The sequence below is a fragment of the Lycium barbarum genome, chromosome 5 (assembly GCF_019175385.1).
Source record: "Lycium barbarum isolate Lr01 chromosome 5, ASM1917538v2, whole genome shotgun sequence".
In the NCBI taxonomy this organism is placed as follows: Eukaryota; Viridiplantae; Streptophyta; class Magnoliopsida; order Solanales; family Solanaceae; genus Lycium; species Lycium barbarum.
In genome coordinates this window covers 16,467,851-16,528,798 of record NC_083341.1, presented here as the reverse complement: position 1 = coordinate 16,528,798, position 60,948 = coordinate 16,467,851, and the positions used below count along the sequence as shown (strand labels likewise).

Below are 60,948 nucleotides of genomic sequence, written 5' to 3'. Positions count from 1 at the left end.
AAGCTTCAGGAATTGCTCGGCCTTAGCTTCTCTGACTTCTATTGGCATGAAGTGGTCCAGGAATGCACTTGTGAATTCATCCCATGTAGCATCAGGTGCATCCTCACCTCGGTATAATTCCCAAGATTCATACCAGATGTTAGCAATGCTCTGCAGCTGATGAGCTCTAAAAGTAGCTGCTTCGGTTTCCGTAACTGTCATAATCCTGAAGATTTTCTGAAGAGCATCAATGTAGTCCTGGGGTTCCTCATCTTTCTTTGTTCCCGTAAAGACTGGGGGATTCATCCTGAGAAAGTCCTTAGTCTTAAACGACTCTCCATTACCTCTTGAACTTGACCTAGATTCCTGACGTTGGGCTTGAGCTGCTACCAGTTGTGTGAGCATATTGATAGCATTCCTAACAATCCTATCCGAATCAATAGGAGGTGTTACTGTAGGAGCGGTTGGGGCTACTGTCTGAGTCGGAATAGTCTCTTCGCGAGTTGCTTTCGCAGTAGCCCCTTGGCTGGTAGCTGTGGCCTTTGTGGTGTATTTCCTTTTCGCAGGCATTTTCTGAAAATATGTACACTCACAAATCAGAAAGACATCCTAAAAGTACTGCTCTAACTGCACGATCTAGAATATGAAAGAAGTAAGATAATCCTGAATGTCTTAGTGGTCAAATGTTCATATGTATGGGGCCCTCATATATATAAGAGTGACCCCACTGGACGCGATTTCATAGACTCCCTAAAGACACTTGAACCTAGGCTCTGATACCAAGCTTTGTCACGCTCCGAACCATGGCCTGGGCGTAACACGGCACTCGGGCCTTGCTTGCATATGTCCGAGCGAACCTCATGGCTTGCTTGTCAACATGGGCATCAAAACAATATAATTTATATGATGCAATTTAAATGAATCATGAAAATGTAATTTGCGGAATAAAGTCTTGAAATTATCTCATAGCATGAAAAATCATGAAAAGGTAATAGTCTGCAAACATGAAAGCATAACTGACTCTGTGAACTAATATCTGTCTATGAAACCTCTAATACATGTCTGAATACTAACTACCAGGACATGGCCCTGGACTACCATAAACTGAATACTAATGCAGACTCTATGTTGAACCCCGAGAGAAGTGGGGTTCACCAATAAGCTAATAACTGAGGTGATCCTACTGCGCAGGTGTATGCTCTTGAAAATCGGTATCTGCACTGTGAAGTGCAGGCCCCGGGCAAAAGGGACGTTAGTACATGGTGAATAGTACTAGTATGTAAAACCTACTGAAATGAAGAACATGGCACAACATAGGTATAGGACATGAACTGAAACTGAATGTAACTTGAACATGAGTATGAAACGCGAGTAAAGTCTGAAAACAGTAAATCAATGGAAATATATGTATATAAAACTGCCTGTAATGTGGGGAATGTTATCGTATAACCGACAACATGATCTGGTACTTGCCTCCTACCAGCAAAACACTCACACCTTGCCAGGGATATGAGACTTAAGTAATAATAAGCATGTAAGGATCTAAACTGCGTAATGAAGGTGTTGCCTCCTTGCTGATAACCCTTATCCTACGGTAGCTACGTAGTTTTAGGCTATCTGAGCCTTCTCGGTTAACTAGGCAACTCCCAAAAACATGAACATGATATAGTTGGCTAAGAAGCCCATGATTTTCCTGAAATAACTTGTAATCATGATTTCACGAAATAACTTGTAACATGATTTCATGAAATATCTTGTAATATGGTTTCATGAGATAACTTGTCATAGTCTTGCAAACATGTTCTTGATCCATGAGTAATAATAATAGTTCATAATTATATATATAATTGACTTGAAAACATACTTGTAACTTGCTAGATAAAATCATAAAGTTTCATATAAACATAATGAGAACACATGAGGAAGAGTTCATGATTCATGGATTAAGCTAGGGTTCCTAATAACCGTAATGGAAGATTAGAAATACAATAACGAATATAGATACAAAATTCATGTACATAAATACATAAATACGGGCTACCAATATGTTGGGTTTAATGCCCTAGGATTTGAACTTCATGGATATCAAGAAACGGAGCATGGGGAAGAACGTAGAGATTTCCACATATGGATGGAAGTTCTACATACCTTAATTGCTCCAAAATTTTGAATTAAAGACTTGAATTTTGGAGAAGATTTCCTAAATCTTGATTCTTGAACCTTGAGATGGGTTTTCTTGAAAACCCTAGATTAGGAACAATGATTTCTTACTTAGATTGGGTTTGGATTGACTTACTTTGATGTTTTGGATTGTTGCTAGGGCTTGGAATTGTGAATAATGAAATAAAGAACTCAAGGCTTGAATTTATACAAAAGTGAGGCGGAAATTATATAGACATATTATACGGTCCGTATAAAGTTATACGGTTCGTATAGTATGACCATATTTTATCATGGCTGAAAACATAACGTCGGGTTGAGGTTTCATGAAGTACGGGCGACTTATACGGTCCGTATAAAATTATATGGGCCGTATAAGTAGTTCGTATAACATGACCAGTGAACGGACTGCTCTATACTCCTTCAGTAAAATGGCCATAACGTTTTGTACGCATGTCCCCTTGACTCCCATAATATACCGTTGGAAAGGTTTTTCAAAGGGATACAACTTTTATTTAGGAAGTTTTCCCAAATTCCTAATTAATAAAGGGGTTATGGTCGTTGTAAGTAAGACCTTCTACAAACTCACTTGCAAACATGCCCCGTAGAGTGGCTTCCAACTTTGCTTTGCCCAAAGACATTTATTATGACTTGATTAGTTTTAAAAACACTTCCTATAACCCTCATATTGGTTCTATTATATTATGAGTCAAACCTTCGCCCGAAGTTACGAGGTGTTACAGGATATATGTGTATAAACCTGTATATCAATGTCTATTGATTTGTGATTCCCTCACTGGATATATGTTTATAAACTTTTATATATATGTGTACTGATTTGTGATTCCCGCAATGGATATATGTGTATAAACTTGTTTATCTATGTGTACTGATTTGTGATTCCCGCACTGGATATATGTGTATAAACCTGTATATTAATGTATATTGATTTGTGATTCCCTCACAGGATGTATGTGTATAAACTTGTATATCTTGTGTACTGATTTGTGATTCTCCCACTGGATATACGTGTATAAACCTGTATATCAATGTATATTGATTTGTGATTCCCTCACGGGATGTATGTGTATAAACTTGTATATCATGTTTCCTGCATTTTTTTATTTTGTATATAATAATTAAATGTTCTTTAACAATAGGTATCACATTTCATGTGTGGATGAAGATTGTGTTTGGTATTTTAAATCTTCTGCCATATACAAGGCAGAAATATTCAAGGTGAGAAGTTTCAATAATGTTCATACATGCTCGTTTAGTGAAAGATTCTTGACATAGCGTCATGCTACTTCTAAAGTAGTTACAAGTATAATCAAGGACAAATGTGTTGATTCAAAAACAATTTACACTGCAAATGATATTATAAGCGACATACAAAAGCAACACCGGGTTGAATTGAGATATATGAAAGAGTGGAGGGCTAAAGAAATAGCAATGGAAATGGTAAGAGGAAACCCACGTGATTCTTATAGGGAGGTGCCGAAATACTTGTATATTTTGGAGCAGTCAAATCCAGGAACGGTTATAAAATTGCACAAATCAGAAGATGGGTGCTTTCTCTATGTATTTGTTTCCCTGTTCTCATGCATCAAGGGGTGGGAATATTGCAGGACAATAATGGTAGTTGATGGAACCTTTCTTAAAGCAGCATACAAGGGTACCATATTGACTGCTTGCACACAAGATGGAGTTGGTGAGTTGACTGTATCTATTTTCTGATTGCATGAGATATGAAATTTTTGAGTGCTTCTTTTATATGCTAATCATCATTATTTGTCAGGAAAAATCCGTCCGCTTGCTTATGCAATTGTGGATTCTGAAAACAATAAATCTTGGAAGTAGTTTTTCATTCAACTAAAGGGTGTTTTCGGAGTGCGAGAAGGGATGTGTATAGTTTCAGACAGACACGAGGGAATCTTGAACGCCACAACAACTGTATATCCAGAAATTCCACATTGTTTCTGTATATTTCACTTGTGGGGAAACATATCAAATCAATTCAAGAAATATAAGGACCAGCTACATGACCTCTTCTATGTTATGGCTAATGCTTGCACCATTCAGAAATTTGAACACTTTATGACGGAAATATCTAAAATTGATGAGAGGGTGCCTGGTTACTTGCATGAAATTGGGTACGAAAGGTGGTCTATGTTACACTCAAAAGTGAAAAGATCGATGGTCATGACTTTGAATATTGCACAGTCGATTAATTCATCAAACAAACGTGCTAGAGACATGCCAATAATCCATGTGCTGGAGTTCATGATAAAATTGATACAACAATGGAATTACCATAGTCGGAAAAAAGCAATGAAATCGTCCGCTGCGCTTGGCAAAAATTATGACAAACTCATTGGGGTTAATCTGCTTGCGGCACAGAAAATGACGGTTGGCTAAAATCCTTTATAATTCTGTATAATCCTATATAATTTTGTATAATTGTGTGACATATAATATCTGTTTGTATATGTTTGTATAATTCGCATTAGTAGCAGTATTGCCTTCTGTTTTGCTCTTGTTCTGTTTAGCCTTTTGAGATTGAGATAGTGATGGTAATAAAGGAAGATATGCTTGTATAATTTTGTATATGCTAGTATAATTTTGTATATGTTTGTATAATCTTGTATATGTTTGTATAAAATACTGTGGCTTTTCTTTAAAAAAATTTCAGGTAAGGCCTGCTACAGACAAGTTGTACACTGTATTTGAAGGAGTAAAGAGAAACATTGTATGCCTTGAAGATGGAATATGTAGTTGTGGGCGATTCCAAATGGATGGAGTTCCATGTCCACATGCTTTGGCGGTTATAAAGCTCAACAAATTGACGCCAGCCGATTATTGCTCATTTTACTATAGAAGGAATCATATCTTTGCAACTTAGGAAACTCCAGTATATCCCATTCCGGATGAAAGTACATGGGTGATCCCGAGAGAGGTGCTAGAGAATGTGGTCCTACCACCAAAAGGAAGAAGAAATGCAGGAAGGCCAAGAAAGAAAAGACTCCAATCGTCTTTAGAGAAAGCGAAAAAGAAGAGGAAAATTTCATGTTCGGTGTGTGGCCAAGATGGTCACAGTAGGAAAACATGTGGAAATCCACCAAAAGATTGAAACGTTAGGATTCTTATTGCATTTGTTGTCATGTTGGGTAGTTAACATTCATAAACAAAAGTGGTTTGCTTGTCAATAACACTGCTCCTATGCCATTAAGATTCTCTGTTGTGTTGCACTTGTCAATAAAAAGTGTTTCGCTTTAGACTATATATAGATTCTCTAACATATGTTTCATTATACATGCATTCTCTTGTTTAAATATTGTATAATCACATATATCCCCTGAAATGGAGCTTTCTGGTGAAAAATGATAGATATGAGGGGAATGGAATCACTTTAAAAATAGTGAAAAAGATAGCAGTATACGTATAAAGATGTATAACTTTAGGTACTGGTTTTCTTGAGTTCATAGGCAAACTTTATTGACAAATTGAGTTCATAAGATATCTATAACTTTTTTGTATAATTTTGTATAATCACGTATATCCCCTTAAAAAAAGGATGCGGATTGCCCAAGATTAGCAAATATTACTTGAGAACCTGTGATACCATAAAATAAAACCATTCAACACTCAGTAATAATCACAAACGTACACAATAAATGTGCATTTCATTGATTAGCAACATCATTGTACTTTACAGTATTGCATCAAAACAGCTTAGTCAAATTCCCTTTTAAAAATCACACTGTCTGTACTTTACATTACCGCTTCAAAACCTCCAATGAAATTCAAAAAGCAATTATATGCAGCCCCTACTTTTCCTCACGTTTCCTCTTCTTCCTCCCAAACCATCTGCCAGTAACTTCTTTAGTCCCACAGCCTTTTGTTCTTTTCTTCCATAATCCCACAATAGGGATCCATACCTGGTGTGATGTATCTCAATGTCAATATTGTCTTTTTTGATTTCTTTACGATGCACGAAATAATTAACAAAGACAGCAACAAAAACTCCACAATCACTGTAAACAAAAAAAACATATTATCCATGAGTAAATATAAAAGTAGTTAAAATAGTAGAGTAAACTAAAGTGAATAGAAAAGATACCTCTTGATTTGTTGTGGCAGGTTATTAACCAGATTTATCAGCAAAGCATCACTTTGAGTTTTGTCAATGCCCCTCTTAACATTGAATTTGGACTTTTCTAGGAAGTACGGTAGCAATGTTTTGTAAGGTACCAGAGTTTTCATAACAAGTTTATCATTTTTTGAATCACATTGGGAGTCGTACACATGGATACACCAATCACTGAAGGTAAAGACACCTAAAACCCAATGTCTCAATTTAGATTTTCCCCTGATCAGCATAAATTGGGAATAACACATGATCAACTTTGTGCCAAGCTACATTTGCATCACAGCAACAACCTCTAATGTACTCTTCTACTTCATGCTCTTTTGGGATCACAGAAAAATCTTGACTTTTTTCCTCAAACTCCATATAGAGTAAATAAAGCTTCTTGTTGAAACAAAAGTCCGTTGTAGTAAACTTTACGGCAAGATTAGGTCCATACTTTGCCTTCTTCCTCAAATAGTAAAACATGACATCCAAATGCTGAGACAAGAAAAGAAGAACGTTGAATATACAACACATATACCAAAAAATACAAACATATGCAGGCATATATCAAAAGTATATATGCACATATACAGATTTATACAAACATATTTAAGCATATACAAAGCATTTACTTAAGAAACAAGCAACACTCAAGCACATGTAAAGATTCAGAAACAAATGAATGGCAAGCCCGAAGGCAATCAATATCAGCAATACATCAACGCTACAGGAGCAGAGGACAACAAGTCCCAAGGAACAAAAATCCTCAAATGTGAACAACACATATATAGATTTATACAAAAATATACAGCATTGATCTATAATTAGCTCACCTATACAGATTTATACAAAAATATACAGGCATTGATCTATACTTAGCTCACATATACAGATTTATACAAAAATATACGGGCATTGATCTATACTTAGCTCACATATACAGATTTATACAAGCATATGCAACAATATATGCTCACATATACAAATTTATACAATCATATGCAAAAGCATGTCCGTGTATGTAATCGGGACATATACTCCCACTATACACAATTAAACAAATATATACAAAATTATACATTTTATGACAGAAAAAATAGTAATACCGTGTCTTTCAAAGGTTGACCACTATGTGCAAGTGCTTCGAACCAGTCCTTATTGTTTATATGACACGAGCCAAAAAACAAAAATCTTCGGGGAGATCATTTTTTCCGTCACGATACAGAGTTTTGGGGCTTAAAAAAATCATGAAGAAAAGAACACCATCAAGACATTTGCAAAAGTGTAAAAACCAGAATATAAAAAGCTTAAAATGAGTAAAAGTTACCGTCGTGTCATATTCATCCCATCCTCAACGAATTCCACAAACTCTTGGGGCAAAACCGATAAGGGATTAAATTCATCAATGTCGCTCATGAAAGGATGCTTGATATCAAAAATACACTTGGATGTACCCGAATCAAATTCTCCCACATATGGATCTTGGGCTAATTTTCCTGGAAATTTCTTTCGCACCAATTTTTCAGGAGTCACGTCTTTTTCTTCAACTTCCATGACGAGTGGTCTAGGAAGCCCAATCTGGGACATCTTTATCTTAGCAACCTCTTCATCGCTAATATCCCAAGGTCTAGGGAGCACAACCTGGGACATCTTTATATTGGCAAAGTCTTCATCAGTTGTTGAAACCCAATTTTGTCCCGTCTTTCCCAAAATATTTACTTATGCTCCTGATATTTTGGAAATTTTAAAATAATTATTTATATTTGTACTATAATTATCAGCCTCTTATTAATACCAACGTTTTCATTCGCCAACTGTTATTATTTTTGTTACTGCTACCATTATTATTATTATTATTATTATTATTATTATTATTATTATTATTATTATTTTATTATTGTCGGTATTAGGATAATCCGCACTTTTATCATTTCAGCATTTTTTACCACCTTATGCACACGCATCGCATTTATTTTTGCGCAGTTAAATAACAGAATTTATTTACCGTTGACTTTCAAAATATCATTGCACAACTATTACGACGTCATATCATTTTATTTTCATCTGAATACTAAAAATACACACTTTTATATTAGGGGATATTTTAGCACACGTAGTATATAGTTAATTAAAAATGGGTCTTTTATTTAAATTTAGAAGTCAAACTATTTCTTTCACTCAGCCCATATTTTTAATTCATCTGACCCAAATCAAAGCCCAATCAACAACATTATTTTCGGATTAGCCCATTATTATTTAAATAATTGCCAACCCATTCGTTATAATACCCAGCCCAAAAGAAAATATTGGCCCAGCCCATACCCCCATTACCCGTCCGAACCAGCCCAATCCCTCTTCAACAAAAGAACCCCTAGGGTTCTTTCTCTTCATCCCAGCGCCGCTCCTCCCCTTTCTCTCTCTTCGTCTCTCCCGCTCTCCTTCGTCTCCCTCATCTCCCCCATCTTCTCTTGTCCCTTCTTCCCTCCCACTTCCCTCTGTCTCCCACTTAGCCCTGTTCCCCACATTTCCGCCACCTCCACTTCCCTCTGTCCCCGCTCCTCTCAAACGAAAACCCTAACAATCCCCTATAAATAATCGTTTCCCAGTCATTTGAAGGGAGGATCTTTTGGTCACGGAAATTCCCTTAAACAAAGAGTTGGAGCACCTTGAATACCCCGCAAATACGAGTGTTTAATCGCTCAAGCCATTCTTTTGAAAATACTAATTTTCTTTAATTTTATTGATATCGTCACAAATACGCATTCTGTTCTTTCTTTTTCGCTTCGGGTGTTGGTCTGAATTCGAACGTACGCAAGTTAAATTTTTGTGGTGCTTCGAGGTAGATCAGAGACTCGAAGCCTCACTTCGCTGCACCGGAAGGAGGTAATTTCCCCTTTCCTTTTTCCTTTATGCTTAATCTATGGTTTCTTAATCGCTGTTAGGTTTTAAAATATGCTGATTAGTTAGATTAGCTTGGTAAGCCTGTTTGTGTGTTAATTCGGACCTAATCAGTCTTGCGTGATGATTTAAGTATCGAGTTGGGCTCTGCTTACGTAATTACCTATATTTTGTGTGGTAGATTGGCTTCAGTCGATTCAGATGTATGAGTTAATCATGCTAGTTGGTTTAAGTTGTACATCGTCGTATAAATCTGGACAATTAGTTAGTAGGATGTTTGAGCTCGTTTAAGCGCTTGTTGTTAGGTCAGGCATGATTAGTAGTTAAGTCTGTGATTGATTTTTGTTTGCTCCTGATTACAACACAAGTTTGTTTAATGCAATTTAGTAATAACACAGTAATATGGAGGCCTGGAATTGTATCATGGAGAAAACGTATCCAGTTTGTACTATGATAAGAATGATGGCTTGTGGATGAGATAGATAAATCTGGTTTAAAATTAGCATAAGATAAAATGAATGTGCTGTTTGGGAGCTATTAACATGTATCAGTTTCAGTTCTTGGGGTGGTTTATATTATCTTAAGGAGATTAGATGTTGTTTTAGATTTAAACAATCTAAAGATGTCTTTTGAAACATACTTGAGCACCTGGCAGCCTTGATACATAGGCATTGAATCCAATTTGACCAGAAAATTTCTCTTATTAGTCCCTGCTTCATGGATTGGGATGTATGTTGATTTGATATTGTCTTATGTTGACTCTGTCATGTATTTGAAATGTTTGTGTTGGCCAAACAACCTGTAGTAAGAGTCATTCATTTTTTTTTAATTTTTTTTTCTCTGCTTAATTGCCTATGAGTTTGTTGAAAGGAGATGGGGAATTTACACGTTGGTTTGAATAAAATAGAATATGAATCTGCAATTTTGCCTACTGTTCTGTTTGAGCAAAGAATTATGGTTCAGCATAATTTTCAAGGTCACCTTTGTTTGAGGTATCAGTTTCCTTCAAGACTCTTTGATTGTTAGCTTAAGTTGAAGTCTATATTCAGAATCAAAAGCCTGTTGTAAGTTCAAGAAATGGAAACTGTTAACTAAAAAAAGAAAACAGGGTGTGTATTATGAACACTTCTAATTGCCCTTGTCTTGAAAGTTGAATCTGAGTAGGGGTAGTTTAGTATATAATTATGCCTTGGATAACTTCATCCAATAGAGTATTTAGTTGAAAAAGGATTAATTTTTTTCGAAGAATGTTAAAGTGCCCTGAATCTGTCCATAACGAGTTAATTCAAATTTGAAGTTTTCTCCTGAAACTAATTGAAGCATTGTAAAACAAGTCTTGGTTTTTTATGAAAACGCATAGCTTAGAACCTCTTTCTGGTTCATCTTGTTATGTCTAATTGTATCCAGATGATTGCCTTTGGCTTTATTAAAAGTTTACTTGAGTTTGTTTAGAATTCTGTTTAAGAGAAATGAATTGGGAATGAAATGTTTGGAGTTGTTTACTTCAAAAGCCATTGGATAAAGTTGAGGTGGTTCATTCCTTTATTTTAAACCCTTTTCCCTGTGAAATGTTGGGTTTTGGATTGATAGTTGATTGCTCTCATGTTAGCATGCCTTTAGCTTGGGATGTAATTATTGATAGTTGACATCCTAAAATTTTGCCATGTCGGTGGTGCTAAGCATGTGGGTTATTAATAGTTGTGTTCATGATGTATGCTGGCCAAAATTCATGTATATATGCCAACCCTTCATAACCTACAATGTGTTGTGTCATGGAGCGATTACATTTATATCCAAACCTGGGAGATCCTCAGACCTAAACATCTGACTGCGTACTTGTTTGTTCTGAAGTAAAGGTGTCATTTAGTCTCATACTTTGGAATACATCATGAATCACATTGCAAATCTAGGCAGAAAATTGCTTTCCTTTGTATTGAGTTGTTCTTTTTCTGCATTTTAAGATGGGAGATGTCTATGCTAAAACCATGTTAACCTTATCTGCGGTATTGAATATGAATCCAAAGACTCGCTGTTGTGCTGCCTAATATGTCGAAACATTAGTGGCATGTCAATTCATGTTTGCTTGTTTGGAGACTGTTGATATATTAACCAGAGGCAGTCCACTGTGTTAATTAAAAGTCATTAAGTTGCTCATAGATTGCTATACTTAGTAAAGTATAAAATCAGATCTGTGGAGCATGTTTGGGTTTGCTGTTTGCTTGATTTTTTTGTTATGATTCCTATATTGCAAGCATGTTCGGTTGGTTACGCATATGTATGTATGAGATATACATTAATTATACACGGCATATACATTATCTGCTTTGAGTTTATATTTTTCACATGTTTAAGCTTATTCGTTGATTGTATACTAATCCTTCTTCTTTTCATTTTTACGCATGACCATCGCATACGAGTCAGAGGGACTCGTCATCTTTCGCATTCGGTGTTGGGCTAAAGCCCAACGAAAACATCTTCTCCGTGTCCAGCCCACCCGCAGCAGTGCATAAAAATCTCTGCTGGGCCGAGGCTCAACAGCATCAAAATAGATCCGCCGCAACCTTTTAAAAAAATGGGCTGAACCCATTCCAACAGCAGCATGACTAACAGTCTGAAAATGGGCTGATCCCATTTATTTACATTTCTTGTGCCCCCCTATCTTATTTTATTGCATTTAACTTGTGTTGTTTTAACTAACACTTTATTTTATTTTGTCTCTTAGCTTAGATGAATTATAGGAGAACTTAGTGGGGTTTAGTTTTAGTAATGGATAGTTAATTTAAGGAAAACTAATAATTAGTTCGATAAGTTTCATTTTCTTCTTTTATATTAAAATTATTTATAGTATTTATAATCTTTACTTTTAGAATAATTGATTTTCAATAGCGTAAATTCATATTTTGAGTTAAAGGAATCATATTTTATTATCTTGGGAATTTTAAAACGCCACTAACACGCAAATAAGAACTAAAAATATTTTGTAGACATCTTTTAAGGCTTATCCAAACTATGCATATTTTAGCCAAATGTAGTTAATAAAACATAATCTTGTTTACACTTCTAAAATGTCAAGTCAATTAATACGTCATCGTTTAGTTTGTTTCAAATATTTATTAAAATACTGTGCAAACTCGCATTTTATTCTACTTATATGCAAATTATCATATTTCGAAAATCTTATTTTGAATAGCATTATTCTACTTCCATTTAAAGCATTAGCAGCATTTACAACTTTATTTCAAATAGCACTTTAGAATCTCCTTTTATGCAAATTATTAGTCTCGTTTTAAATAGCATTATTATTTGAAGTCTTCATAGGTCTTATTATAAATAGCATTTAAAATCTTCTCTTACGCAAATTATTATATTTGTCTACAAGTCTTATTTTTAAATAGCATTACTATTTTATTCAAAGTTTTAACATCATTTATAAGTTTCATTTTTAAAAGCATCTTTCTCTATGCAAACTACTATATTTTTCTACAAGTTAGTTTAAATGGCATTATTATGTTTTCTTTAAAACCTTGGTAACATGTAAAAGTTATTTTCTTAAAATTTAAGCATTATATTTAACTTTAATTAATTAACCTAAGTTTGGTCGGATAATCGTAGTTAACGGATTCTAAAGGATGCCTAACCCCTTCCCTTTAGGATAATATAGAACCCTTACCTAGAATCACACTGATTAAGCAGACTATTAACGGAGGCTAGTTAGCTTTACCTTAGTTAATAAATTAGGTGTCCTAATTCACCATTAAACTAATTTGGTGGCGACTCCTTAAAACAAAGCAATTTAGGAATCTCCAATATGTTGTACTCTAATTTAACCCGTGTTTAAAATGGGGTATAAACACCAGGGATCGTCCTTGACACCATCAACTGCTTCCAATTAGAAAGAGGAAAAAAATTAACAAAAACCATGGTTTCTTTTTTGTAGGACTGAATGCAAGTAAAAACTTAAACACCAATTGGTATGACAGACCTGATTTGCTGGTTTTCAGGAAATATAGGAAGGGAACTAAACATGTTATATAGGATCTGTTTATTGACTATCTCTCAAGGTGTGGTATTGACAGTTGGTGCCCAATCTGTTGAGAGGTTGACAATAGACAGAAACTGCTATACTTCAGGAAGTTTCAAACATATTTGTACCACTGATCATATTTATCTGGGAAAGGACTTGGTACAAGTTTGTTTCATAAATACAGAATTTGGTATCAGATCCTACTCTATTTGGACATGGACTTCTATAGTATTGGCAGCAGATGTATGACTTCTACAGTAAATCATACCATCAGTAACTTCCTTGACACATAATTTTGTTAGGTCAGGTTGCATGTTTACTTCATGCACTTGCTCGGGGGGCTCAACACCATGACTTGCTACCAGTTAGACAGAGAAAAAGATAAATCAAAAGGTTTCAATCCGAAGGCAGAAAAAAAAAAAGACCAAGTACAGGACGAAAATATACCAGGAAGACCATCGGTAATTTGTTGATTATGCACTTGCTCCAGGGGGGGAACATCACCACCCTCTACATTTCCCTTGACACTTGACATCTTTATATTATCAAAGTCTTCATCAGTAATACCACACCAGGGATCGTCCTCAACTGCTTCCACTTAGAAAGAGGAAAAAGATTAATAAAAAATGTAAAGGTAGAGAAAGAAAAAAGAAAGTTCATTGAAAAATACCAAGATGACCATCAGTAACTTCCTCATTTTCCTTAACACTTGATTTTGTCCACTTGATTTTGTTTGGTTATGTTGCATGTTTACTTCATGCACTTGCTCGGAGGGCTCAACACCATCACTTCCTACAACTTAGACAGAGAAAAAGGTTAATCAAAAGGTTTCAATCCGAAGGCAGAAAAAAAGACCAAGTACAGGACGAATGCATACCAGGAAGACCATCAGTAATTTGTTGATATCCCTTGACACATGATGCATTTTGGTCAGATCGCAAGTTTAGGTCATACACTTGCTCGAGGGGGGGAACATTAGTACCCTCTTCATTTCCCTTGACACTTGACGTTATTTAGTCACCTTGCATATTTAGATCATGCGCTTGTTCGGGAGGGGAGAGGGGGGAAGGAGGTGGAACATAATCATCATTGTCAAGCCTATCATTGCCTTGATCAGATGAACCGTCCTCATCAGCATTTTCTTAATCACTCGGTTGCTTAATTTTCAAATGCTTGAATATGATTCCAAAGGAATATACAATGTAAGTGTTGAGCGCCTCAACTTTACCAGTAAGCTAGGAAAAGGAAAACAACATAAATAAATTACACAAGCATTTGTATACAAAAAAAAAAAAAAAGTGACAACCTACAAAGATATCAAAGATGCAGTACCTTTGAGACGTCACTCCTCAACTGAGCAACTTCAGCCGTCAACCCATCACTTCTCCTGAAAGGATCGCGTCTCAATACAGGTTGTTGCTCCTTATTCTGAGAATGAGGTTGTTTAGGCTGCTCTATATTCTGAGAAAGTGGTAGGGGTGCAATGTTAGAATCTTCATTCTGAAAAATGGGCAAACCCTGTGAAGAAACATGGTCGGCATTGATATCTTCAAAGAATGCAGCAATTTTCAAGTGTATTTTTTCCTCAGTGGTAGGAGAAATGTTGCAGTACTTCATCTACAAAAAGCAAAAAATGGGTTAATTTTGTATAGCATATATAATCTTGTATCAGAGAATTTGATAAAAAAAGATACTAGGCATTTTACTTTGTCGATACTAGGCATGAGCACATCATCAGTCAAGAACGTATACGTCGGAGAATCAATCACTTTCCAGTTAAGAATACGTGGCACATTATTGCCAACACGAACAGCGAGCATTTTATCGACTGTAGAGCAACATTTAAAAAACCAAGTCTGTAGTGCAAGCGGAAACCCTCCAATCCTGTACATTGTCAAAAACTCACACTGTTTATCTCTTGTTGTTTTGAGAATCTCTTCAAAGCATTTTTTCCCCCGAGCATAAGTCTGATATTCGCCACTTTCAACAATATCAAAATCTGCTTTGGTGATAGAGTGATCATTAGTATCCGAGAATAAGAAATGGTGGATGAATACCATCAAACCCATCTTGAATGCATCATCATCCGACTTCCATTCCTTTTCCTTAAAGCGAGTAAGCAACTGCTCCCTCGTTATTGATATGTTTCCTGAAAAATACATTTCCATCAAGCTACTGGTGTTTGGTTTGTCATACATAGTTGCATCATCTTCAACACACTTCAAACCCGTAATAACAGCAAACTCTCCAATACCAGAACTCAATATACAATCGTTGAGTTTAATCCACAACTCTCTTAACATACCGAGGACAACCTCCCTCAGTAAATTGCAATGTATAAGCTGGTTCTGAATCTTAAAAGGAGGCAGGTCTAAGAAATATCCAAAACAACTATCACGGAAGATTTGAAGCTGCGTATCACTCAAGTATTCCCTCAAAAATCTGACAATATTAGTCTTGGTATGACAACTAATCCTAGTCCGAAAATGTTCATTCGGTTATATATAGAAGTCACCAACCTCTATTGAAAAAAAGAGAATAAAGAAATCAGTAAACAAAAAGAGGTACAAACACAGTCGAGAAAAATATCAAAAAAGCATATACATATACAAAATTATACAAGCCTATAAAAAACCAAGTATGCTAACCAAATTGACTACATACTACTCATTCTTAGTTAAACTATGTTACTTCAAATGAAACAAAGATGTTAGACAGATAAGTGATAGAAAAGATACCTTTAACTGAGATTTTCTTTCATTAAATTTACATCGAATAGATTCCTTTTGTTCTATCGATAATGCATAAGAACTACATTCAGCAACATTGACGACCTTAGCTTTCTCTTTTTTTTCTTTTTGGCAGCCTCATCTTCATCAACAAGTTTCAACCTCACTTTAGCTTTCTCAGGTCGACCACATTTCTTAGTCCTCGGCTTGATATTCTTCACAAGATTATCAAATTTCTTCGTCTGCGATCGAGTGATTCGGGTACTTTCTTGTTGACAACTCTTTGTAAGAACAACAGAGGACTCGAAATCATCATCATTTGCAACATCAGGGGTTGAAGGCAAATTGCTTGATGTGCTAGCATTATATTTAATCCCTCAGCCTACAATCTTCAAACAACTTCTAGATGCAAACATTTTGAGCTCCATACTCCAGGAAAAAGCAAACATGATAGTTAGAAACAAAATTCAGAAACAAAGCATAGAAACAACCAAATCAACCCACATTCTACCAAAATTTAGTAACATACCCTAAAAAACGACCAAAATCAACCCACTCTACCAAATTTCAGAATCAAACCACAAAAAACAACCAAAATCAACCCACATTCTACCAAAATGCAGAATCAAACCATAAAAAACAACCAAAATCAATATCATTCTACCAAAATTCACACAAAAAAAAAAAACATAAAAACGAACATGCATACTAAAATCGAAACAATAAAAACTCAACAAAAGCTTAAAAAAAAAAAAAAGAACAAAATGAATCCTATAACTACTGTGAAAAAATGAGGGAAAAAATGATAGTTGATATGAATGTACGAAGGAAAACATTAAAAGAAGAATGGGAAGTATCATTACCTGAGTTTGAAGTTGAAATCGTGAAGAAGAAGTAGGAACAAAGAAGAGAAAGTAACGAAGTTGGGGTTCCTTATTTTTTGATTTTTTCCCGTTCGATTTTTTCCCGTTCTTCTAGTGTAATGGGTATTTTAAGTGTAATGGGCTAACAGAGTGTAAAGTAAATTAAATTTACACTGCATGTGGGCTAGTGCGGGTACGAACTTTAAATATGGGCCCAATTTGGTTGTAATTGAGCCCGAATTAACATACAGTGTAATTATTTCTAAAATAAATTCCTAATAAATATTTTCTTAAAGGGTGTGTCAAGTCAACATGAGTCAAGTAAGCTGAAACGAGGAATTTATGCAATTCAAACGAAAAAATTCAAAGAGTTCATGGAATTTGAATTGTCCCTTCTCGAACTCTAAAATAGTGTCATGTAGTTTCATTTGTATAAGCATGAACACCAAGACATTGTCAAAGGAGTTTCCCTTTTATAAATTTAAACTTCAAAGATTTTGTGCTTGAGTTTCTCATACAATTAATACAATTACACGATATTATTGATTAAATCTCATAAGCACACTAGCTTTCACATAGGTTTTTTTCCCATGAATATATTTATGTGGATTCATGAATCAATAATTGAGGACTAAAGAAATGATCACTCAATTTGTGGTTCTACAACTGAGAATTCAAGGAAAGAGTTATCAAATTTGTAGCTCCACAACTAAGTACTTAAGAAATTTTATATAGAAATTCTATAACTGAGAACGCAAGGAAAATGTTGAGGAGTTTGTGATTCTATGTTGTTTCCAAACACATGCAAAAGTATACACGATCGACTAGTAATAGAGTGATATCGGTATCGTCCCACATAGACATATGCTTGCTTTAGCTATTAAATAAATACTTAATTAGTGATATTTCCCCAAAGTCTTCGAGTCATTGCACTGTTATGCTAAATCAATGCCAAAGCTTCCAAACACGTTCAGAACCGTTTGAAACTCATCGGAATCTAACCAAAATCACTTCTAAGAAATGTCTATTTTCCCACTGATTTTCCACTGAAAAATGTTCAGTTCCTATAACCACTACATATCGATGGAAAAAACCTAAATAGTAGTGTTTTCACACGGAAAAATTAGAAAGTTTCCCAGCGGTTCAGCAGGAACCTGTTTCCCACCATGCGGTTTCTCAGTGAGTTGGTTCGATAGGAATGAGGTGGGAAAATCGTGTCTTATAGAATAGATTTCCCACTGAATGTCAGTGGGAAAAACCTCTGTTTTTAGTAGTGAACTTGAAGACTAGTCCAAAATCGTCATACAAACCTATTAGAACTCTCAAATCATGAATCCGAACCTGTTAACCAATTATACCTGGTATTGGTAAATTAGTCCTAACTTCATGAGATGTATGAATTTGGAGGTTGATTCGAAGTTGTTTTAGGGTGAAATTTCAGATATGGATCCCTTAAAAAATGGGTAACTCGATTTTGGAAAAAAATCCGGTTTTGACCCGGGGGCTCAGGGTTGACTTTTTAGTCCGACTTGATCTGTACATCAATATGAGTGTCTACGGACTCGCATACTCATTACTTATTTGATCAGATTGGGATCGTTCGGAGATGTTGAAGAAGAGCAACTCCATTCATGATCTTTGAGAGTTCGGGTTCAAGGCAAGTTGAGACTATCTATACTCTATTTGAAGTATTTGTTGGTAAAAAAACAACTAACTATTAACGGAATAAACATGCTGTGAATTAACTGATAGATATTTATCTTGTTTGGATTGCTTATGTGTTTCATGCATAACCAACTTTATAAAAAATTGGAATTCAAAAGTAATTTTACATAAAATAAAAGGATGAATGACGAAAGAAAAATTACTAGAAAGATAATTAAAAATTATTTTTTAGGAAGAATATTTAAAAATTTATAAAAGGTGTTAGAGATAAAATTGTAAAAAAAAAAAAAAGTTTGATCTAATCTCAAATACTTATATGTTGTAAAATCATATCTTGGAGTGACCAAAATATATGACTTTTAGCTACTCCTTTTCTCCCAATTTATGTGGCACAGTTAGAATTTCAAGAGTCAAACCCTTTCATTTTGACCGTGAATTTGAATATAGAATTTTAAAATTTATAAAATAAATTTTATATAACTAGGTATAAAAGTAATATAAGTCACAACAATTGATAATTCAAATGTTTAAAAGATATATGAAAAAATTACTATCAAAGAAAACTTATTTGAATCTCGAAATTCAAAAGGTACTACATAAATTGGGATCGAAGAGTAATATTTTATAGTCTGTTTGGCCAAGCTTCTAAATTTAACTTATTTTGAAAAGTATTTTTGACGAAAAACAGTTTGTGTTTGGTTGATTAAATTAAAAAACACTTTTGAGCAGCAATTAGTTTTTGGCGAAGCTTTTAAAAAGCATTTCTAAGTGTGTTTTTCTATTTTTAGGCAAAAAACTACTTTTTTTAATTTCTGAAAAAAACTTGTGTTACCCTCCCGAACCACTTATTTTTTCTTCAAAAACTTGGCTAAACACCTTAAAATAAGCGAAAAAAAGTTTTGTACTTATAAGCACTTCTAAATTACCAAACACATAAAATAAATAAATAAGTACTTATTAGAACAGGCTTGTCCAAATACTTTCTAAATAATGCTTTTCGTGGATAGAGTTAAACTGATTTTTTAAAGTCTTACTGAGGACACAGCTCCTTATAATATTTGCTGGAATCCCGATATTCTGCATGAAACCCAACCCTCTTAAACATTTCCCGCTACAATATAATACAATCTACATTTCTCTTTCCCTCTCATTCATTCATACACAAAAAACTCTTTACTACTCCATCAAACAAGAAAATAAAGAAGATTTTCCCCAAGAAACTTGGTAACCGTTTTCTTGAAAATGTATAATAATTTTCGGCCACGACCGCCGTCATTATTAGAGCAACGCCTCAGTTACTTGGCAACGGCTACGCCGGAGCAACGGTGGAGTTACTTGGCAATACAAAAGCCGGAGCAGTTGATAGTGTTTTTACGTGAAGGTGAGAATATTCGTGGAGAGGTTGTTCTTCATCTCAAAAATTTCATCATGAGACAGGCAAGTGCACCAACTTAATTTTGTTACTTATCTTATTTTTGAATTAAAGTAGTTAAATTGCGAACAAGTTGGCCTGTGTATTTATGTGTGTAATTTTAGTGATTTCTTTGAGGTTAAATGCATGTTGATGTAGTAGTACATTGTAGTAGCAAGTTTTTTAGGTAATCAACTAAGGGTGTGTTTGGTACGACGGTAAATGTTTTCCAAGAACAATTTTTCTTGGAAATTAAGAGAATTTCTTCGTGACGATAATATCTGTGAAGAGGTTATTCTTATTCATCTCAACAATGTCATCAAGAAAGCAAGCCAACTGTTTATTTTGAGTTCTGAATCGATCGTCACCGTTCAATTAAAGTATTTAAATAGAAAGCAAAGATATACTATATGTTCTGTAAAAATGCCACCATGGATTTGTTCTATTGCGAACAAGTTGGCGTGTATATGTATTTCTGTAATTTAGTTGATTTTGTTTGAGTTTAAATGTATGTTGATGAATCTTTATATGATATTATAGCTAGGTTTTTTAATCAACAAAAAGTAGTCAAGTTATTCAGTACCACTGCGTCAACTACTATTATGTGGAAATGAGTAGAAACTAAGGGTGTGTTTGGTATGACGAAAAGTGTTTTCCACTCGGAAAATAAGTGATTTTCCTATTCATTTTCTTGTGTTTGGTATGCAAGTTGAAAATGTAACTTCAAGAGCATTTGCAATTTTGCATATATCTAAAGCAAAACAATATGAGGTTTTTGAATGAATTTGTAGTGCAACTTCTGGTGGTGGAGGTAGGTGGGGTATGGTGGGATGGGAGGGGGTGTTAAGGGGTTGGTTGTGGTGGGGTAGGCAGGTATGGGCGTGGGTGTGCTACGCAGATATGGGGGTGGGTGGATAGGGCGGGGGTGTGTTGGCGTGTTTTTATTGATTTGAAAAATGCTTTCCCCGGAAAACATTTTCCTCTTTCCTATTTTCCGTCATACCAAACACACCCTAAATGGCTAAATGTATGTTGATATATCTTTATATCATAGTATGTAACAAGTTCTTTAATACTTAATTTATTCAGGCATTGCAGAGCACCACTGCATCAACTTACTATTATAAAATGAGTAGAAACACAGTAAACATACATAGTTTTTACAATTTTGTCAACTTTATGTAGGTCAAATAGAACACACTGTGGGATCCGGATTTTTCTTTAAGATAAAGAACAGATTGGCTTAGCTTCTTCCTCATTTCTATGGTTAATTTGATACTTACAAAATAAAGCATTATAAATTAACTGTTAAGAATAAGGTTAACTTTAATGCAGCTCATCTTGATAAATGATAAGGTCGCTATCTTTTTTCTGACCGTTGTAAATTTATGGTGACAATTCTGAGATGTTTATTCTTTTTTATTTTATTAGAGGGGAGAAAATTACGTTAATCTTGGTGAGAAGTTGTGGAACTCCTATAAAACAGCCTCCAAACTTTTACTGGTATACCTCTTTTAAATTTTGTCAATTTCTTTGTCAACTACATTTTCGACTTTTTGAATTTTGTACCTTGAGGTATGCTTGTGCAGGAGAAGCACCTGTGAACTAGACGTTTATTTATTTGTTTTCCTATTCTAAGTAATATTGATAACAAACGTAACACAGAAACTGAATTATGCAGAGTGAACTCAATTACATAAATAGAAGTTTAGTTCGATATTTAACTTATCAAATGAAATTTTTGGGACAGTTGTTTTATTATTTTGCGGATGTTCTTGGTAAGAAGAAATCTATTCACTTTGCGCATGCCAACGCTTAACAGCAATGCAAAAGTGGAACTTCTTGAATCATATTTCTGTTTTGAGAGATGGTTCAGCTGGATATCTGCTTTATAGCTTGCTACTGTTTGACAAAAATGGCCAATTACTGTTGTATTCAATAAAGGGAGATATAAAATAAATTGATAGTTTGATTTAATCGTTGCATTCTTTGAACTGTATTTACTCCTGTTATATTGCCTTTTCAGGGAACTTATCAGTTCTTCACTAGAAATAACTTATGTGCATTTTATTGCCAGACTCTGAGATTTTTTTAGAACAACACTTTTTTTTAGAACTTTACGATTTAGTTCACCTTTATATGTTATTATGCTCATGATATTTGGTTCGAGTTGCTATATTGTAAGCTAAATCTTTGGTTGCATCTAGGTTAGTTTTTCAAAATTGTTTTTTCTGGGATGTGTGAAATTGAATATAGAAATGATTTTAAGGTCCATACGTTCTGGTGATATAGCCAGAACAGTAATTTTTCATGAGGTTTATAAGCAGTAGGATTTGAGATAGATTAAAGATGGTTGCAATGAGCCTTGCACATTGAAATTAAATTTGAAACTAATAGGGTTTGTTCAAAAACATGATTTCATGTCAATGAATCCATATGGAGCTGTAATCTTCAGGCAGGGGGCAAGAGAAATCAGCAATTAACTTATGACAGACCCGATGGCCTTTTTTTTTCAGCTTATGACTGTTGTAGTTCTTTCACACAAACTCTGTTGCTTCCCAATTTTGGTTTGACTTGCTCAAGACAAGCCATATACATCCAATGTTATGGCAAAAGATGTAGATGGACCAGGAGCTCTAAATTGCTACGAGTTTGTGACGCTGAAATTTTCTCTTCAACTTAGGAAGTATTAGCAGTGCACTCAAAGGCTTAATTTTTCTCTTTACTTCAGGAAGTATTAGCACTGCACTCGAAGGCTTAACGTTTCTCTTTACTTCAGGAAGTAACAGCAGTGCACCGGAGTTTTTTAACCTTGACATTCACCACGGCGGAATCTACTCGAGTTTGTAATGCTCTTGCTGTATTTCAGGTGAATATATCCTATTATACCGCTGTACTTGTCCTTACGGGTTTGCATATACCTTGGTTTGGCATGTATCGTCAACTGTACATCTCGTCCATGCATTTTATATTTACATGTTTACTATCAACAAAACTGTAAAAGATTTACTCAACAAATATAAGCATGCTTTCAACATCATCTTCTTCCTGCACTTGTTTCAAACATTGTTTCTAGAATGTGCTCTATCCAAGATTAGAATCATACCTGAGTTATTACAGTCTGAATGTTGTCTTTCTTTCTCGTGGTCTCACGATTTTTCAAGGTTAAGATGATGAGAGGTTATAGTGTGCATGAGAGAGAATATTTGATGACCAGAACGAAACAAGAGCATTTCAAGGTCCTACGCATTTGCCCCCTTGAAATGTCCATAAAACACTGAAGCACCCGCATAGATGCAAAAAGCGGTTTATTCTTCCTCGCGGATACGTCATATCACAATCATTAATTAGATGAAGGCACTGGAATATGAATCGCAAGCTGCTTTAATATCTTCATAGTAACTTCAGTTCTATGGATACTTCTAGTGTGATATTTACAGAGTGTCATCAGGAAAGGTATAACTCATTAAATAATTGATTTTGAAGTAACGTCCATGCAGTGCAATGCTTGGCAATCTAATGCTAGTTGCAGTAAATATAGCCTGTATACAGGATATTGTGCATTGCTATATGGAAATTGTGCACACAAGAGATAATTCTCACAAAGTAAGATTTTCTTACTAAATACGTAGATGATTCCGTATCAAGAGGATGAAGGTCCTAAAATGGATTTGATGTTATCATATTGTAGTTTACTATTTCACCACCATGTTCCTCTTTCGTGATATGTAACAACCATTCTTTTATGGCTATATGAGTGCAGTGTATGGCCTCTCACCCAGAAGCAAGATGGGGGCTCATCAAAGGTAGCGTGATTCTTCAATGCTTCACACTAAAATGAATTTTATGCCAAATCTCTGTCAATCTACAAAAAGTGAGTACATTAGTACAGATGCAAATGAGTATGCACATATCTATCAAAACAACAGGTTTCAACTTGATAGATTTTCAATTGACGAGTTAAGTTTTACCTTTCCATTGACCTAAGTATTACTACAATACTACAGTTCTATTCGCTTTTCTTGGCATATCAAAATACGTACCAGAAAAAATTGTACCCAGTGCAGTTCTTTTTCATAAGTCAGTTTTATCTATGTTATTCTTTTATCGTTGTAAGTCAGTCCTTAATCTATGCCTGTACTTGTTGTTTTTTCAAAAATACAAAAGTTCGACAGTTCCAAGGTTTCTGATTCTAATGTAGTCCAAACATGAACTGTAAATGTTCACACTATACCTGCAAAAGTTTTTGCTAAGAAGCATTGACTATCTGTTGATTTAGTTATCCTCAAACATTTGACTTTTATGCACTTTATCAATATGGCTCATCCTCTTCCTTCTATCCTCCTGATTTTCTTCGGGATTGTAATAGGGCACAAATAAAGAAATCATAGACTGATTGCAGAGTGAACTGGAAATTGTTCTTGGCTCCTGTTATTTGAGAAGTAGTTTATTCTTCTAATACTTTCTTTTTATGCAGCAAACATACCACTTTATGTTGACCCATTCCTTAAGATTCAAACAAATGAGAACCGTGATCATGAATCTGTGAGGCTTAGCAGCTTGGATTTTATTGGTGCCCTAGCAAAGGTGATAATATAACTTAAAACAAATTGGCACATGTTCTCTCCCTAATTCTCATTACATTGCTTTCAGTTATTGATTTGTCAATATTCTTCAACTTGGACCAGATGTTAAGTAATAAAACTTAACAAAGTAGTGTATTCTAGCTTGAATAACTGAACTGCATTGATATTACTTCGAAAACAATTCTTCTCTCAGAAACTTAGAAGCTATTTTACTGCAGCTAATTGTCCCTTAAATGCAACAGAAGGATGAGTTCTTCAATTCCCTCATACTCACAGCAAACTTATAGATGCATTAAGATCGGTTTCATGTATGAAAATCAAGCCATGACTCCTCTCCACTTCTGTTGTGAAAGTCCGTAGTTGCATGCAAGTAAATTCCTTCTACATTCTAATCCTCATAATACTTATCAAACTACAAATCTGAAGTATTGACTCTCTTTGATGTATGGTAATGTGACCCGTGATCTTACGTTTCTATGTACGTAGTTATCCTAAGGAGTACTAATATGAGGTTCTGAATTCATTTTCTTGTGCAGTTTGATGATCCACATGGGCCAGAAATTCTAAACTTTTTTCTAGGTTCAGGACTAGTTCTTTCGTGCCTGCACTGCATGGGGGATGGTGATACACTGACTGGGAAGGTTAGGCCTGCCTACAATTTCATCTTTTGCAAACATATTTCATTTTCATCTTCTATGAGAGTGTTATTCCGATATAACGATAGATATACACGCGATTTTATGATCAGAAATGCCTATACTGTGCTCAACTCTATACATGTAGTTCATATGAAAACATTTTGAATTCTGGAGTAAATTAAATGAATTTATGAGAATGAAGGACAACACATCAAGAGGAAAGTCACAGGAGGGTTTTTTCCAAGAAGGCCCTTCCAGAGGAAAAATAATACATAGGACTTGGCGTAAGTTGGTTTATTTTGGAATGAACCTTTTGTCGAATCCCCTTTTCTTGGTCTTTGCATTCTTCTAGTTTTCTCATGTAAAATTCCAGAAACTTGAGTCAATGTGTATCTTCCACTATTTCTCATTGATTCCTCATATCTTTCGAGCTTTGTTAACCATGGTGTATTTGTATTACTGTGCATGTCTCTGAACTATTTAGGACATCACCTCTTTGTTATCAGGTTGCCTTCTAACTCTTACTCTATTGTTTGGTCATTAAGTCATCACTCCTGTCAAGTTTGTTAGCAATTGGCACCCACTCGCTCCAAATCTTTCTTTATTTCAAATCATATATAATTTATTTTAGTTTGTCAAGCAGTAAAATGCATATCTTCATTTGAAAGTGAGCCATGATAAACGTACTTTCCTTTGCAAACCTTTCTACTTTGTCAACTTTTGTTCTGAATTACTATATTGCTTTCTGCTAATAAGGACCGATTTTATCTTCCTAGGGTCCTATAAGTGAAACGAGTGTTATGTCTGCGCAGGCTGCAACGCTCATAGTTATGAATATCTTGATGCAAGAGGCAGGGCTGAACTACTTTTGTGATTCACCCGAACGTGTTCAGTTACTGGTACAAGTCTTGCGTCAAATGGTAGAAAAACTTACTGGAAACCCTTCTTTACAGACGCTAAAATATGTTGTTCAATGCTATCACTGTCTTTCAGGAAAATACAAGTTAAGCGGGTAAACTCTTTTTGTTCCTGCTGCTCTGGTTTCATAATAATGGTGGTTTCGTCTCGAATTATCCATTAATATTTTATGTGAATTACTGTTTGATTTCCCTTCATAATACAGGGTATTAAATGCTTTGAGAGACAATTTTCCTCAACAGCTAACTGACAGCACTTTTCGCATCCTTTTTAGTGTGAGTCCATCAGCTTCTTTCTTCAACAACTGACAACATGATGCAATAATTGATATTACTTCCATGGGCTCGCCGTTATAATTATTTATTTTCGCCTATGCCTTTGCAGCGAGATCTAGAGATGCAAGATATGCTGGAGGATATATTGTTAGGAAGATGAGTGAAGCATTGACTAGCATGTACAGATAGCAACATACCTCAAAATTCTTGGGAAGGAATTCAACCAACTTGCTTTGGAGAATCCATTCCCTATATACTTGTAAAGAGTTTTCTTGGGTAACTGAAATCAAGCTGCTACCCTATTTGAATGTTGTAATGTGTAAAGCTTGAAACTTGTTGTAGATCTTAAACTAGGAGTAATAGTTTTCCTTTGTAGTATACTAAGTACAATTTGCAGCTTTACTGTAGTATATGTAAAGGTTTTGAGTATGAACTTCCAACTAGGCTAACTGCTTGCTGAATGAAGATTCTCCTTTTACTTTGCTTTCCACATTTGGCTTTTGATTCCTTAGCGTGAATTAGAGAATAAATAGTCACAATAGATTTGATGATTTACTTAACATGGCACATCAGAACCAGGTTTTTTGCCTCTTGTATATACTTCAAGCTGGTCTGCCCTTGTTTTTTGTTTTACAAACTTATAAATTCAAGTTTTGTACTTTTGGGTCCATATACTTGGGATCCATCAATTTGTGAAATAAAAAGGAATCTCAGACTTGAGAATTTTCAATATTGGAGTCATTGTTTATTCTGAATTTGAGCTGCAGTGCGAGTCAACGTTTGGGTTTGCATTGTGAAGTAGCCTTCTTTCCATCTTTCTTTATGTTTGGTTTTGGCGAAAATATAATTGATGAGTGAGGGGAAGCAAAATAAAGATAAAATGACAAACAATGCAACCACACCAAATTGATCATCACATAAAATAGGACTTTTCATCCTATGGATTTGACGATGAGATGTGATATAATAAAATTTAAATAACATTAAAACAAATATTGTAAAATGCCAATAAATCAACCCAGACAATAATATATACACAATAATAAAACACGTTTTTGGAATATAATTTTTTATAATTGAAAATTTTATATATCAGGGAAAGTTATTCACAATATGCTTAGTTCTATGTTGCACCCTGGAAAATTTTGCGTTACCAAGACTGTAGACGGCTTAGTATGAGCTCAAGGGAGAGCAAAGTTATACAAAGATTAGGGATGAAGATTATATCATCCGAGTATAAGAATATATATATATATATATATATATATATATATATATATATATATATATATATGACATTTGGGGATCGTATGGAGCAAATCAGTTAACACGTTATTTGATGATAGCCCTCGTAACCATAAGTTAAGGTGGGGCCCACATGTTGGAATTTTGTAAAGGACATATGAAAAGTGATATGAGTAGTACATGGAAAGTTGAGCAAATCTTAAGAAGGACCCTTAAGCCAAATATGGACATAAGCCCTCCAAAAGGATGTTTTGAAGATACGTTTTCGGATGACCTAACTTGGAGGGGCCAAAACGCTATTATAAGATTGGAATTTGGAAAAACACCAAAGAATGAAAGTTGTAGATAATTGAAAGAGCTTTCCAACCGTATGTCGTGGGCCCTCACAAAACATTGGGATCAAAAGTTATAGCCATTTTAAGATCAAGACCCTAAGCTGCCAAAAGGCTCCGCAGGCCCCACTTGAGGAAGTCGGTGAAACCGACCTAGGAGGGGAATAAATACCCCCATCAACCCCGTTTTTTTCAGCAAATAACATTCTAAAGAGTCCTAGAAATTTATCCACACTTCCCCAAACATTATAGTCCAATAAATCAAGAATTTAACTAGATTACGCCAAACTAGCCCACGAAAGGTGATTGTTCTTGCTTCTACTTAAGTTTGGTGTTGGAAAAAGTTGATGTGGCTGAGTTTCTTCAAATATAAGGTATGTTTTTCATCCCATCTCTTATGTTGAGTTTATTTGAAGGTTTAGCAAGCCGGAAAAGTGAAAATAGTTATGGAGGAAAGGTCATAAAGTGTTGTGTTGTAGTTGTTGTGTCTATGGGTTATTTTGAACATGTTGTGGCCATGTGTCTGGGCTGATTTATACGTATAGAAGTGGTATCTAACATTGTTGATGAGATTATACTCCTTGATTGGGATGAAAGGAAGTGTATATGGTTGTTGTATGTTGAAAAACATCGTGTGGGATGTTTATGGAATATATTGGTATGAATAATAGTGTTGTTGATGTTGGTATTGTTGTTGTTGTTGATTGGTTGCTGAATTGTAATTTTGGGATAGGCATATAAACAGGGGAGATGCTGCCCGAATTTTGGCAGATTCTAAAGAAGTTTGGTTTAAGGACTCGAGATAGGTATATGACAATAAGTCTAACGGTAGTATAATTTCTCTTGAATGTAGATTTTCAAGTTCGGGAGAATTAGCGTTAATTCGTAAGAGATCAATCAGGTATATTAAGGCTCGTTCCTTTCTTTCAAAGGCATGATTCCTATGTTTTGATTCCATACATGACATCCATAATATTTTTACTCCTAGAAATGCCAGAAGTCTATAGTTTCTGGAAAATCTTACAATGACCCCAATCTTAGAGAATTTCAAGCCTAAGTTTCTAGATGATTTCATGACGTGACTGAGCGTGCTATATAATATATGGCCTCGGCTTATGTCTGAGTGTGCTATGGCCTCAGCTTATGTCTGGGTGTGCTATGGCCTCAGCTTATGCCTGAGCGTGCTATATAACCTATGGCCTCAGTTTATGTTATGGATCATTCAAAGTGATACATGATAGTGGTGATGATTATGGTAGTGATGAAGATCCTTATTATCTAAATGAACCCAACAAATAAATGAACTCCAAAGACTCTATTCCTAGACAGTGTAGAAGTATTCGTATCTTTGACCTCTTAAGTCCCGCAGGGGCACCCATAAGTTGTGCGATTTCATAATGTTGTCTAATTCCCGAAGGGGACATTCGTAAGGTTCTCTTTCCTATGCATTTTACATTTGATTTTTGAGTCTCGAAGGAGACAAATGAAAAGGGGAAGAAGTTCCCATTTTTTGAGAAAAAGGGGAAGAAGTTCCCATTTTTAAGAAAAGGGAAGAAGTTCCCGTTTTGAAATAAAAGTTGCTCCAAAGGGAGTCTTTTGATGGTTTTCAAAGATTTTCATGCATTTGCATATTTACATACATGCACGACATCATTTCATGGGGAAGGGAAAAGGGCTAAGGCGTTATATATACGCAAACCACCTGATCAGCTGGTATACGATCATTATTAAGCCGGAAGCGGCTGCCCGAAGGGGCTGCGAGCAGGGTAAAGGCATGCATAATATATATATATATATATATATATATACTCATGCTGCATCAAAAGTTCATATGCATGTACATGCTTATCAGAGTTGGTTACAGGTACAGGTTGAGTCTGTTACTCTTTTATCGTCCGAGTCGAGATGTATTGTTTCAGTTCTGCCTTACATACTCGGTACATTATTCGTACTGACCCCCTTTCCTCGGGGGCTGCGTTTCATGCCCGCAGGTACAGGTGCTCAGATTGGCGATCCTACGGCTTAGGACTTCGGCCCAGCTGCTTGGGAGCTCCATTATTCCGGAGCTTGGTTCATTTTGGTACAAATCCTTTTGACATAGGCCTTGTCAGACTCTTAGAGGTCTGTAGACATATGTGGGTTGTATATATATATATAGTCTAGTCAGTTGTACAGATGTAGTTCGTTTTGAATACTCACGTGTATAGTGGCAGCCTTGTCGGCCTGCAGCTTTTGTTATGTTTGGATTAACTGTGACCCCTTAGGAGACAGGTTCATTTTGATATATGGCATTATGAGTCTACATCATGCTTTTATAGATTTTCACGTTGTCCTTAGTATTAGTCTGATTATATCTAACAGGTTCGTATACAAGTGTCCAACTCGGGCACTAGTCATGGCCCATCGGTTTGGGTCGTGACATTCTACTACCATTCAACTGTATCCTTTTATTGTCTACTTAGAAACAATATTGCAATATTATGATCTTCTTGTTCGAATTAATATTTTCCACATTTTAAAATAAAATTGAGATATTTAAATGATTTTTATAATTTAAAAATGGGTTAAGGGTCTTATGTCCAAAATTGGATTGTTTTACTTTTTTTCGGAAACATAGGCATATAGTTTGATGACCTTATTGTCCAAAAAAGTTCAAAAATTACTTTAGTGGAACTTTTCTGCAAATTTAATAACTATTTGAGGAATTGAGCCCTAGAATTCATGGAGTTTGAATAGTTCCTTCTCAAGCTTCAGGATAGTGTCATGGAGTGTCGTTTGTATAAGTTCGAACTTCAGATGTTGTTATGGAGTTTCCCTTTTATAAATTTGAACTCCAAATATTGTGCTTGAGTTTCTCATACAATTGGACAATAATACTGGTTAAATCTCAAAAGCACAATAACTTTCAAATAGGTTTTGCACATATACATATTTCTGCGGATTCATGGATATACAATTGAGAATTAAAGAAATAATTTGAGTTCGTGGTTCTTCAACCGAGAATTCAAGGAAAGAGTTATCGATTTTGTGGTTTTACAACTGAGAACGATTGTAGCGTATAGATTTTACAACTGAGAAATACATACTTTTGGATAGAAGTGCTGAATATGTAAATATACAATTAACAAGGTGGACACAACTTTAGGTTAGCGGGTTCATTTGAACCAGTACTTTTCATGTAGAGGATAAATTTATGTGTAACATTCTATTAAAATTGTAATAAATAATAAATAGGAGTTCATAATTTAATCATAGATGAGTTCATTTTGAGTTCATTTTTTTGCACGGATCGTCCTTATTGGGGGGCGGTCTTTAATTTTTGCCCCTCAAATTGTTGGTCCTTAATCTTTTCCCTTTGCCTAAAAAAGTGGTTGAAAATACCCCGAGGTTTTGGGTTCGAACTCCCGCTCAGTCAAAAAAAAATCGCAAGACAAGACTTCGCGAAAAGTTTGCCTTATAAAAAAAATTAGCAAGGCATGGGTTTATCTTAAGTCAATTTTTTTTTTTACTCTGAATTCTACAAAGTTAGGCTCCCGAATATGCCTAATTTTGCTACGAAACTCTGCTTTGTGATTTTGTTTTTGATTGAGCCGAGATTCGAACTCAGAACCTTGAGGTATTTTAGGCGAAGGGCAAAAATTAAAGACCAGCAATTTGAGGGGCAAAAATTAAAGACCACCCCGAATAAGGGAAATCGTGCAAATTGCCCAAATGAGTTCAATGTTAGTCTTAAAGGTTGAACCCATAAAGCTAAAATCCTAGATCCACCTCTAATTGTTAATGTATTTGATAAAAAGGTACTGTCGGTAAGCACTTTTCTGTTAAAATAATCTATAAAGCTATTTATAAGAAATTATAAATTTTAAGTAACTTTTACATTAAAGAAAGTGTGAATGACGGAGATAAACTAGTAAGATAATTAAAAATTGGGGAAATTTCAATAATATACAATCCAGCATAAAATATTATCCACGTAGCCATATTTTTATTTACACCGCATATCCAATTCTTTTTGCAACAAAGTTTATACACATGATATACAGTATTATACAAAATTAGACACTTACTGTAGACAATGTATCAACCTTATATAAAAGTGTATAATAATGTAAAAGAGGTGCTTATAGACACTTTTATGCTGGTTTACAATATTATACAAACTTATACATGAGGTGTTTATACATAAGAGGTGTTTATACACATTTCTATCATTGTATAAAAGTGTATAATAATGTATAATCCGTGTTTATACACACTTTACCAGGTCGTATTTGCTAAGACCGGATCAAATTAAACTCAAGATCAATGACGGGATAAATCAAAATAAAGATGAAGTTTGGTGGTTTATGGGTGGAGATCCGGTAGTACATGGTGGTTCGATGGTATAACGATGGATCTGGATAGCTCAACGACGAAGCTGAAAAACGAGCTTCTCAGATGGTGCTTTAATGTTGGTGAGAAAGAAAGGCAGAGGATGGAGGAGAAGATGAAGGCGAGTTGGACTCCGGCGGCTAAAGGATGTAAAAGAGAATTATAGGCTAAATCGGGTAATTATCCTAATTAACATAGAGCGTAAAAATCCCTTAAAAATGATGTTTTAGGAGGAAAATCTTCTAAAAATTGCAAAAGAGCTTGACCAAAACTCAAGGCTCAAGTGATTATAAATTGTAGATAAAACCAAGTTATATGTTTTTTATCGAATATTTTACTAATACTTATAAGCACTTTTATATTACCAAATGGAGAAAACACCATAAATAGTCCCTTAATTATGGGAGCAGGTCTAAAATGGTCCCTTAAATATACATTTACATATTTTAGTCCTTTAACTATCTAAAAACTTAACAAATCTGGTCTCCGTCTATTTTTCTCGAAGTATATCTTGTGGAAAAAAGCTCTAACCTCAACGTTTAAACATGATATTCCCGAGAGAAAGGAGATACAAGCCCTAGTTTTATTCAATGGAGGAAAACAGAGGTCGGAGACCATTTGGTGGAATTAAAGATGAAAATAAAGTTGAAATCGAGAAACATAAAGCGAGGATGGCTGGAGCAAAAGAAAATTGATATGGCGAAAAAGGTTGTTGACAGATATAGGCTTGATCCTGATTATAAATTGTTGCACAATTGCGTATCCGATCTTTTTGCGAACTACTTGAAGTTGGATAGGTGAACACTTCCATCAAAATGATGTCCTTCTTTAGATTCATCTTTTGACAGGAACACTTTCATGTGAGACCATTGTAAGGAATGTTTATCCAAAGGAATCGTAATACGACGAAACTAAAGATGCACATTATGCGTACAAAGTGAGGGATTGACTAAGGAAGCAAGCTATTTTACATAAATTGAGACGGAGAAAATACTAAAAACACAACCCTCTTAACATTTGGTGGAATCACGAGATTATGCATGAAACGCAACCCTCTTAACGTTTCCCGCTACTATATAATACAAATCTACATTTCTCTTTCCCTCATCATTCATACACAATAAACTTTACTATCAAACAAGAAAATAAAGAAGATTAATTTCTCCAAGAACATTTGTAGTACTAACTAACCGTTTTATCTCGGAAATGAATAATTTGGCACCGTTATTATTTGGGAATGGCCTCGCTAGAGCAGTGGATTAGATATCTTGGTGAAGATAATATTCGTGGTGATGTTCTGCTTCATCTCAACAATTTCATCAAACAGGCATGCAACTTAACTTAATAAGTTGTTAATTATAGGATCAGTCTTTTCTTTTACAAATTTTGAGTTCTTGGAAACAAAGCTATATATGTATACATGTCCTGTAATGCCCCCATTGATTGTAGTTCAATTACGAACAAGTTGGTCTATTTCCTCATGTAACGTGTGTGTGTATATATATTTTAAGTAATCAACTAAGGGTGTGTTTGGTACGATGGAAATGTTTTCCAAGAAAATATTTTCTTGGAAAATAAGTGATTTTTGCTACTCATTTTCTGGTGTTCGGTATGCAAGTTGCAAAATGTCATTTGAATTAAGAGTGCAACATATCATGGTGGGGGGTAGGTGGGGTACGGGGTTGGATGTGGGTGCAGGTGTTGGGTGGTTGGTTTTTAGGGGGGGGGGGGGGTAGTGAAGGGGTTGGATGTGGGTGCGGGTGTTGCGTGGGTGGGGGGTGTGAAGGGGTTGGGTGTGGGGTGTGGGGTGAAGGGGTTGGATGTGGGTGTGGGTGTGGGTGGCGGAGGGGGGAGGCGGGAGAGGTGAAGGAGTTGAGTGTGGGTGTGGGTGGGGTAAGCAGGTATGGGGGAGGTGGGTTGGGGATCAATTGGTTTGATCAGTTTTAAATGTATGCTGATATATGTATATAGTAGCAAGTTTCTTAAATCGAAAACAAAGCTATATATCTCCTGTAATGCCCATTGATTGTAGTTCAATTGCGAACAAGTTGGCCTGTGTATATTCATCTGTGTAATTTTAGTGATGGATGAATTTGTTTGAGTTTGAATGTATGTTGACATATATATATATATTGTATCAAGTTTTTTAATCTACAATTAGTATGTGGAAATGAGTATAAACTCAGTAAACATACATAGGGTGTGTTGGGGATGAATGTTTTCCAAGAAAATAAGTGAGTTCTTACTTACTTTCTTATGTTTGGTATATAAGTATATGGGAGGTGAGGGAGGGAGTAGGGATAGGGGTGTGGGGTGGAGGGGATGGGTGCTACGGGGGTGGAGGGGTGGGGCTGAGGTATGTTGGAGGGTGGAGAGGACACAATCAAAGTGGAATGCCCACTTGTGGGAGTTGTTTTCGCTACTTCCGCTAGGTAATTCATTTTCCTCATTTTTAAGGAACTTGTTGTCCTAAATCAAATGTTCTCCAAAAATTCTGACCAACCGACCATGGGAAAATCGTTGGAAAATGTTTTCCTCCATAGCGAACACACCCATAGTTTCTACAATTGTGCCAACTTTGTATAGGTCAAGCAGAACACACTGTGGAATCCTGATTTCTCCTTAAGATAAAGAACAGATTGGCATCTTCCTCATTTTGTATGGTTAATTTGATACTACTTACAAAATAAAGCATAATAAATTAATCAACTAAAATAAGGTTAACTTTAATGCGGTTCATCTTGATAAAGGATAAGGTGACCATCTTTTTTTCCCCCAATTACCTTGTGCTTCATCCCTCATCTTTCCTGTCTGTCACTTCTGAATTTGTGCATGTCCAGAATCTTTTTTTCTAAGATGCTAAATTCTTTTATATTTTATTAGAGGGAAGGAAATTGCATCCATGTCGCTTGGCAGTTGTGGTGCTCCTTAAATACAGTCTACATACTTGTACAGGTATACCTCTTTTAATTTTTGTCAATTTCTTTGTCAACTACATTTTTGACTTTTTGAATTTTGTACCTTGATCTGTAGGAGAGGCAACTGTGAGCTAGACATTTATTTATTGGTTTCCTATACTAAATGTATTGACATCAAATATAATACAGAAACTGAATTATGCAAAGTGAACTCAATTACATAAATATGTTATTTGACTTTCCATTCCAAAATATCTAAGTTAGCTTATCAAATGAAAGTTTCTAGACAGCTGTTTTATCATTTTGCAGATGTTCTTGCTAAGAAGAAATGTATTCACTTTGCAGATGTAAACGCTTAACAGCAATGCAAAAGTAGAACTTCTTGAATTAAATTTCTGTTTGTGAGAAATGGTTCAACTGGAAATTTTCTTTATAGCTTGCTAGTATTTGACAAAAATGGCCAACTGCGTACCGTTGTCTTCAATGAGAGAAAGGGAGATGTAAAAGAAACTGGTAGTTTGAGTTTAGTCGTTGATCCCTTTGAGGCTGTCTTTACTCTTGTTATATTCCATTTTTAGGGAGCTTATCAGTTCTTCACTAGAATAAACTATGTGCATTTTATTTCCAGACTCTGAGATTTTTTTAGAGTTGATAACTACGAAAATCGCAAATCTTTTTTTAGAACTTTATCATTTAGTTGACCTTTATATGTTATTATGCTCATGATATTCATTCGAGTTGCTTCATTGTAAGTTAACTCTTTGGTTGTATTTGGGTCTGAATTTCTAAATTATTTTTCTGGGATGTGTGAAATTGAATATAGAAATGATTTAAGGTCCACACGTTCTGGTCATATAGCCAGAACAGTAATTTTTCATGAGATTTATAAAACAGTAGGATTTGAAATAGATTGAAGATGGTTGCAATGAGCCTTGCACATTGAAATTAAGATTCGAAACTGATAGGGTTTGTTCAAAAACATGATTTCATGTCAATGAATCCATATGAAGCCTTTTCTCTAAGTAGCAAAAAACAAACGCGTGAGGCACTTAGTCTTCAGGCAGGGAGCAGGAGACATCAGCAATTAGCTTATAACAAACCTGATAACCTTTTTTTATTTTTATTTTTTACCTTCATCACTTGATGACCTGGACTGTTGTAGCTCTTTCACACAAACTCTGTTGCTTCCCAATTTTGGTTTGCTGCTCAAGATAAGCCATATACATCCAATGTTATGGCAAAAGACGTAGATGAACTAGGAGCTCTAAATTGCTACGAGTTTGTGGCGCTTAACTTTTCTCTTCACTTTAGGAAGTATTAAAAGTGCACTCAAAGGTTACCTTTTCTCTTTACTTCATGAAGTATTAACAGTGTACGTGAAGCTTAACTTTTCTCTTCACTTCAGGAAGTAACAGCAGTGTACTCGAGGTTTTTAACCTCATCACTCACCATGGCGGAATCAACTCGAGTTTGTAATGCTTTTGCTGTACTTCAGATGAATATATCCTATTATACCACTGTACTTCTCCTTGTGGGTTTGCATATACCTTGATTTGGCTTGTATCATCAACTTTACATCTTGTCCACGCATTTTATATTTACATGTTTGCTATCAAGAAAAATGTAAAAGTTTTACTCAACAAAAATAAGCATGCTTTCAACAGCATCTTCTTCCTGCTCTTGTTTCAAAACTTGTTTGACTAGAATGTGCTCTATCAAAGATTAGAATCATACCTAAGTTATAATAATTTGCTATTACAGTCTGAATGTTGTCTTTCTTTCTCGTGGTCTCATGATTTTTTAATGTTAAGATGATAAGAGGTTATAGCATCTCATGTGTGCATGAGAGTTAGAATATTTGATGACCATAACGTAGGAGAACGAAAGAGGAGCATTTCTAGGAATAAAGGTCCTAGGCCTTTCCCCCCATTGAAATGTCCATAAAACACTGACATACCAGCATAAATGCAGAAATCAGTTTGTATTTTTCCGTGGATACCTCATATCACAACCAGTATAATTAGATGATGGCACTGGAATATGAGTAACAAGCTGCGTTTAAAATCTGCATAGTAACTTCAGTTCTATGGATAATACAAGTGTGATATGTACAGAGTGTCGTCAGGAAAGGTAAAACTCATTGAATAATTGCTTTTGAAGTAATATTCATGCAGTGCAATGCTAGAAGGCAGTAATAGATTGGGTTTAAACTTTAAAATGCAGATGAAGGGAAAAATTATAAGAATATAGCCTGTACACAAGATTTCCGCTCATGGCTACATGGAAACTGTACACACTACACACAAGACATAATTCTCACAAAGTGAAATTTTCTTACTGAATAGATGATTTCGTAGTCAGTGATCCTCTGGTATCAAGAGGATGACAGTCATAAAATGGATTTGATGTTATCATATTGTAGTTTACTATTTGACCACCTTGTGCCTCTTTCGTGATATGTAACAACCACTCTTTTATGGCTATATGAGTGCAGTGTTTGGCCTCTCTTCCAGAAGCAAGAACAGTGCTCATCAAAGGTAGCGTGATTCTTCAGTGCTTCACACTAAAATGAATTTTATGCCAAATCTTTGTTAATCTACTCTTAAAAAGTGAGTAAATTAGTACAGATGCAAATGAGTATGCACATATCTATCAAAACAACAGATTCAACTTAATAGGTTTTAAAATAGACGAGTTTTGTTTTACCTTTTCATTGACCTAAGTGTTATTGCAATACTACAGTTGTATTGGCATATCTGAATGCGTACAAGAACATTGTACCCAGTGCAATCCTTTTTTTCATAAGTTAGTTCTTCATCTATGTTATTCTTTATCGTTTATATGTCCGTCCTAGCCTGTGCCTCTTTTTTCTAAAAAATAATTTAAAAGGTTGACAGTTCCCATGGTTTCTGCTTCTAATGTAGTCCAAACATGAACTGTAAATGTTCATAACACTATCATTTTTGTGTTTGTTTGCACATTGTGCCTGCAAACATTTGACTTTTATGCACTTTTTCAATGGTTTCCATGGTTTCATCCTCTTCCTTCTGCCCTCCTGATTTGCTTAGTGGATTGTGAAAGGGCACAAGTAAAAGGGATCGTAGACTGAGTGCAGAGTGAACTGGAAATTGTTCTTGGCTCCTGTTATTTCAGAAGTAGTTTATTCTTCTAATACTTTCTTTTTATGCAGCAAACATACCATTTTACGTTGACCCATTTCTCAGAATTTTTACAACTGGGAAGCCTCAGGAATTTGTGAGGCTTAGCAGCTTGAATCTTATTGGTGCCCTAGCAAAGGTGATAATATAACTTAAAAACAAATATATACTAGTTCTCATTATATTGCTTTCACTAATTGATTTTTCAGTATTCTTTTAGTTGGACCAGAAGTTGAGTAATTAAACTTAATAACGGAGTTTAGTCTAGCATGAATAACTGCACTGCATTGATATTAGAAGCTATTTTACTGCAGTTAATTTTCCCTTAATGCAGCAGAAGATGAGTCTTTCAATTCCCTTATACTTACAGCAAACTTTGTAGATGCATTAAGATCAGTTTCATGCATGAAATATCAAGCCATGACTCTTCTCCACTTCTGTTTTTGAAAGTCAATAATTGCATGCAAGTAAATTCCATCTACATTCTAATCTGCATAATACTTATCAAAATACAAATCTGATTTCCTGAAAAGACTCACTTTAATGTATGGTAATGTGACCCTTGATCTTACGTTTCTGTGCAGTTATCCTAAGGAGTACTAATACGATGTTCTGAATTCACTTTCTTGTGCAGTTTGATGATCCACAAGGGCCAGAAATTCTTAACCTTTTTCTGGATTCACAACTCATTGCTCCGTGCCTGTACTGCATGGATTATGGTGATGCACGGACTGGGAAGGTCAGGCCTGCCTACAATTTCGTCTTTTGCAAAAATATTTCATTTTCATCTTCTATGAGAGCGTTATTCCGACATGATTATAAATATACACGTGATTTATCATCAGAAATGCTCATACTGTGCTCAACTTCTGTACATGTAGTTCATATGTAAACATTTTGAATTCTGGAGTTATTAAATGAATTTATGAGAATGAAAGACCACACATCAAGAGCAAAGCAGAGGATGGGTTTCGCCAAGAAGGCCCTTCCAGAGGAAAAAAATTACATAGGACGTTGAAGAATGGAAGAGATGACCAGCATAATTAGAAGAAGAGCAGAAAGTTTGGTCAGTTAGACAGGCCAAAAATAGATGCACGGGTGAGCTTGAGGTACAGAAAAGTAGATGCTGGTCCTCAAAATCAAGAAAGAGTCAGCATGATAAGAATCGGGTTATTTGAACAAAACAAGATTATAATGCGGAAGCGAAAATATGAAGATTAAAGACAAGAATATAAAGATAGGCGAAATTCAAGAATAAAATCCCCAAATTTCAAGATTAAGTGATAAGAACCCTAATTGGTCTTAGTATTCAAAATTAGCGGATTAAGACTAATTAAGATACTAATAGAGTCAATTCAAGAACTTATATCAAAAGGTGATCTAGACCCCTATTTCGAAGAAATTAGAGACAATAATTAGTATAAGACTAATTACCTTCTTTAATTTACGAATAAGAACCAAAGATATCAAGTACGAATTAATCTTACCTCTTAAAAAGAATCGTTCTTATAAATCCAAAGTAACCACACAAAGGTGTAAAATAGAGAAACTTTCAATAATAATATTTAATAACAAAATCCAACCCTATATAAAGGGAAACCTATCCCAAATAGAATGGGAGTCGAATTCTACTCTTATGGAAATAATAACTAATAAAACCTAACTAGGATTAAACTAGGAAAGCATGTAAAAATAATACCAAAATTCTTCCTAAAAATTAGCTAACAAAATCGAAGGAAAGTTAAACCAAATAACACCAAAAATACATGCCTATTTTCTGCACATTTGGGCGTGAGAACCAGCCCTTTGTTGGGCCTAATTGCACGTGCAAAACAGTCCTTGTTGGGGCTTGTAGAGTCAACTCTTTTGGGCTCCTTTAGTCCTTCCATGTGGCAGCTCCTATCACTATCCTTTGGGCCACTATGTGCAGCTCTTTTGAGCTTCATGTGGGTCCAAATCATCCTCCTTTTGAGTTTGGACTTGGACAATAAAATATGTGTGGCATCTAGTCACGTCGTCGCCACAATTCTTGGGATTTTCTTTCACGATAATTATCTTCTTGATTTCCCATTGAAGCCCATCCACCTTTAACGGAGGTATGCCACTGTGGATGCTATCACAGCATCTCACAAGATTCTAAAGTGTTCTTTACATTCTTCAACTTCGTGCCTAGTCAAACTAATAACCTGTTTGACCCAACTTCCAAAATCTGCTTATTTTGAAAAGTGTTTTTGGAAAAAGTACTTTGGAGAATAGTGGTTTGTGTTTGACTAATCAATTTGAAAATAACTTTGGTCAATATTAGAGCAGCAATCTGTTCTTCAACACGGAGTATCATTTATTGAAGTCACTACTTTAGTTAGTGGAGGTCTTCCTTTCTTCTTCCGAAATCCCAGTGCTTATTTGAAATAAACTAGAAGTTTGGGAAGTGTGAACATTTGCTAGAGAGATCCTTTTTATAGTTGTCAAAATTAATATTCCTTTTGTGGTGTTTAACATTGTATTAAGTACTTATGTGATGCTATCTTGCTGATAGAGAAACCAAGGAATTCTAGAAAAGGATTGAACAAAAGAGTTGATTAACTAGTCGACAATGCACTGTTGGTCTGCCAGTTCCTGTCAAATTCTCAACATTCTGTAAACAAATATTTATCTCTTGTAGGTAATATGAAGTGGTCATATTGTGCTTCTTTACCAAGAACATGAATTGTATATGTCTTGGAGTGGAACAGTAATTGACAGCTAGGGGAACCAAGGAGCCTGACTTATTGGAACTTGGACATGGTTATCAGATTAATTGATGGGTGGCGTAAGTTGGTTTATTTTGGAATAAACCTTTTGTCGAATCCCCTTTTCTTGCTCTTTGCATTCTTCTAGTTTTCTCATGTAAGAATCCAGCAACTTGAGTCGATGTGTATCTTCTACTATTTCTCATTGATTCCTCATTTCTTTAGAGCTTTGCTGACCAAAGTATATTTGTATCACTGTGCATGTCTTTGAACTATTTAGGACATCACCTCTTTGTTATCAGGTTGCCTTTCCATCCCTCCTGTCAAGTTTCGTAGCAATGGGCACCCACTCGCTCCAAATCCTTCTTCATTTCATATATATAGTATAATCTATTTTAGTTTGTCAAGCAGTAAAATGCATATCTTCATTTGAAAGTGAGCCATGATAAGCAAACTTTCCTTTGCAGACTTTTCTACTTTGTCAACTTTTGTTCTGAATTACTATATTGCTTTCTGCTGATATGGACAGATTATATCTTCTTTGGGTCTAATAAATGGAACCACTGTTATGTCTGTGCAGGCTGCAACGCACATAGTTATGAAAATCTTGATGCAAGAGGCAGGGCTAAACTATTGTTGTGATTCACCCAAACGTGTTCAGTTACTGGTACAAGTCTTGCGTCGACTGGTAGACAAACTTTCTAGAAGCCTTTGTTTACAGACGCTAAAATATGTTGTTCAATGCTATCTGTGTCTTTCACGAAAATCAATGTTAAGCGGGTAAACTCTTTTTGTTCCTGCTGCTCTGGTTTCATAATAATGGTGGTGAATTACTGTTTGGTCTCCCTTCGTAATACAGGGTATATGATGAATTGATTCACAATTATCCTCCACAGCTATCTGGCGACACTTTTCACATCCTTCTTAGTGTGAGTCCATCAGCTTCTTTCTTCAACAACCAACAACATGATGCAATAATTGATATTACTTCCATGGGCTTGCCGTGATAATTATTTATTTTCGCCTATGCCTTTGCAGCGACATCCAGAGATTCCAAATATGCTGGACCTGATATTGTACAATATGACTTGCCGAGGAAATAGACCATATCACTAATGAGTGAAGCATTGACTAGCATTGACTAGCATGTACAGATAGCAACATACCTCAAAATTCTTGGGAAGGAATTCAACCAACTTGCTTTAGAGAATCCATTCCCTATATACTTGTAAAGAGCTTTACAACAACGACAACAACAACAACATACCCAGTGAAATCACACAATGTGAGGTCTGGGGAGGGTAAAGTGTACGCAGACCATACCCCTATCTCGGAAGACAGGGAGGCTGTTTTCGAAAGACCCTCGGCTCAAGAGAAATCACAACGAGAAAGGTTATATAAGCACAAGCAGTTCAAAGCAGAATGCAAATGAAACTAAAGAAAGCGAATAAGTCACAATAAAACAGTCTGAAAAAAAGGGAACAGTAGCTACCACAGATAAATAAGATAATCGAAGTACAAGAAACCACATATAGTAGCAAGAAACAAAGGGCAATAGACTATAGATCGAAACAACGACTACCTACTAACCTTTTACCCTAATCTGAGTCCTCCAAAACCTCCTATCTACGGTCATGTCTTCGATAAGCTGAACCTGCGCCATGTCCTGTCTCAGCACCTCTCCCCAATACTGTTTCGGCCTACCCCGACCTCTTCTGAAACCATCCATAGCTAACCTCTCACACCTCCGCACTGGAGCATCTGTGCCTCTCCTCCTCACATGCCCAAACCATCTCAGCCTCGCTTCCCTCATCTTGTCCTCTACTGATGCTACTCCAACCTTATCCCGGATATCTTCATTCCTAATCCTATCTCGCCTGGTGTGCCCACACATCCATCGCAACATTCTCATTTCCGCAACTTTCATCTTTTGGACGTGAGAGCTCTTGACTGCCCAACACTCTGCCCCGTACAACAAGGTCGGTCTCACAACCACTTTGTAGAACCTGTCTTTAAGTTTTAGTGGCACCTTCTTATCACACAGCACTCCTGAAGCAAGCCTCCATTTCATCCACCCTGCGCCAATACGATGTGAGACATCATCATCAATATCCCCATTTTCTTGTATAATAGACCCGAGATATTTGAAACTTCTTTTCTTTGGGATGACCTGGGTACCAAGCCTCACTTCCACGCCAGACTCGTGTGTCACGTCACTGAACTTGCACTCCATGTACTCTGTCTTGGTCCTACTCAACTTGAATCCTTTAGACTCCAGAGTTTGTCTCCAAACCTCCAGCTTAGCGTTCACTCCGCTGCGTGTCTCGTCGATCAAGACTATGTCATCCGCAAATAACATACACCATGGCACCTCACCTTGAATTCGCCGCGTCAGACAATCCATCACTAGAGCAAATAAAAATGGGCTAAGAGCTGATTCTTGGTGCAACCCCATCTCCATTGGGAAGTACTCCGAGTCTCCTCCCACTGTCCTTACCCTGGTGTTGGCTCCCTCATACATTTCCTTGATCACCCTAGTGTACGCTACAGGTACACCTCTGGCCTCCAAGCATCTCCATAAAACTTCTCTTGGCACTTTGTCGTAAGCCTTTTCTAGGTCAATGAAAACCATGTGCAGGTCCTTCTTTCTCTCCCTATACTGCTCCACCAGTCTCCTCACAAGATGGATGGCTTCTGTAGTCGAGCGTCCCGGCATGAATCCGAACTGGTTCTCTGAAATGGGCACGCCTCTTCTCACTCTCATCTCCACCACCCTTTCCTACACCTTCATAGTGTGGCTTAACAGTTTGATCCCTCTATAGTTGTTCCAACTTTGAATATCACCTTTGTTCTTATACAAAGGGACCATCATACTCCACCTCCATTCCTCAGGCATCTTCACCGTCTTAAAAATAACATTAAACAATCCAGTCAACCACTCCAAACCTGCCCTGCTCGCACTCTTCCAAAACTCCCCAGGGATCTCGTCAGGACCGGTAGCTCTTCCCCTGCGCATCCTGCGAACAACACCCTTAACCTCCTCTACCTTTATACTCCTACAATACCCAAAGTCGCGACGCCTCTCAGAGTACTCCAAATCTCCCAACACAATGTCTCTCTCACCTTCCTCGTTCAAGAGTTTATGGAAGTATGACTGTCATCTCCGTCTAATGAGAGCTTCCTCTACCAATACTTTGCCATCCTCGTCCTTGACGCACTTTACTCGATCCAAGTCCCGTGCCTTTCTCTCCCTCACCTTGGCTAGCCTGAACAACTTCTTATCCCCGCCTTTGTCCTTTAGTTCTGCATATAGACGTTCGAAAGATGTCGTTTTTGCTGCCGAAACTGCCAACTTCGCTTCCTTTCTCGCAATCTTATACCTTTCCCTATTCGTTCGTTTCTCCTCCTCATCTTTGCTGTCTACCAACCTCGCGTACGCCACTTTCTTTGCTTCCACCTTTCCCTGGACTTCTCCATTCCACCACCAGTCCCCACGTCGCCTACCACGGCGACCTCACGAGACTCCCAGGACATCTCTAGTTGTTTCCCTAATGCAGCTCGCCGTCCTATCCCACATACTGCTCGCGTCCCCCCTACTCTCCCAAGCCCTCATAGCCATCAGCTTCTCCCCCATCTCCTGGGCACTCGACAAAGTCAGACTCCCCCACCTGATCCTTGGCAGGTCATCCGCGACCTTCTTCCTCTTCTTCCTCGTAATCCCCAAATCCATCACCAAAAGCTTATGTTGGGTCGTAAGGTTCTCACCCGGAATGACCTTGCAGTCTTTACAAAGACCTTTATCCTCTTTTCTAAGGAATACTTGTAAAGAGCTTTCTTAACTGAAATCGCGCTGCTACCATATTTGAATGTTGTAAAGCTTGAAACTTGTTGTAGAGCTTAAACTAGGAGTAATAGTTTTCCCTCGGTAGTATACTACAATTCTGCAGCTTTACTGTAGTATATGTTGCCTAAAGGTTTCAAATATGAACCTCCAACTAGCCTTGCTGCATGCTGAAGATTCTCCTTTTACTTTGTTTATCTTTCTTGGGTTATGATTCCTTACAGTAGAACCGCCGAGCTAATATCGAATGTAAATTAGAGAATAAAAAGTCAGATTAGATTAAATGTAAATTAGAGATAAAGTCACATTGGATTTTTGATGATTTACGTACTAAACATGGCACATCAGCTGTAAGAAGTAACTTTTTTGAACCCTCTCATCAGTAGAGGTTTTGTTGCGAATAAAATAACCCTCAGCAGGTGAAAAGAAATCCTGAATGGAATTTTCCTATCCCATAAAGATTTGGCAATAAGAGTTTCATTCCTGTAAGATCTCAAATGTGTAGATCATGGACTTGGACTGTTTCGATTATGGAACTTGTTTTCCCTTTCTTAGAGAAATCATTTTCCTCATTTTTAAGGAGTTTGTTTTCCTAGAGAAAATGTATTCCAAAGCATACAAACAATGTCTAAAGCTACTTGGTTGATTTGTATTGCACTTATTTTCTTCCATGTCCGACTAAACTTATTTGTATTTGAGTTATGATTTGCATTTGGTTTATTCCTATGTTCGTTTGGAGTTACGTTGGACTCCTTTGTTGAAGCTCCTTTAGTCTTTCTTCTTTCCTTCCTATTTCCTAAAAAAGAAGAAGACGTATTGTTAAAAAGAAGACAACGAGATCTAATAGCAAGTTAGCTACCACTTATTTTGTTCTCTTTTCGTTTATAATTGCTTATGTGAACATTTTAATTATCCAACTTTGTTCTCTTTCTTTCTTTTTTTTTTTCAAAAAAAAATCAATTAGTCTTTATCTCTCGCTTTGTAACATTCTCGGAATGCCTCTTGTTGTTCTCTACTTGTGGGATTACGTATATTGGGTATGTTGCTGTTTGTTGTTGTCGTCATTTAAAACTGTAATCACCGTAAGAGTTTTCTAGTAATGAAATTAATCAAGAATAACTTGCGAAATCAAATGGACCATAAATTTTAAGGCGGGTGTGCAGTGATGATGTTAAAAAAATTTCGTTGCACTTATTCATCAGAAAAAAATTATATACTCGTCAATATTTGAACAACCTTACCAAAATTTCTGGCTCCGCCTCTGGTTCAACATCTACTATATATATATATACATAAAAAATAATTTTAACCTTATATATAGAGTGTAAGTCGAAGGAAATTCGATTGAACCCCTTGGCCCAACCTAGCTCCGCCTCTGCAGGCTGCATCAAACAAGTCAAATTCAAAAATATCTGAAATTTGGCACCAAACCATGGTCATATGATATCTCATAGGACAAGGTATGCAAAACTACAGTAAATCATCCCTGATAATAAAAATAAAGATAATAATAATGAAAAAACACTTCATTGAAATACAATTTGATATAATATAATATAATATAATATACTTCACAGACACAGAGAACATACGAGCTGGTTTGCCCGAGAGGTTAAGGGGGAAGACTTAAGATCTTCTGCACATAAGTGCGCATGGGTTCGAACCCCATAGCCAGCACATTACCTTTTTCTTTTATAAACTTATCTGCGTAGTTCTCAAAATATATTTTCATTTTTTTCTTTTTCTAGTTATAATTAAACTCGTTGCGCTTAGCTTTTTACCATTGTCATTTTTTAAAATATATATTCATGTGTTAATATATTACAAAGTAATACACTCACTCATAACATTTCTTAGTTTTTCCAGAAGGTATTTTCTTGATGATAATAATATCTATGAGAAAAAGACTTTCAATGAAAACAATTTTGGTGTTTGATTATTTTAAATTCCCAAAATAATTTTTAATAGTGGGTGCAAGTCACTTTTTTTAATCAACTTTTACCCGAAAAGCGTTGTATCATAAAAGCGCCTTTCCTGTCAATTTTTATAATATTTCTTTTATTTCAGAGGTTTCACAATATTTGTCACTATTATAATTTTATAAAGCTTTTAATGTCCATATTGCAAGTAAATTTATTCAGGTTGTTAAATTGAGTCCCACCCTTTTCAAAAAAGAAAAAGAAAAATTCACTAGGCATTACACTCTACTAGTATGAATTTTGAACTTTCTCATTTTGTTGATCGTTGTTTGAAAGTTTGCCTAAGTCCACGCAAAGATCAACACTTTTAATTCCGAAGTCCAGATAGCCATCATCAATAAAGTAGCTTATTAGTAGGATTTAGAAGGAAGAATATAGAGAAGGGAATAGGCTTATATGAGAAGGTAAAAGGGATAGTGAGCACGACCATTTCAACTGAGTTCTGTCTATGCATTTTCAGTCCTTATATAGGCAATATAATTCCTTTTTAATATTAATGGCACATATTAATCAGCTTGGTCACAGCTTAGTTGTCAAATTGATACCTACATTCTTTCATCGTATATGTATCGGATAACTTTGCTCACCAAAATATGGACAAAAGTATGTCACCTAACATTTTTTGGCCCCTGTTTAGAAAACTAGTGCCCCATTGTTTTCTTCCAACTTCATGACTGTTAGGATACTCTATGGTGCTCCTTATAGGTATTATTTATTCAAAATGGGTATACATGCACATGCTTGCAGTGTTTTCTGTCACAAACATTCAAAGTTTGAAATACTCGGAACGATTAACAAATACTATGCTTACAAAAACGAAAGAATTTACAAGTAACTGGGACAACAGACTTAAATAAAACAGCCCAAAAAAACAGCGGACAGTGCAAACATATTTTCACATTACAATTGCTAAATTGAGAAAATGCAGTCCTACTCTAATTCCAATCAACTCAAAGAATCTAAAATGTGTCATTTGTCTGTCAGTTTTAAGCCATGCTCATAAATGTACAATGAACCGATTTACATTTCAAAAAAAAAAAAAAAAAAACCTATCAAGTATATTCTATGGTTCGAACTACCAAATTCCACTAAATACATAAAGATAGCAATTCGTTGATTTAACACTCGGAATAAATGGACTATAGAAGGCTTCTGAAGCAAAAGAAGCGATCGCTTAACTTATCGAGGTTAAGAGAGATCCGGCACAAGTAAACTACTAGCTGTAGCAACAAATGAGCTAACTGTAACTTAAAGCTTAGTAATATGTACTTTCTATTCTTCGTAAGCACTCTTTCCTCAGCGGTGAATCTGCAAATATGGCTCTGATGAAGTCTTCAACCTGCAAAACCAGCTTAGCTAATAAATATGGCATGATAATTCAAGCCCAAGAAAAAGACACTTCATCAAGCTAAAGCATTCCAATGACAAGTAAATGGTTATCGACTCTGGTTACCAGGAAAACAGAAAGCCATGATGCTTCGAACAAGAAACCTTTTTTAAGTCAACTTGGTTAGCAAATTTCAGACTGCATTACTATTTTTTTCTTTTTTAGGATGTTTTGTTATTGATCCTCATTCTAGACGTGAAGCATAGCACATACCAACGCAACCAATTGTGAGATCCTAGTACTAGCTTAAATAATGTTTGATTTCTTTATACATACCTCTGATTGCTTAAAACCATGGTTGTCAAGTTCACCAGTCTCCCAAGCTGCAGTAATAGATTTCAATGGCATGTCCAGGAGATCTATTGACAATGACCAGTGTTTAAAAAAAAAAAAAAAGTAAGGTTGAGAATCATTTCATTCTAGAATAAGCACTTGCCACAATAAAAATACCTGCTAGTTTGCGTAATTTCCGGAGGGATGGAATAAGATCATCAAGAGTTTGTGCAGGAGATTCCTGCAACTTTCCTGTCTGGTTGATAGCCAATACAGAGTCCAACAAAGAAGACAGATTCTCGAATAGCAGATGAATCAACCTTTGGAGCTGTAAACAAACAAATCATCCTATAAGGTCAAGGAACCGTAAGAAAATATCTGCTACTTTAATCTGGTAACTCATTTTTGCTCACATAATTCGATGGCTTAATACATGCAGAGTCTGGAGTTTTCTGGTCAAATAACAGAAAAAGATTTGGTCCTCACCTGCAATGTTTCTTCTGCAGCAATATCATCTAGGAGGAGGATATCATTTGCTATTCTAGAAAAGACTGCATTCAGCACCATGCACATACTTCTCTTGTAGGCAGAAGGTAAGAGTAAACGGTGCCATATAATATATACTTTCTCAAGTATGAAAATCACCTGCAGAGAAATGCTTAGGTCCTATTGTTAGGATCGAATATTTGAAGGAAAAACCATTTCCACAGGGCAGCACAAATCCGTAAACTGTACCTGGTCAATGCTCAACTTAGCAGATTCATATTGCTTCATTTGGTGAGTATTTTGAAAACCATCGGCCCCATCAATAGCCTAGGATCACATGATTTCCAGCAAATATAATCACTGAGATGTAAACCTGTAGGGAACTAATATGAACTTGTGCATGCTCTGGGGGAAAAGTTACCTGTTTTAGGTTATAAATGACGAGTTTAATTTGTCTTTGTAGAACTTCTTCGGCAAGCATCTGGAATCTTGGAGCTAAATCAGCAAATACAACAAGCTCCTTCATTGAAGCTGGAAAGTCTGAGCGGTACTGAAACAATTAACTGTCAGCTTTAACCAATAGTGCAAAGGAAGAACAGATGGAATCACAAGTGCGAAAACACATTTAGTACAATCAAGAAAGACGTGAAAGCTTGAGACCTAATGCCTTTCAATTCTTCAATAACTATGTTGTTGTTGTTGCTCATGTCATATTCAGATCATAGATGGTGCAAAACTTAATAAGCATTAGAAAACTCATGATTAGTGTATGCATATATATTCAAAAGAAAAGGCTTAGGTACTATACCTCAGCCATGCTAAATAAGGTAACTTGGGCAACTTCACTTCTTGATTATGCCATGGTATTACTAAAACTATATAAGCGGCTAACGAGAGCAGCTTGGGATCGTCCGAGGGTATGTTGGTAAATTCAGGTGGTTTTCACCTGCTTAGGAGAGCTGTAACTTTAGTTTAACGCCCGCTATTCTATTTTTCCCTCAGTGTTTAACACGTTCTTATGGAGCTCTCTACGTCTGCTTCCACTTTGCTTCGACTTTCACCTTTCTCTCTCACTGAACATTCCCTGTATAGGTAAGTTTTTCCCCCGTTTTTTTCCTTTGTTTATTCGACCTTTTTTTGTCTGCACTGTTATTTAGGTTTAACCTTGTGTTAATTTTTAATTTAAATATGTTCCAGTTTTCCATGATATATTTAGCTTCGTTTTGTCTAAAATTTTAGGCTGATTGGTGATATATTATTACGCTTCTGTTTCGCGAGTTCCGTTTTACTCTTTTAATCGTTTAACCTTCAATTGCAGTTGTTTCAACTCTCTCAAGGTGAGTAACAATGGATCTTGAGTTATTTATTTTTTATACTACATCCGGACTTGCAGGGGCAGATTTAAAGGTAGGCCAGGGTGTTCACCCGAACACCCTCGGCAAAAAATTCCACGGTATATATAGGGTAAATTTTCTGAGTTTATGTAGATATATATGTTTTGAACACCCTCAACAACATGGAACAGGCTAGCACAGCGGTTTCCGAACACCCTGGATAAAAATCCTGGATCCGCCACTGCGGACTTGCATTAGAGGTGTTTGCGAAATTAAAGTATTCTGCTAAACTGAAAAGGAGGATTGCCAATTTCTCCCCTGCTTTTGTTTTTCCAGTTGCAGATACAGTTTTGCTTGTTTTTCCTTTTTCTGTGATTTGGTAAGTGATTTTGTTATTTATTTAGCATCTAATACAAACATGAGATTAGAGGTACAATTTTGTTAATTAATCTGAAACCAGATGTGCAACACATTGATGTTACCATGGTTGCCGATAACAGTTAACTTTTTTTATCTTTCCATAGAGATAACAGTTAAGTCACTGTCAAAACCACAACCATAAGAAAGAAAGATAAAATCCATTCTCTCTCTACAGGCTAAATGACCAAAACAACATAAAGTATTGGGATAGCTAAGGTAACTGCAATATCCATGGCCCATGCCCTTAGATATTTAATAAGCTGCTATTGAGTAATCAGTTTGCTTATCTTTTTCTATTTTATAATTTACTTAGTAAATCAAATAACTTAATTTACTGAGACCAAATAGTAACTTACTATCACCAACTTTTAGAACCCCTTTCTTTTCAAGTTAATGATAATTCTCTTTTTATTTACTGTTAAAATAATGTTTACTTCCAAGCAGGGTGGATAGTCATATTACTTGGTTTATCTGCTATATCTTGTGTTGTTGGTGTTTAATATTTGGTTTTGAAATGTATTGCATGACTTTTCCTGTTATGCTATTCTTGGAATGGGAAAGGTTCACTACCAACTTGGGGACCAAACTTATACTCTTCGGAAATGCTGAATTATGAAGTTGGCATAATGTGCTTGAAGATGCATAACATTTGACAAATTCAGGGGTGCCTATAATGTACTTCAAGATGTGTAGCATTTCTTTTAGTTAAAATATTATATACCTACAGTATTTAACTAAGGCTGAACTAGATTACTGTATTATGTAGTTTTGTCCTCATATTGTACATAAAAAAGACTCTGTTATCCACATGTTGTGCACAGAGTCTTTTTGTTATGGTTACCTGTGTTGTCATCGATCAACATTTTTGTTTATTCTTGCCCCTTCCTTCTGTGATTAACATCATTCCAAAATATGGTTCATGTGAAACATGTCACATAATGGAGGAAAATGTAATGAGTAGAGTAGATTATGAGTGAAGGTAAAATAAAACTTTTCCTATGCTGTTTTTTTGGTAAAGAACTTTTCCTATGCTGTTTTTTTTCCGAGTAGCTAAGGCTCACTACTAGACTAGGCAAATGATGAATAAGAATATGGTTGTGCTGTTGTACCTGAAGAATGCATATGTTTTCTACTGTTCAGCTATTATAGCTACTGTAGCTGGTTAAGACTGAATTGAATAGCACAAAAACAGTGCATAACCTCTGTTTCGCAAATATTTACACTTGATATACAAGTCTTTCTCAATATGTTGGGCCCGTGCACAGCACGGGCTAACTCCACTAGTTCAAATATATATCCAAAATAGTTAATACAAAAAACGTTTGGCATAGATCTATGCAACTATTACTGGACCACCATACGCACCTGTATCATACAGCGGCAGCAGAAGTGGAGCCAGGATTTAAACTTTATGGGTTCTAAATTCTAGGATAGCGATATCAGATGTTAGTAAGTAGGAACTGATTTTAGTTTTTGTATGTATGCCGTGGATTTTTTAATATAAATGCAGGGTTTGGACTAAAGATATTGGCTGCCAAACCCATATGAAACCTTCTAGTTTCATCCCTAGTTTTTGAAAGACCAAATATATCCCCTGGGACTGTCTCTATCTATCAAAAAATAACGAACCTCTGGTACTCTAATGAACTCATGAAAAAGTCAAATGGCTGGGTTAAGAATAGAAGGTCATGCTAGAGGACACACACCATAACCTTGGAAAATCATGTAAATATACTGTGTTGTTTTATTGCTCCTATCATAGATTTAAATTTCATCTTCTTGTATTTGGTCTGGCCCCAAAGACTACTTTTACTTTCTTAAAATGAAAGTTTTACCACATAACATTACATGAAAAGTCAGACAGGGTACTTTAATAAAATCCAAATCTTCAAATTCTTTTCTTTCATTTTTGAAATTTAAAAGATGAGTGGTTGCCCCTAGTTCCCCTAGTTAATCTCCTAATGATCACATTAAATCAAACTGGACACCTATTTGGGATGATGAGAGCAGTTTTTCTTGCAGTACGATATGCAAAGTCAGAGCAAATAAAATCAACTAAAACAGAAATGAACAAAAAAATTTCATCTTACCTCAAATGCAAGTCCAAGAATCTCCTGAGATAGATAGTGGCAATCGTTGTGAATAAGAACGGCAGAATGGTTGATGGAATCAAGCTGCCTTTCAAACTTTGAAGTCAAAACATGGAGGAAAACAAGACAAAGAAGAAAAGAATAGGTATTAATGACATAGGAATTATGATCATGAAAAAGCTATATAAGACTGACGCCAAACTGCCCTTGCCCTGAAGACTCAGAGGGTTGTGATGAAGAAAGAAAAAGAAACATTTTGCTCGATCCATTCGCATATGTATAAGAGATAGAGAAAAGCCGGATAGAACCAAAAAACATGTTCTACACTAACCTTGACAGGTATGACAGCTTCATAAAGAAGTAGAGAGTCCCTAGCAGCGTGATAGAATTCCAATCCCACTCTAGGAGATGACAAGCAAACTTCCTGCATATTGGAACCATTTTCCGCAGGAGTCATTAGAGGGAAGGATGTAGGAAAAAGTACAAGTAGATAAGAAAAAATGGGCAGAAGAGCCAGAGATGCAAGACTAGTAAACTTCCTTCAACGTCAGTCCTGACAAGAAAAAAAACAGCTGACAGTCGAAGTCATAAATATGCAAAATATCTTAGCAAATACCATTGGTTACAACAGAATCTGCAGCCTTAAAACTCACTATGCCTCAATACATTAAACAAAGGAGCTGCACAACACAAACCATTGGAATATGAGAATATTATAAACTAAGTTAATACTCTTTTTTTGTATGACGGTGGTATCAGGCTAGCTTGCACGCACCTCGAGTAATTCCACCTAGTACATGCTACCCTCCCACCAGCACAGTGGAGAATAGGCATTAACCCTCTACGCTTTTCCACTTGAATAACAGGCTTTTGTATGCGGCAGGGTTCGAACCGGTGACATGCGCCTAACCCATACATCATGCCTTACCCTCTGACCACTAGAAGAAAGCTCAGGGGGTTAATAAAATCTAATTGTTGATCTTATTCCAACTTATCTCGCTTTGAAAATCCACCCTCCTATACCTCGTCTAGCAGTGCTGGAATAGAAGCTAAATATAAAGTGCTGCCTTGACTTGAAAAGTCAATTCGCAGCATCTTCTATATCAAGAAATTTCTTGATACTACAGGATGGGCATTAATAGAGAAGACGAGTTAGTACCTAATCATTATATGAAAATACAGAAAATAGAGCCAAACGAAGTAAGCAAACCGAGGTCCATTGAGATAACTTAAAGGAAAAGCAAAGGAGACAGGGGATAGACCAATTTGGTTTGCCAACAAGTAAACAAAATCTGTGCGATTTTTTAAGCTTCAGTGAACTGACCTTGAGTGTTCCATGAACTAACTTCATTAGTCCTGAAGCTGCTTCAGACACCACACATCTCTCAGATGTAAAAAGCAAATCGACAACAAGGTCAGACGAACTTTCAGCATTATCATCATCCTTAACTTTAGAGTTTCTCCTAGTGATATCCTGCAGAAAGAGCACTACAGCACATTCAAAAGCTAAAACATTGAAAATTTAAAACGCAAAAGTACAACAGTTAGAACTTACTTCAGGAAGGCGGAAGTCAGACTGTAAGAGTTGATTTCTAGACTTGGCCAAAATCTCAACCTTTTTCCTCGATGCAAAATGAACCTCCACATTATCCGCAAATTTGCTCAATCTTTCATCCTTTCCATCAGAGGAAGCAATGAACATTAACTCCTTCAAACTTGCCTCAAAGTCAGATGTGCACTTTACAATTTTCTGAAAGTCCGCTAGCTTGGAAGCAGCATCAGGCACATTCTGCAACAAGAATATCAAAATTGTGAATTCAACATTATGAAATACCCATCACCAACCTAGTCATCAATGAGAAATTGTGCATGCTAATCAGTTGTTTTCTTTTATGAAGTGCTATCCAAAAGAATAAAAAACAGTATATATTTGATGCCTTCATTAGTCTGATAATGCACATTTTGCCAGTCAGAGAAAAACTTTTGAGATATATGATACACTAAGGAAGAGAGAATCATCCACACAAGCATGCACTAAAACACTTGATTCTTCAAACTCGTTTTTCACTGCATTGCTAAGAATCTCTAACTACACAGATAGAGATATAAGTCACATCGCCTATCACATGGACTTAGTTAAAGGTGCAGATCTAATAAGGGTGTAAATATCAAATAGGAATACGTGCAGTTTTTTGCTTGTACTTTTGTGTATTTTATTTGCGTGAAGTGCCTACACCCATTCAACATGGGCACATCAATGCAAATGAAAGGACACAGGTCACACTAACATCTTTTCTTCCCCATTGGAGATGAAATGGAACTGAGAATAATTTCTGCTCAATAAATATGATAGGAAAAGTGTATGTGCCAAGCTCAACAGGCTAGAGTGGCTGAAATGTGGACAGGTCAGGGTTGGAATTTACAGTTTAGAAGATCCTTGAATGACTGGGAAATGCCAAAGATAGCAGACTTCTACAACACAGTTGCTCACTTTAACAACTTAACAGAGGAGAGTGATACTTTGGTATGGAAACTTGACAGCAAAGGGTGCTTCACTGTCAAATCTGCATACAGAGACTTGAACTCAACAAATACTCAGGTGGAAGGGTGGCCTTGGAGGATGATTTGGAGAACAAAAGTACCTTACAAGGTAAACTGTTTCTCATGGCTATTAGCAAAGGAGGCAGTTCTGACTCATGAGAATTTGAACAAGCTAGGCTTCCAACTATGTTCTAGGTGTTACCTATGTGGAGAACAAGCAGAGACAGTCAACCATCTTTTTTTACATTGCAAGTGGACAGACCAGCTTTGGCAGATCTTTGTCAAGATGAGGAAAATTAAATGGGTGAAACCAGGTAACATAAAAGAGGTGATGAAGTGTTGGAACAGAGATAGAAATGCAGCAAAGACGGAGGAGAGATGGAAGATTGTCCCAGCAAGTATATGGTGGACAGTTTGGAAGGAGAGAAATCAGAGATGCTTTGAAGACAAACAGAGTAGCATGCAGAGATTGAAGTTAAATTGCCTAGGATTATACTACTTTTGGTGTAAGCAGGAAATGATAGATCAGACAGTAGATATTTATACAGCTTTAGATTGGTTATGATATAATGTAATAGTCAGGGCAATGTAAGTTGTAACACTTTTGGAGGGGGACTACACTTTTGGATGTAGTAAACCTGTGGATATATAGACTAACTGTTACCATCTCAAAAAAAAAAAAAAAAAAAAAAAAAGTATATGTCAGAGGCATCGTTAAGTTATCACATCCAAATAAGAGAAAACGTACTAGAGCAACTTAATGAACTGCTTATGCCCATTGGATCTTTGTAATCTTTCAAGGAAAAACAGATAATTTACATAACTTTAGCCAAAACAGGGCACACTTCAACAAATTCACCGAAGTTGAGCCAGATACATTGGCTCATATTTCCTAGCTTTCTTCAGAGTAACTCCCAGCTATTTTATCTATATCCATATAATAAAAGAACTCATTTTGCAGTATATATTTTGAAAAAATGTCTCAAAAAACTCTTTTTGAAAAGTCAGGCAATCAAATGGCACCAACATTTGCTACAATTACCTATCCTTTCATCCAATACATAGAACTACCTTGCTTCTATATGAAAGTGTGAATTACCCAAACTAACACATCAATATATTGAACATTTAGTAATAACTAATAGGTATACTTGCAGGGATGCATAATAAAAGTTAACGGTCCTTCATAAATAATTCCCAGTGAGGATCTAAACAATATCAAAGCATTCATAATTGGCACAGAGGAAAGATGACTTCTAATAATTTAGATTGCAAATAGCAACCCCTATGTTAAGGCGTAAGTGTATTGAATTGGACCTTGGAGAGGAATTTGGATACTATCAAATCTGACATCCTTGGCCATGTTAATCTTCCAAAGCAGAGCATCCACGCACTATTTTCAAAGCACAAAGACTTACTGATAAACTTGACAACATCAACAAGAACAGAGTACATACTTGCTCCATCCATGCTGTCAACCTGCATGTTGAGGCATAAATTGATTATTATGGATATTACAACCTTAGTAGCAACTAGAGTCCTCTTCTATTTCAAAGCATAAGAGGGTGAATTTGTTTTTTGTTTTTTCATTTTAGAAGTAAAACAAAATGGTCGGATCATTCGGCTTGCAACAACAACATACCCAGTGTAATCCCACAAGTGGGAATTACAGAATCAAAATTAACGCAAAAACCACAAAGAAGGTTAAAACAAAGTTGAAGGAAATCATTCAACCATGTCCAGGTAAGTGGATTATGTTATCCGAACAACAATCATTCAACTTCTGAAAAATATTATCTTTTCTTGTAAATAAATAATGCAGAATGCCAAAGAAATGGAGCTCTCTCAATATAAAACATGTTCGGATTCAAGTTTGAAGTGATGCTTATGCATAAATAATAAATAATATGTATAACTAGCCAAGAGGAAAAACTGAAGTGTCACCATTAAACATTTACATTTGGATCAGCAGATGGAAGTATCTTCAGAATTGCATCGGCACCATTTCCGGACTCCTGATTAGTCCATTCCATCACAATAGTTGACCTAAAACTCACCACTGGTGTTATTACATGTTTAATCATCAAATCTGCTACTTTCGCCAGCCCATAATCCATAATACCAACTGCCTAAAAAGGAAAAATTTCATGAAAAAAAGTTAATCGCATTTGCTCTAAGTTTACCAGAAATATCAATATACATCAGAGACACTCAGATACAGTGAAAATGGAGAGGCATAGTTCAAACTCACATCCATCGCTTTTAAAACTGTGTGGAGCTCAATCCCATCAACACCTTTGATGCTCGACTGATACTTCAGGTGAACTGTATTGTTTTCTTGCTCAAACCACACTGCATTGTCCATACATTGCAAAAGCACCTCTTGCATCTACACACCCAAATCCAATTCATCTAAACAAGAATCACAGAAACTAAATAAAGATCACCAATATATCATCTTCTGTTAACCCCCACCACCTTCCACCCCCCAACTCCCAGACTTGCAAAATAAGCACAGAAAGAAAACAGACAAAGACATTACAATAAAGGGGCAGCCAGGTGCATTAAGCTCCCGCAGGGTCCGGAGAAGGGCCGGACCACATTAGGTTTTACATATGCAGCTTACCTTGCATTTCTACAAGAGGTTGTTTCCACGGCTTGACCTGTGACCTCCTAACCACATGGAGGCAATTTCTACTGTTGCGCCAAGACATAGATATTACAATATTTTCTCTCTTTTGATAGGTGACATAACATTACAAAAATATTCTTCAGTAACTCATTAACAATCTCATTGCGTAAGGGAAGAAAAAAGATAGTGGCAAGTTTCCTTGCTATCACAGCTAGATGTTACAAGCAACAGCGGACACAACTGCACCACACTGGATTTACAGGATATGATGAACTGCTGCTATATCAATCAACTATGCCTCAATTCCAAATTAGCTGGTGTCCTCTATAAGAATCCTCTGTATCCCGTCCTACCTATTCAGGCTTAATTCAAAATTGAATATTCAAATCACTCTCCTTACTGGCACAACTAGATGCTGCAAGCAACGCAGAGTACTAACTTACCGATCAAAAAAAAAGGCAGAATACTAACTTAATCAAATCTTGTTCCGATAAACTATTTATAAATCTCATTAATTTAATCAAAATCAAGTATGCCTCAGCCACAAACTAGTTTGAGGTTAGCAATAAGATTCTTCTATATCCATGTACTTCTATTCAGACCCATTTAGTTCCAAAACATCCCTACATGGCACACAAGTTGCTACATTAAAATAAAAAGACTAGCTATGGAGGTTTGGCAATGGTGAACAAAACCTATGGAAGGAGGTGGTCAAGGCTAAGCATGGATGTAGAGATAACTGGAATACTAATATAAACAATGTCCCTTATGGAGTTGGTCCTTGGAAGTTCATCAGCACATTGGGTTGTGAGTTCTCTCAAAATATCCATTTCAAACCTGGAAATGGTGACCACAACTGTTTCTGGTGGGATAAATGGCTAGATAATACTGCTATCAAAGATGTATTCCCTAGCATTTTGAACATTGCTGTGGATAAAAATTGCTCAATTGCTCAAAACAGAAGATTGGGAAATGGGGAGTTTGATTGGATTGTTAGCAAAAGCGGAGAACTGCAACACTTTTGAAGACCTTTCAGACACCATGTGTTGGGGTTCAAAGGGGATATTTACAGTTAAAGACTGTTACAAACAGATATGCTCTCAAAATCAGGTGATTGACTCTTGGCCCTGGAAATTGATATGGAGAACCAAACTTCCTATCAAGATAATTTGCTTCAACTGGATTGCCCTACATGAAGCTAGTCTAACACTAGACAATCTTAGCAGGAAAGGTCTCCCGTTGGTAAAAGGATGCTTTTTCTGTAACGAGAATTTGGAAACAGTAAATCATCTATTTTTGCATTGCTCAGTAACCACTGATATATGGAGCATATTCTACATTTGGCCTTAGTTGGGTCATGCCACAGAACATGAGACAGGCACAACTAAGCTGGATTTACGGAATGTTGATAAGGCCATCAAGAAAATTTGGTTGATGATTCCTGCAGCTATTTTTTGGAGTACATGAACAGAGAGGAATAGAAGATGTTTTGATGCCATGTCAACACCTCATCATTCTCTGAAAGCTAAATATTTATTTAATCTTTTTTGCTGGACAAATTTGTCCCCAGTAATTAGTACTGATCTTTTTCTGGATTTTATCAGTACCCTCACTTTAGACTAGCACACTGTATAGAAGCCGAGCTAATTTCTCTTTTATGTCATTTCAGCTCCTTGTAAAATTGCCTTCTGTAATTTTGCATCTACTTGATGCATTCTTTGTTAATGAAACTTATTACTTCGTCAAAAAAAGACTAGCTTTTTATATATCTCACAGTCCAATGCACAGAGGGATAGTCATCCATATCTTCTTGCCAGTATAATATTTCTTCCAACAGCATAACAGAATAAAAAGACTTAATATTTAATTATTCTCCCATCAATTTTTCAGTAGAAAGACTTCTTTATTATCTATCGCAACATATTTTTCAGTAAAAGCCCAAATATTCTATCAAAAAAGCTACAACAGAAAAAATGACAACTCACAAATGAACCTCAATCCCAAAATAGTTGTGTTCAGCTATAAGAATCCTCAACTTCTAACAGAAGACGTTCAAATATTCCGCCATAAACATAACAGATAAAAACGAATTCATTTCCTTTAATCCTTTTAGCAATTAACAGCTTGTTTGGATGGTTGTTACCTATTGTATAGTATTGTGTTGTTAATTTAAATACAATGTTTCTCTTGATTGTCAGTTAAATTTTATTGTATTGTAGCGCTAAATTCATCATTATGTTCTCGTCGTTACCTTATATATTTTTCTCATTTTGTCTTTACTCATTGTCTAATAATCTTACTTTGCCCTATCTTTTTATAGCATCTTTACGACTTTACCCCAATACCCTAATTTTCTTGCAGTCTTATTCTTCAAACTGCTAATGTGTGAGATAATGTAAAATGACGGAAAACGAACCAATCTATCCAAATGGTGTATTCATCAAAACAATACAGTAAGATACAATACAACACAATAAACATAATAAAATACATTATGAAACATATCATATACACACAAAAAAAAAAAAACAATATTCCAAATCATTACCTCCTCAAAACACTCAGTCCACTCATCCTTCAACAATCCATAAACCAAAGGATTCGTCGTCGTTTCATCATTACACGTCATCAACACCGCCTTCTTCAACTCCGTTAACGCTATCGCAGATTTCTCAACTCTCCCCACCTTAATCTCATCCTTAACAAACCTAATTCCATCACTCAACTCCAAAATCACATCAACTAACCCTAACAACCCCTTTTTCTCCTTCAACTCCTTACTTTTCACCACAATCTCATCAATCACCTCTTTAATTTGCGTTTCAACTGGATGATCCGATATCAATTGGATCAAATCGGATAACCGAGACGTTAAATGTTCGGATTCTGTAACGGTGTTAGAGGATTGAGAGAAGAGTGATGAGAAATCGGAGT

General features: G+C 35.9%; 6 protein-coding genes and 1 non-coding gene across 15 annotated transcripts in view; 3 read left to right on the top strand and 4 right to left on the bottom strand.

Moving 5' to 3' along the window:
- Window positions 1-4,041: 4,041 nt before the first annotated feature.
- Window positions 4,042-5,041, top strand: LOC132639250 (uncharacterized). The gene is made up of 3 exons (XM_060355712.1): window positions 4,042-4,548; window positions 4,689-4,712; window positions 4,832-5,041. Exons 1-3 carry the CDS (start codon window positions 4,042-4,044, stop codon window positions 5,039-5,041), a joined length of 741 nt encoding a protein of 246 aa, XP_060211695.1.
- Window positions 5,042-5,791: 750 nt separating this feature from the next.
- On the bottom strand, window positions 5,792-7,986 carry LOC132640570 (uncharacterized). 4 transcript variants are annotated; one of them, XR_009582290.1, is made up of 4 exons: window positions 7,599-7,982; window positions 7,378-7,506; window positions 6,260-6,766; window positions 5,792-6,077 (listed from the first exon to the last, which is right to left on the bottom strand). XR_009582290.1 is itself a non-coding variant. In XM_060357199.1 (3 exons), the coding sequence occupies exons 2-3, from the start codon at window positions 6,535-6,537 to the stop codon at window positions 5,954-5,956; spliced, it is 498 nt and encodes a 165-aa protein (XP_060213182.1). In that variant the 5' UTR covers window positions 6,538-6,766; window positions 7,599-7,986; the 3' UTR covers window positions 5,792-5,953. The 4 variants fall into 4 exon arrangements, 2 of the variants coding, with proteins under 2 accessions (XP_060213182.1, XP_060213181.1); XR_009582289.1 differs by having other exon boundaries at window positions 5,792-6,173; window positions 7,599-7,981; XM_060357199.1 differs by lacking the exon at window positions 7,378-7,506 and having other exon boundaries at window positions 5,792-6,173; window positions 7,599-7,986.
- Window positions 7,987-13,082: 5,096 nt separating this feature from the next.
- LOC132640569 (uncharacterized) lies at window positions 13,083-16,929 on the bottom strand. 6 transcript variants are annotated; one of them, XR_009582287.1, is made up of 9 exons: window positions 16,786-16,929; window positions 15,932-16,351; window positions 15,251-15,714; window positions 14,900-15,077; window positions 14,526-14,810; window positions 14,071-14,428; window positions 13,864-13,985; window positions 13,641-13,790; window positions 13,083-13,551 (listed from the first exon to the last, which is right to left on the bottom strand). XR_009582287.1 is itself a non-coding variant. In XM_060357196.1 (7 exons), the coding sequence occupies exons 3-5, from the start codon at window positions 15,494-15,496 to the stop codon at window positions 14,336-14,338; spliced, it is 975 nt and encodes a 324-aa protein (XP_060213179.1). In that variant the 5' UTR covers window positions 15,497-15,714; window positions 15,932-16,351; window positions 16,786-16,929; the 3' UTR covers window positions 13,666-13,790; window positions 13,864-13,991; window positions 14,071-14,335. The 6 variants fall into 6 exon arrangements, 4 of the variants coding, with proteins under 4 accessions (XP_060213179.1, XP_060213176.1, XP_060213177.1 ...); XR_009582288.1 differs by having other exon boundaries at window positions 13,084-13,551; window positions 15,251-15,342; XM_060357196.1 differs by lacking the exon at window positions 13,083-13,551 and having other exon boundaries at window positions 13,666-13,790; window positions 13,864-13,991; window positions 14,900-15,714.
- A 5,538-nt stretch (window positions 16,930-22,467) lies between these two features.
- On the top strand, window positions 22,468-26,311 carry LOC132639249 (uncharacterized). The gene is made up of 6 exons (XM_060355711.1): window positions 22,468-22,547; window positions 24,141-24,223; window positions 24,339-24,448; window positions 24,984-25,088; window positions 25,862-26,097; window positions 26,209-26,311. Exons 1-6 carry the CDS (start codon window positions 22,468-22,470, stop codon window positions 26,309-26,311), a joined length of 717 nt encoding a protein of 238 aa, XP_060211694.1.
- Window positions 26,312-42,637: 16,326 nt separating this feature from the next.
- On the bottom strand, window positions 42,638-43,520 carry LOC132642335 (uncharacterized; the record flags this gene model as incomplete). The annotated part of the gene is made up of 1 exon (XM_060359569.1): window positions 42,638-43,520. A coding segment is annotated over exon 1 (855 nt), but the record flags the coding sequence as incomplete, so codon positions are not given.
- Window positions 43,521-46,466: 2,946 nt separating this feature from the next.
- On the top strand, window positions 46,467-46,549 carry TRNAL-UAA (transfer RNA leucine (anticodon UAA)). Its single transcript has one exon. It is a non-coding gene; the product is annotated as a tRNA-Leu (tRNA).
- Window positions 46,550-47,675: 1,126 nt separating this feature from the next.
- The window catches only part of LOC132640568 (centromere/kinetochore protein zw10 homolog), a 13,642-nt gene continuing 369 nt past the window's right edge, over window positions 47,676-60,948 (bottom strand). The window contains exons 1-14 of the mRNA XM_060357192.1: window positions 60,563-60,948; window positions 57,634-57,771; window positions 57,341-57,511; window positions 56,700-56,861; window positions 54,397-54,630; window positions 54,166-54,315; window positions 53,173-53,265; window positions 52,842-52,937; window positions 49,419-49,547; window positions 49,247-49,324; window positions 48,998-49,156; window positions 48,689-48,839; window positions 48,515-48,597; window positions 47,676-48,190 (exon numbers count right to left, since the gene is read on the bottom strand). The exon at window positions 60,563-60,948 is cut by the window's right edge and continues 369 nt beyond it. Of these exons, the coding sequence (XP_060213175.1) occupies window positions 48,107-48,190; window positions 48,515-48,597; window positions 48,689-48,839; window positions 48,998-49,156; window positions 49,247-49,324; window positions 49,419-49,547; window positions 52,842-52,937; window positions 53,173-53,265; window positions 54,166-54,315; window positions 54,397-54,630; window positions 56,700-56,861; window positions 57,341-57,511; window positions 57,634-57,771; window positions 60,563-60,948 (2,114 nt within the window). The 3' untranslated portion in view covers window positions 47,676-48,106. The remainder of the gene's footprint in view (window positions 48,191-48,514; window positions 48,598-48,688; window positions 48,840-48,997; window positions 49,157-49,246; window positions 49,325-49,418; window positions 49,548-52,841; window positions 52,938-53,172; window positions 53,266-54,165; window positions 54,316-54,396; window positions 54,631-56,699; window positions 56,862-57,340; window positions 57,512-57,633; window positions 57,772-60,562) is intronic.

Bases quoted from the DNA above. Each gene is read 5' to 3' on its own strand.
- LOC132640569 (XM_060357196.1), bottom strand. From the start codon at position 15,496: ATGTTAAGAGAGTTGTGGATTAAACTCAACGATTGTATATTGAGTTCT. The intron at 14,811-14,899 runs GTAAAATGCCTA...TGCTTTTTGTAG, and splicing joins TCATGCCTAGTATCGACAAA to ATGAAGTACTGCAACATTTC. The intron at 14,429-14,525 runs GTACTGCATCTT...TCCTTTTCCTAG, and splicing joins TGAGGAGTGACGTCTCAAAG to CTTACTGGTAAAGTTGAGGC.
- LOC132639250 (XM_060355712.1), top strand. From the start codon at position 4,042: ATGTGTATAGTTTCAGACAGACACGAGGGAATCTTGAACGCCACAACA. The intron at 4,549-4,688 runs GTTGGCTAAAAT...TGTTCTGTTTAG, and splicing joins TTGCGGCACAGAAAATGACG to CCTTTTGAGATTGAGATAGT. The intron at 4,713-4,831 runs GTAATAAAGGAA...AAAAAATTTCAG, and splicing joins TTGAGATTGAGATAGTGATG to GTAAGGCCTGCTACAGACAA.
- LOC132639249 (XM_060355711.1), top strand. From the start codon at position 22,468: ATGGCAAAAGATGTAGATGGACCAGGAGCTCTAAATTGCTACGAGTTT. The intron at 24,224-24,338 runs GTAATAGGGCAC...CTTTTTATGCAG, and splicing joins TCCTGATTTTCTTCGGGATT to CAAACATACCACTTTATGTT. The intron at 26,098-26,208 runs GTAAACTCTTTT...TTCATAATACAG, and splicing joins GGAAAATACAAGTTAAGCGG to GGTATTAAATGCTTTGAGAG.
- LOC132640570 (XM_060357199.1), bottom strand. From the start codon at position 6,537: ATGTGTTATTCCCAATTTATGCTGATCAGGGGAAAATCTAAATTGAGA. The intron at 6,174-6,259 runs GTATCTTTTCTA...TTTTGTTTACAG, and splicing joins CTGCCACAACAAATCAAGAG to TGATTGTGGAGTTTTTGTTG.